The sequence below is a fragment of the Lathyrus oleraceus genome, chromosome 1 (assembly GCF_024323335.1).
Source record: "Lathyrus oleraceus cultivar Zhongwan6 chromosome 1, CAAS_Psat_ZW6_1.0, whole genome shotgun sequence".
Lineage (NCBI taxonomy): Eukaryota > Viridiplantae > Streptophyta > Magnoliopsida > Fabales > Fabaceae > Lathyrus > Lathyrus oleraceus.
This window is the reverse complement of record NC_066579.1, coordinates 100,632,234-100,704,322: the sequence shown is the minus strand read 5'-3', so window position 1 is coordinate 100,704,322 and position 72,089 is coordinate 100,632,234. Positions and strand designations below refer to the sequence as shown.

General features: G+C 39.8%; 1 protein-coding gene, 3 long non-coding RNA genes and 2 pseudogenes across 8 annotated transcripts; 5 read left to right on the top strand and 1 right to left on the bottom strand.

Annotated features, from left to right (window-relative positions):
* Positions 1-3,869: 3,869 nt before the first annotated feature.
* On the top strand, positions 3,870-18,634 carry LOC127119416 (uncharacterized). 4 transcript variants are annotated; one of them, XR_007802814.1, is made up of 4 exons: positions 3,890-4,273; positions 4,975-5,249; positions 5,603-5,725; positions 18,195-18,621. It is a non-coding gene; the product is annotated as an uncharacterized LOC127119416 (long non-coding RNA). The 4 variants fall into 4 exon arrangements; XR_007802819.1 differs by having other exon boundaries at positions 3,870-5,249; positions 18,188-18,634; XR_007802816.1 differs by lacking the exon at positions 18,195-18,621 and adding an exon at positions 8,890-8,997 and having other exon boundaries at positions 3,874-5,249.
* Positions 18,635-34,884: 16,250 nt separating this feature from the next.
* On the top strand, positions 34,885-35,400 carry LOC127093839 (peroxisome biogenesis protein 2-like; annotated as a pseudogene).
* Positions 35,401-49,638: 14,238 nt separating this feature from the next.
* LOC127093831 (uncharacterized) lies at positions 49,639-50,826 on the top strand. The gene has a single exon (XM_051032737.1). The coding sequence runs from the start codon at positions 49,639-49,641 to the stop codon at positions 50,824-50,826; it is 1,188 nt and encodes a 395-aa protein (XP_050888694.1).
* Positions 50,827-54,741: 3,915 nt separating this feature from the next.
* LOC127119398 (peroxisome biogenesis protein 2-like) lies at positions 54,742-55,417 on the top strand (annotated as a pseudogene).
* Positions 55,418-56,729: 1,312 nt separating this feature from the next.
* Positions 56,730-58,578, bottom strand: LOC127119406 (uncharacterized). Of its 2 annotated transcripts, none has more exons than XR_007802802.1 (3): positions 57,631-58,578; positions 57,072-57,125; positions 56,730-56,985 (listed from the first exon to the last, which is right to left on the bottom strand). It is a non-coding gene; the product is annotated as an uncharacterized LOC127119406 (long non-coding RNA). The 2 variants fall into 2 exon arrangements; XR_007802803.1 differs by having other exon boundaries at positions 57,090-57,125.
* A 990-nt stretch (positions 58,579-59,568) lies between these two features.
* On the top strand, positions 59,569-61,409 carry LOC127119393 (uncharacterized). The gene is made up of 3 exons (XR_007802798.1): positions 59,569-60,500; positions 61,008-61,043; positions 61,148-61,409. It is a non-coding gene; the product is annotated as an uncharacterized LOC127119393 (long non-coding RNA).
* Positions 61,410-72,089: the final 10,680 nt, after the last annotated feature.

Below are 72,089 nucleotides of genomic sequence, written 5' to 3'. Positions count from 1 at the left end.
AATTGAATCTTGTGTGAAATTAATTGTAAAATTCATTTTGCTTAATTGTTATGCATTAAAGTTGTTCAAAAAATTGTTGCAATCACCTTGATTGCAACTAAGAAAAATTATGCACAATTAATGCTAGTGAAATTAAGACTTGGTGTAGTGTGCACACCAAGTGTTTGATAAAATTAACTTCACACAAGTTTATCAATATTTTGCTTGTTTTCTCATTATGTTAACTCATCATTGGTGGTAACTATATCAAGGATTTGTGTGTTTGATCGATTGATTAAGATTGTTCTTGATTATCTTTATCTTAGTTATTCCATTAGGTTTCTCGCATATTCGATCTTTCCAGTAACGGATCATTTAGACGATCGTGGTCTAGGGAGCTTTCGTAACCTTTAAAAACAATTTTAAAAAGCGATAAATTTTAAATATTGATTTATTAAACCCCCTTCTAGATCGGTACTATCGTCTAACATTTACTAATTTAAATACTTATGGAAGTGATGATGATTTAATTGATGTTCAGAGGTCACAGGGTGCTCTTAGGTAGGGCCTTCGCTCCTCCAAAGATCGCCAGGTCTTTCCTTCAGAGGAAGATTGCTTGTATCTGTCAAATCTATCTGGGAATGCTCTAGAGGAAGAATTGGAAACTTTGGTTCAGTATACTCGATGTGCCTCTACTGTTTTGGACCTCGGGGAGCAAGCTACTGGAACACTTTTTGGCATGACCAATAATGCGAGGAAAACTTATCATCTTCTCAGGAATATTTTTCAAAAGCTCATAGGGGATTGAAGTCTTTCCCCCTCGAGAATGCCTCTCTGACTCCACTTATGGCTGACAGTACGACCTCTAGCCTTGGGATGCTTTTGCAGTCTTTTGAAAATGTTTTGCAACTAGTGGACAAATTTCAGCATCACCTTCTTATCTCGGGGGAGTAAATACGGCCTGATCAAATGCTCAAAGATGGGTATGTCATCTCCTTGGTATAATAGCCATTTGATGCTAGCGAAAATATACCCGAATGCATCACACGCTCGAACATATAACAAAGTTTCCATCGAACTTTATTTATTCCCGAAGAAAAGGAAAAACATCGATAAAACCCGGGGGAAGAGAAACTGGGTAAGAAAGTCAATTATGCAAGGGGAAGGTATTAGCACCCCTAACATCCGTTGTACTCAACGGGTATCGTTTTTATTGTTCTATGCTCGAATGGGTGTGATATCTGAAGGTTACCCGCGAAAGGATAAGGGAAAAGAATGGAATAGATAAAGTGCTCGGTGAGGATTGAGGCCCTCCTGCCTACGTATCCTTATAATGCAATAAGGAATTTAGAGCTTTGTAGTTCATAGAACTAGTGGTGGAAGGTGAAAGAAGTTGTGATAACAATTGTGGTTTGAACCAAAGGCTTATATGATTTGAACTCCAAAAAGGGGTGAAATCTGAACCCAATAATAAAACTGGTATGAACTAACAAATGAGAGGCCTAAGGCATGGTATCACTGTTTTGGAATAACCAAAAACAACAGGGGTTAAATGTCTGGTTTCACATCCAAATAACTCTTGGTTTACAAGCAGACACAAGATGGAGCTCAAAAGGATAATGTATTTGGCTAAAAACGAATAGGTATATCACATGAGGGGAATGAAGGTAGATGATGATTCATGAAAGGTATGAATGGTGCCCTAAGGCAGAAGAAGGAATAATTAAGATTGTTCTCTCCAAGGATTCACATCCTCATGCCTATGTATTATCGTTACGTAATAAGAAAGTCAGAGCATTTGTAGTTCGTGGAACCACGAGAACAAAGATAAGAGATAAATAAGTGTTTGTCTAAGCAACAACGACTGACAAGACAAACACAACTAAAAGGGTATGATTGAAGTGATGAACAATAAATCGTACCATAAGCCAATGGTAGCATAAGAAACCATAAAGGCAAGTGAACTTTGAACCACAGAGTAAACAAACAAACCAGCAAGTGAGGGGCCTAAGGCATGATATCACTGTATTGGAATACGGAAACAAAGAGAATTAAATGTTTGGTTTTATAGCACAAACAACTATTGGTACAAAGGTGGAAAATTGTCCTAAAAGGGTAAGTATAGAACCCAAAGGAAAGTGTTGATTGGTATAAGGTACAATATGTCATTATAGGGAACAAGCAATTTGAAACCAAAGAAGAAAGGTATATTCGATCCATGAAGGAACAAACTCTAAACCAAAGAGTAAAGTTAAACCAACAAGTGAGGGTCTTAAGGCATGGTATCACTGTATTGGAATAACAAAAAACAAAGGGAATTACATGTCTGGTTTCACATCCAAACAACTCTTGGTCACAAGATGGACTCCAACTAAATCTTCCTAAAAGGATATGTATGAAATCCAAGGAAATATGATATTTAATCTCAAAAATATGGTATTGATTGATGAATGAAGAAATCAATAAGATAGGATTAATAAATAGGGTAGCTCGTGGAGGATTTGAATCCTCATGCCTATGTATTCTGACCGTGTAATGAGAAAGTCAAAGCTTTCGTAGTTCAACCTACTAGGGCTGACAACAAGAGACTGATGAGGCAAGAGGAATGATATATAATAATAGAAGATGAATAAGACTTGGCAGTCATTGGATATGAACCATACTAAAGTCTATGAGTAAAGATGAATACGATGAGCAATTGGATCATTTGTCCCGTACCCAAAGATATTTAGAATGAGTTAATAGAATTCTCCACTCTCATTCATTATTTACTACTTAAGGCTCGTGGCATGTGATTTTCATCATAACTTTCAAGGTGTTGAAGAAGAATCCTTGCTGCTCCTCATGATGATGAAGACTTTATCAATCATTCGATTTAAATTACATTAAAGTCTATGAACAAAGGCAAATACCTTGAGCAACTAGGTCATTCATCTTGTACCCAAGGATACCCTAGACAAGGATATTAATTCTCCACTCTCATCATTCTCTGTTACTTAAGACTCATGGCATACAACTTGAATCATGATTTATAAATTGTTGATAAAGCCTTATGCTTGTTACATTGTTTACTTTAAAAGGAGACTTGACAATCATGTGATTTGAGTTGTGCTAAAGTCTATGAATATAGGTGAAAACGATGAGCAAATGGGTCATTTGTCCCGTACCCAAAGGTATTCAGAATGAGTTAATAGAATTCTTAACTCTCATTCATTCCCTATTTCTTAAGGCTCATGTCACATAATTTTAATTTTGATTGACAAGCTCTTGAAGAAACACCTTTGATATGCCTTGTATAACCCACTGCTTGATATGTCTAGGATGTCTTGCATAAAAGTATGAACTTGAGGCCTTGAGATCCACAACTTTACAAATATAGTCTTATCAAGTGATCAAGGGACTTTTGATCACTTGACTAGACTGTTGGATTATACATGAATCAAAGGATTTAGTTAATCATAATTTCTTTTGATCAACTTGAATCAGAGGGTTTGACTTCGTTGGTAATTATGGTTGACCTAGTCTAAAGAAGAAAAAATGTACACGTTATAACTAAGGGATCATGCACATGTTAAGGTCAAATTAATAAAATTACCAACTATCTCAAGAAAATTAATATGATTAAAAGGATCAATTAGTTTAAACTATTCCTAATCCTAAGGGAACATGAATTTCACTACTAAACCTTAGGGTTAAAATGGTTAAGTTCATATGAACAATTAAGAAATTAAACCTAGAATTTAATCTAACTAAAACTAATTATCCTATGTCAGAACAACCCCAAGGGAATTAAGCCCATGTCTCAAGCCTAGTCAGAAACAACCCCAAGGGAATTAACACATGAAGGACTACAGTAGTGGACCAATGGTAACCTTACACGTGACCACTTAACCAAATTAAATTTAAAACTGATTGAACGCGTGCAGGATCAGTGAATCATGTCTCCGGTCAGGCAACCTCTCAATCCACCATGGACCACCGCGTCGGAAATCGTCTGTGGCGGCGGCGGCCACCAAAAACAAGAAAATAACCTCTCAACATGACCAACTACTCCTATTCTTCCCAAGCCCTAAGTCAATTCCTCCCAATTTCCCTTTAATCATCTAAATCAAAGAGGGCTAGGGAGGAACCCTAACAACCTAAATGCAAATTAAATGGCGGAAGCGCAAAATTAGAGCCCTAGATGTTAGGGCTTTGATCTGCCTCAACACAAGATACACTGTGGTAAATCAAATGAAGCAAGAAGGTGGAAATCAAGCATGAACTCACAAGAACGCCGTGCCAGAGGTTCCAGGTAATTCTCTGAATCCTTCCAAGCTCTCTCCTCTTTCTTCCTCGCCTTAATCTTCTTCTTATTCCTTATTCTTTTAGATGAATTTGAGAGAATGGTTGAGATCTGTACTTATGATTTTTGAGAGAGACTTATGATTTCTCATAGAGTGAAAGAGAGATTAGGGCTCAGCTCTTGTTGTTTTAGAGCTTCAATGTAAGGCCTTGAGCAACAATGGAGAAAAAGCTTTGGAGTGAGGGAAAAGGTTGAGCTCAGAGAGATCGAAAATTTGGAAATTATGGGAATGAAAACCTCCCTCGAATGAGTGAAAGATGCATGGATTTATAGCATTTGAAATTCTGTTATGAGATGCTACTCAAATTGCTTTGAAACTCACCCCAAATTTAAAGTCAGTTGAAAATGAGAAGAGTTGTTAATATGTTAGTTATGTAACTCCAGTTAGTTAGATTAGGTTTCGGTTCAAGTTAATTGGGATTGCAATCCAGTTAGTGATGATTATGCTTATATGAGTGTTACATTAGGTTAGTTACAGTGGAACTCCAATTTGTGTTATGTTAAAAAGCAGGGTTCCTATTATGCCTCAGTTTTTTCTGCTAAGCATTTGCTATACTTGTTAATTGTGTTGCTGCTAAATGAGTTGTGGAATTGGGATTATGGGAGAATAGTTAGTTTTTGACTCAGACCTTATGAACTTCATTTTATAGAAATCGAATTAAAAAAAAGATGAATGTCACGAGGTGAAGTTTGATATGAAAAAGGTTGGTATTTGCTTCTTCCTTGATGGTCTGTTATGCAGAACCTATAGAAATGATTTTGTTGTTTCCCATGCCTATGCATGTGGAGTTAGAGGTACAATTAGTGTGCTTGATTGGGAAATGCAGGGCCAATGAGTTGCCATGAGTTTCTTCCACTACATAGCTAAGGAAAAACTAAGCATTACCTCATTTCTACAAGCCTGCCAAAGGATGTTGCTGAAAAGGTAAAGTGGTTATGATCTAACCTGAACTTTTGGACATGAAAGTCTGTTTAAAGACATGGATTTGGACTGAAATGCATTACATGGTGAACTGGCCTTGTGAAAATTTGAATTTGTCATGAGTAAAACCGATTTGGTTATTAGCTTGCTTTAGTTACTTATGCATGATGGTTTGTGACTAAATTGAATCATGATACAATTTTGAATTTATTGAAAGAATGTATTATTACTTGGTAATGAATGTCATGTATGTATGCTTGTTGGAACATGTATATATTTACATATGCCTTGAATCATAATGAATATGCATGTTTGGTTTGAATGCTAAGTGATGTATTGATTCATTTTGAATGCAGGGCTGATTATGTAGGATTTGGCATTTGGTTATGACTTCATGGTATGGACATTTGAATGGTAGAACATGGCTTGGAGCAAAATGAGGTTTACTTGCTCATGAAGAAATTGATCATGGAATCACTGTAAGAACAAATTTAGTTCTACAATGTATCTCTAAGATTTTGATGATAACAAAGGATGAAACAAATATTGTACCCTAACGAAATTCTTCTAAGTATGTGTCGTATTATGCGAAAAACCGGCGGGAAAAGACACAGAGCCGCCACCGTGCGTTATTTATCCCAAAGGCGGGAAAGGAAACGCTCGAAGTAAACCTGGAAAGGAATGGTCTCACGACTAGAGATTGATAGGATCGGGAGTCGGTTATGCAAAGGGAAGGTATTAGCACCCCTACGCATCCGTCGTACTCGACGGGATCCACGCTCAGAAAGAATAGAATAAGGTTGCTAAAAAGACTGCTCAGAAACCGCACAAGACTGGAATCAAACACAGATGAAAGACAGAGGAAACGGGAGAAGGGGTACGGGGAATGTGCTCGCTAAGGTATCGCACCCTATGCATACGTATCTTCTCTAACCAGAGAAAGAATCAGAGCACTCGTAGCTCGGCTAACGCACGCCAAACAAGACACTAAACAGCCATACGCTGAGGCGTCAAACGAGACACACAACTGGAAACGGAATGCCAATCGCTGGTCTTACATCCAACTCCAGGCAAACCAAACAAACAAGGAAACCGAATGCCAATCGCTGGACTTACATCTGACTCCGAACCAACAAACACACATAGGAAATCGACTGCCAATCGTTGGGCTTATGTCAGACTCCAAACAAACGAACACAAGCAGGAAACCGACTGCCAATTGCTGGACTTATGTCGGACTCCAAACAACCCACCAAGCAGAAGGGTCTCGATTGCAACTAGGGCAAGAGAAAGGGGAGGTCTCAATCGCAACGAGGGCGAGAGAAAAGAATTAAAGTTAGTTGTTAGTCAAACTCGACAAGACATCGCAGCTCGTGCCTACGTATCTCATCTGGACATGAGAATCAGAGTTACCGTAGCTCGGCTAAACTATTTCTGTTGGTTTGTGTTTTTTAAGTGGACAACGTCACTACGCAATCTACCGGATGCTCGACCTTTGGAGACTTACTCACCTGTAGTAGAAGGAGTTAACGTGTCCTTAAGAGGCGATACTGTTTGTTTGTGTTTTAGGATGCTCACGCAAGAAAGGAAGTCCTAGACGAAGGAACCGTGCTACCTTAATTGACATGCAAACGAGAGACTATGCGGAGTCTAGCAAACCTAGGGGATACAATCACACCACACAAACACATACAGCATTAAGTAAACACACCAACAAGGGGCTCAAACATCAAGGCTGGGCTTTAGTCAAGGGGTCATATCAACCTCGACAAACAAGCCAACTGAAAAGGGGTATGAGGCTCTTAACCACTGACATTGACCGTCAGGGTGAGCAGATGAAATGGGAGATGAGGGTAAGACCTCATAGCTCTTATCCCTGGCCTGGGAGAGCTTGAAACAATGAAAGTGTGGGAGTCCAGAATGAGGAACTCTACTCCACAATGACAGACTCTATATACAAGATTTTGGGTTTTTATTCAAAGTGCATCAACACATGGTGTGAGCAAGATGAAAGACACAACTGAGTAGCAGGGGATGGATTGCACATCCCTTCTATCTGCCAATTGCCTCTTCACTTAGGAGGACTTGAAATACAAGGCACAAAAATAAACAAGCACAAACATTGCCTCTTAAGGAGGGCTTCAGACAGGTGCCTGCCAAAGATAGCAGGTCTTCCAGACTACATGAAGTCAGAGGTCACTACCTAGGTGGTATGCCAACCACAAGCAAAGCTAAGCAACTCAAGCAATGAGTTAAAGCTACTAAAGTACCTTCTTGAAGAACAGTGTGAGGAAACAGTAGGTTCAGGGCTCCAGTCACGTCCAGATCTACTCTATCAACTCTGGTATGAAGCTTTATGTATGTATGGATGCTTAAACCCTCTTGAATCCAGCTCAAATTCCATGTGCCATGTTCATCTTCAAGCTTAGTGTGTGTATGGTTCTGGCACGAATTGGACAGAATAATAGTTGATTCTTGCTCTAAACTTCACCAGCATCAAATATCTACCAAGAAAAATGGTGATTATGTGGAGAACTTTGAAGTTTTTTTTTGTGAGAGAAATTTTGGAAGAAAGCTCAAATTCTAGATCTAGAATCCTCTCCCCTGAGCCAAACAGTTACAATTAACCTTCTATACCTCCTGTTAATTAATCTGAAATTAATTTTAAGCCATGATTAATTGAGATTATGAAGATATAAGGTGTATGCACAAATTGCCATTTTCACCTCATGCATGGAATGGCTACGTGAACAGTGCACAAAGAGGGCCCAAATTCATTCAAAATCAGCCTATGCACACATTGGAATTGGAATTATATTCATGTGATCAACCAATTTTGATTTTGACAATTTCCCTTCAAAAATAGCATGCATGATCAAATGGTTGTGTGAATGAATTTCTTTCCATGTAATGAATGATTTGGAAAATATATTTCATGAGGAGCACAATGCAAAAAGAGGCACCCAAATTGGAGTCTTGGTTCAAAAGATATGGCATTTTGAAGTTTCAAGCACACTTGGCAATGATTTGATCATAACTCCTTAACAGTTCATCATAAATCCATGATCTTGGACTTTTTGGAAATGGGAGAGAAAGATATTCAACTTTCATATTGGACAAAATTTCATTTGAAGCTTCTTTGATGTTGGAAAGTTGAGTTGAAGTTGGTCCAAAAACTTGCCATTTTTGGAAACTTGAAATTACAGGTCATTTTCCATTTTTGGAAACTTTTGATCTGGCTTCAAATCCTTCAAGATAAGTGTTTGACATGAATAATAAACCTCTTTTGGACATGAATGAATTGTCTCAGACCATTTCTCCATCTCCTAGCCCTCAGTTGACTTGCAGTTGACTTTTATGGACCTCTGATGACCTGAAACTGAACTGTGGACCTTGAGCCTTTTGCACTTGATCAAGTTGCTTCAAAATGATCCTTGATTCATATAATCTCTCTAGAATACTCATGTGGTCTCCATCTCAATGAAATGCTTGGTCTCTTGCACAGATGAATCCTCTTTATGCCAGTTACAGTTGACTGAATACAATGCAATGTGCCATGTGAATGTAATGTGATGTCAATGACCTAAAAATGAAAATGTATGCATGAATGGGGGGTGAAAATTTGAGGTGCTACAGTATGCAGGACTCTAATCAAAACAATTAGATAGACACTCATCAGATACAGAATTAAGTTCTAATATACCGATTAGAAGATACGTAAGCAGAAGCTCTGACTCTGATCAACGCAAGCACAAGATAAACAAAATACATCAGACACTCTGAAGTGGAAGAATGACTCTAGAATTTGAAGACTTACGCTATGATGAAATCAAGTGAAAGGAAGCTCTGAAGACAATCAACAACAAGCATCTATCTGATTATACCCTTTTTGAATAGAGACTCTGAAGTTCAATCCATCTAATTCAGAATACTTAGCTATGAAGGAACCCACTTATGGAAAGAATCTAATTCAGGAAGAAGTTTATGGCACCCCAAAATTGTTTTGGAAAGAACACATAGATTAATAACATTAATCATCCATCATTGCCCAAGATTCTGACATTAACATCCTTCAACGATCCTTTCATCACTCCTATATAAAGGATGGAACGCTTCTCAAAGAACTCACCTGAAACGCACGAGAATACAATACTTCCACTATATTCATTATTCATTCTCTCACCTGAGTTGCTGCTCTAACGTGTGAAATAATTCTTTGCTCTTACATTGTGTAATTTCTGCTTATTTTAGAAGCACTAATCATTATTGTAATCATATTATATTGCTAAGAAATTTCCTCAAGTGACTTGTGAAGTCTGTAAATTTGAGAGGGCTAAAAGATCTTTATTCTCTTAGATGATTGTTCGTGTAATCTTTCAAGATTAGTGTATTAAGTCCTTTTTGAAGGCGAAATCACCTTGGCCGGGTGGACTGGAGTAGCTTTGGAATCACCAGTATAAAATTCTGTGTTGAATTTATTTGTTTATGCGTGTGTCTAAATTTCAAAAAGTTTTATTTTCTCAAAACAATTCAACCCCCCCTTTCTTGTTTTTCTCTACCTTCAATTGGTATCAGAGCTTCGACTCTGTTATCAATTTTCTAATCAAACACTTAACATTGTAGAGAGATCTAGCGTGAGAAAAACACTATGGCCAACACAAATGAAAGAGATAGTTACAATGCTAAACCTCCAATCTTTGATGGAGAATTTTTTTTACTGGAAAGATAGAATCGAAAGTTTCTTTCTGGGCTACGATGCTGATCTGTGGGACATAGTTACTATTGGCTACATACCTCCTGTATCTGAAGCTGGCGTTGTCATTGCCAAAAACAAGATGACAGATGATCAGAAGCGCGACTTCAAAAACCATCACAAAGCCAGAACAATACTGCTGAATGCCATTTCCTACAATGAATATGAAAAGATGACCAACAGGGAAACAACTAAAGAAATACTTGACTCCCTAAGGATGACTCAGGAAGGAAATTCACAAGTCAGAGAGACAAAGGCTCTGGCTCTAATTCAGAAGTACGAAGCTTTCAAGATGGAGGACGCTGAAGCTATAGAGGTAATGTTTTATAGATTTCAAACTTTAATTGTAGGACTTAAGGTCCTGGACAAAGGCTACACAACTGCATATCACGTCAAAAATATTGTCAGAAGTTTACCAAAGAAGTGGAGACCCATGGTCACCGCATTGAAATTGTCAAAGGATCTGAATAACATCAGCCTTGAAGAACTAGTTAGCTCCCTCAAAAGTCACGAGATAGAGCTTGAGGAAGATGAGCCTCAAAGGAAGAACAAATATGTAGCACTAAAGTCCATATCTGAGAGATGCAAACCAGAAAGGAACAAAGCCTTCCAAGCTGAAGAGGAAGACAATGACGACTCTGAAAAAGAAGACTCTGACGATGAAGACGAGTTGTCCCTTTTAACCAGAAGAGTAAAACAACTCTGGAGAAAAAGTAATAATAACTTCAAAAGACCAAGACCTAAGGGAGATCGCTCAGAATCAACTTCCAGAGGCAAATCAAACAAAGAGGTAACATGCTATGAATGTAAGGAAACATGTCATTACAGAAACGAATGCCCAAAGCTGAAGAAAGAAAGCTCCAGAAGTGAAAGTTTCAAGAAAAGCTCCTTTAAAGCTAAGGGACTCATGGCCACCTGGGAAGACAGTGGATCTGTTTCTTCTGAATCAGACTCTGAAGAACAGGCAAATGTTGCATTCATGGCTACCACTTCCGGAAACACATCATATGGAGAGTTTGATCCTGAAGAGGTATTTTCTGATCTTTCTCACTCTGACCTTGAATCATGCCTTCCTGAATCTTTGAACTCATATCAGAAACTTAAACAAAAATTTAAAGCACTAAAAAGGGTTCTTGAAGGAACCATCGAAGAATGTGATAAGCTTGAGATAACAGTTTCTGAATTAAAAGATGAAAATCTAACTCTGATAAAAGAAAGAGACTCCACAAATAAACAATGCTTAAAACTTGAAGAAACTTTATCTCAAGCCCCACAAACTTCTAACACAATGATATATAAATATGAAAAATCCTTTCAAAATTTTCTGAAAAATGGGATAGAAAGAAGCAGAATGGCATCCATGATTTATGGAGTCAGTCAGAACAATAAAAGAGGAATATGGTATGATCCTAGTGAAGATAAATCTTCTACATATGACAAACCCAAATCTCCTTTCTCTTATCACTACACGCATGCACAAACACAACATTTTACTAATGCTAGAAAACCCAAAGTTCTAAGAAACTCTGGGAAAATAATCACAAAGGACCCAAAAGATTCTGGGTACCAAAGAATAAGATTGTTTATGTTGCAGATATCTTATGCAACAGAGTTAAGACACCACTCATGGTACCTGGACTCTGGATGCTTGCGACACATGACAGGAAGAAAGCATATGTTCCAAAGCCTAAAACTTAAAGATGCTGGCTTCGTAGGTTTCGAAGGAAATCAGAAAGGTAGAATCAGAGGCTCCGGAACTATTGGTAATGGATCTCTTCCCTTTATATATGATATTCTCTATGTAGAATGATTAATGCATAACCTGTTATCAATAAGCCAATTAAGTGATAATGGTTATGATATAATCTTTAATAAAAAAAGATGTAAATCAATTAATCAGAACAATGGAATAGTTCTATTCACTGGCAAGAGAAAAAACAACATTTACAAAATAAATCTTTCAGATCTAAAAGATCAAAATGTAAAATAGTTGATGTCTGTTCACGGAGAGCAATGGGTATGGCATAGACGCTTGGGCCACATTAGCATGAGAAAACTCTCTCAGCTAAATAAACTCGAGTTAATCAGAGGTCTACATAAGCTGAAGTTTTCTTCAGATGCTCTGTGTGAGGCATGTCAAAAAGGAAAATTTGCTAAAACATCTTTTAAAAAGAAAAATATTATTTCCACCTCTAAGCCTTTGGAACTTCTTCACATTGACCTTTTTGGGCCTGTTAAGACAGCGTCAGTCAATGGAAAGAAGTATGGACTGGTCATTATTGATGATTTTAGTCGCTGGACATGGGTAAAATTCCTAAAGCACAAGAGTGAGTCTCACTCTGTATTCACTAGCTTCTGTTCTAAAGTGCAAAATGAATTTGACTCTAGAATTATCAGAGTCAGAAGTGATCATGGTGGCGAATTTGAAAATAAGTTCTTTGAAGAACTATTTGATTCTAATGGAATATCCCATGATTTCTCCTGCCCTAGAACTTCACAACAAAATGGAGTTGTAGAAAGGAAGAATATGACACTCCAAGAAATGGCCAGGACCATGATCAATGAAACAAATGTGGCTAAGCACTTTTAGGCTGAAGCAGTAAATACAACGTGTTATATTTAGAATATAATCTCTATAAGACCTATTCTGGAGAAGACTCCCTATGGTCTGTGTAAGGGAAGAAAACCCAACATTTCTTACTTCCATCCTTTTGGATGCTCATGTTTTATTCTTAATACTAAGGAACATCTGAACAAGTTTGATATTAAAGCCCAAAAAGGTATTAGGTTAGGATATTCAAAACACTCTAAAGGCTACAGAGTATACAACACAGAAACCAAAATTATGGAAGAATCAATACATGTTAGATTTGATGATAAGCTTGACCCTGGAAAGTCAAAGCTAGTTAAGAAACTTGCAGATTTTGAGATAACTCTTGCAGGCTCTAACGAAAAGACTAAAGCATCAGAAGAAAATAAGAAAGAAAGTCCAGATGCAACTGAAATCTCAACTATCCAGAAAAGATCAAGAAATCGACCTAACATCTGGGAAACAAGGATGAACCTGTCAGAACCAGGTCAACATTCAAAGTATCTGAAGAAACTCCTCTGGGATTAGTATCTCTGATCGAGCCTACTTCCTGTGATGAGGCACTTTAAGACAATGACTGGGTTATGGCAATGAAATAAGAACTAGATCAATTCTCAAAGAATGACGTCTGGGATCTTGTCCCAAAGCCTAAAGGAACTCATATTATTGATACAAAATGGGTATTCAGAAACAAACTGAACGAAAAAAGAGAAGTAGTTAGAAATAAAGCACGACTGGTGGCACAAGGTTACAATAAAAAAGAAGGCATTGACTACAATGAAACCTTTGCTGTAGTCGCCAGGTTAGAATCCATTCGTTTACTTGTTTCCTTCGCTATAAATCATTCCATCAAATTATATCAAATGGATGTCAAGAACGCATTTCTTAATGGTTATATATCAGAAGAAGTGTATGTTCATCAACCTTGAGGTTTTGAAAACTCTAAATGTCTAGAACACGTTTTTAAACTGAAAAAAATCATTGTATGGTCTAAAACAAGCGCTTAGAGCTTGGTATGAAAGACTAAGCAACTTTCTCCTGGAACATGACTTTATTAGAGGAAAGGTTGACTCTACACTCTTCTGTAAAAACATTAATAATGATCTCATGATATGCCAGATATATGTTGATGACATTATTTTTGGCTCAGCTAACCCCTATGTATGTCAAGAATTCTCTGAGTTGATGCATGCAGAATTTGAAATGAGCTTAATTCAAGAACTAAGTTCTTTTTGGGAATTCAAATCAATCAAGCTTTAGAAGCTACTTATGTATATCAAAGTAAATACATAAAAGACATTTTGAATAAATTCGAAATGGAAGAATGCAAACCTGCCAAGACACCCATGCATCCAACCTGCATTCTGGAGAAAGAAGAAGTTAGCCAGAAGGTTTGTCAAAAGCTCTATCGTGGTATGATAGGCTCTCTTCTCTATCTGACAGCTACACACCCTGATATTCTTTTTAGTGTATGTCTTTGTGCCAAATTCCAATTAGATTCTAGGGAATCTCATTTAACAGTTGTTAAAAGAATCCTAAGGTATCTGAAAGGAACCTCTAACCTTGGCCTGATGTATGAGAAAACATCAGAGTATAGGCTCTTTGGTTATTACGATGCAGATTATGCAGGGGACAAAATGGAACGTAAAAGTACATCTGGGAACTGTCAGTTCTTGGGAAACAATCTAATATCATGGGCTAGCAAAAGACAATCAACCACCGCTCTGTCTACTGCAAAAGCATAATATATATCAGCTTCACTTTGCACTACTCAGATGCTCTGGATGAAAAATCAACTAGAAGACCTTCAGATCTTTGAGAGTAACGTTCCTATCTTCTGTGATAATACTGCTGCCACATGTTTAAGTAAGAACCCTATCTTGCATTCCAGAGCTAATCACAGAAATAAAACATAATTTTATCAGAGACTATGTTCAGAAAGGGGTAATATCCTTACAATTTATTGATACAGACCATCAATGGGCTGATATTTTCACTAAACCTCTTGCTGAAGACAGATTCCCATTTATTCTGAAACATTTAAAAATTGAAATTTGCCCGGAATAAACCAAACGTGCTTCTCTGAAATAGCAAAAATAAGGCTCTGAAATAAACATCTGGTATCTGGATCTGACTTTGATACTTCTACCAGTTAGGAGTCATCTGAATTAGAAATCCTCAGGATCCAATCCCTTGGTATTCCTAAAGATCAGATAGATCAACACGTGGGGCATCATGCGTCTGACTTTGGATCTTCTAGACAACTGTCTAGCAGAAATCAAGAGAAAGACCCTTGAGATCTCCTCGAGCAGTGTGTTGACTTGGGATTAGACGTTCGTCATGGGCTGTAATCATGTCTCCCCTAACCGTGTCAACTTGGTTTTTGTGCATCATTAATTTCCTAACCTCTCAACTGCCTCTAACACTGTCATTTTGCATGCATCTCTTTGTGTATTTATAACTTTCACTTATCATAATCTCACACTTTTCCACTCACGCCTTATACAAACCCCTCTTCTCTCTCAAGTGCATCATCTTCATCAGTTCTTCATCATCTTCAGCAGAGTTCTTCATTCTTCAAACCAAAGTTCATCAAAGTTCTTCATGGATGCTCAACAACAATTCGTCTACAACTATTCTCAAGAGATGGAATCAACTGATCAAACGCCCATTTATTCTCAACAAACAACTGCTACTACTGGTGTCATTTCTACCCAAATCTACAAAGAACCTTACAATCTAGTCCGTGAACCTCATATTCATCTTGCCACACCCTTTGACAAACTTGAAGTGTTGTGCGAGTCACTGGTAGACTTTGACAATATGAAGCGCAATGTCATAGACCTCACTGAGGAACTAAGAATACAAGGATGGGAAACCTACTTCCAGAGAATCTACGGGCCTGTGTACACTTATCTGGTAAAGGAGTTCTGGCGTTTCGTAGACGCAGATGACCACTACATCGTCTCATACGTTCTGGGGGTCAAGATGGTAATCACTGAGAAATCAATCGCCTCCCTTCTGAACATGGAGAAGACAGGGGGAATAAGAATCTACATCATCAACCCTAGGGCAAAGTACTTGTCCCAGGAAATTGCCTCAACCATCTTCCAACAGAACACTGGAGGTAAACACTCCAAGAACAAGGAACTTCACCAGAACCTCCGAGTCTGGCTGAAGATCATCCTGGGCACCATCCATCACCGCCCTGAGTCCAACTCTTCTGACTACATCAATACGGATCAGAAGTGCATCCTCTATTGCATTCACAAAGGGCTAAAACTAAACCTGCCACCGTTGCTCTTCAAGTATCTCAAAGATTTTGTCAAGGATACTAGAAACAATATGAAGCCCATAACCTACATTCCTCTGGGAAGACTCATCTCTGATGTTCTGATCGAGATTGGGCTGGTGGATCACCTGATCCATCACAATCTGATGGAGGATGTCACTGTTGACATTGGAAGACCTCTAAATGCTCGCAATCTGAAGAGTATGGGGGTGATTGAGCAAGTCAGAGCTAAACCCACTCTAGACACATCATGGGAAGCACTCAAGGATCAGAGGAAGATTCCCAACGGTCTCTACCTCTTCTCCAAGATTGATCCTCCAGAAGTGGTGGCACATTATCTAAAGGATCTTGCAAGCCAAGGCGTTGACATATCAGAGTTCTCGGTGGATTGGCTGCCTGACCATCCACCAAACTTCATGAAAAGAATGTGAGAGCCTTCTGAAAAGTCAAAGAAGGCCAAGAAGGCTAAATTGGGAGAAACTTCTGGGTCAAGACCTCCAGTCCCTCTAGATGATTCTCCAAGTAAGTCTCTGCCTCCTTCTCGCTCTGTTAAATTAAATCCACTTGCTTCTTCTCTTCCCCAAACCACTCCCCTCTACACCCAATCAGAAACACCACCCTCCACCACCAAACCCTCTAACCTACCTTCTCTAAAATTCAATCTCGCAACCACTACCTTACCCGTTTCTGAAGCAGAAATGTTGAACGAAACCACCTCACCGTCTTCTTTTACACCTTCATCCCCACCATACTACATTCTCTCATCAGACACCGAACCCTCTGACCCCCAATCCCCCACACTAGCCCAACTTCAGGCGCGTGCTCTTGCCTCACAGCAACCACCATAACCTGAACCAGAAGCCACCTCTCCACCCCCTGAAAAACAAAATCCACCTCCATCTGAACAACCTCAAACACCACCCCCTGAACAACCAACTAATCCACCCCAATCTGAACAACCACAAACACCACCGTCTGAATAACCAGCAACTCCACCCTCTAAACAACAACCCACAACACCACCTGCACAAATAACACCACCACCCTCTGATATTCCCACCATACCAACCTATGAGGACATTATCATCCCTACTCAAACTCCCGCCGACACCAACCAAACACCACCACCATCCCCATCATCCAACTCTGAACCAGAACTTGCCTTCCCCACCTTAGAAGAAGCAATCACTTTATTTGCAGAGTCTTCAGTGGAGAAGATCAAGTCTCTGTCTGTCAACTCTGACATCAGTGATGATCCCTCTGCAGTGAGGATCTATTGGAACCTAGTGATTAGATGGATGACCTCTGAAGCCTTCAAACTGAAAGGCCTCTCTGAACAAGTTCGTAACGACTTTGTCAGAGACGATGGAGTAAGGCTACAAGCTCGCTTAGTCAGAGAGGCTGAGGAAAAGGCCAGAAAGGAAGTAGAAGAGAAAGCTTGCCTAGAAGAAGAGCAACGAATCAAAGAAGCTGAAGAGAAGGTTGCTGATGAAGTTGTTGCTGCTGCGGCTGCTGCTGAAGCTGAGGCAAAAGCTAAAGCCGAAGCTGCAGAAGCAGCACACATTACTGTTGAGGAAGCTACAAAGGCCAGCGCTGATGCTCTGACTCAGGGGGAGCAATCTAACTCTGGTTTCGCCCCTCTGGTATTGAGAACTCTAGAGGAACTGCAAAAGGGACAACAAGTTGTGAGAGCTAGGTTGGATCACCAGGACTCCGTCAACAACAACATTCAGAACCTGCTGACTCAACTGCTCCAAAGGATGCTTCCGCCTCCAAACCCTTAGGCACTTAGGCTTTTTTTGTTGTTTTCTTATGATATTTTTCTTATGCTTTCTAATATATGCTTTCATTGTTGCCTGTCTGTACCAACCTTCTCTCTTATATATGAATCTATGTTTCTTGCTTTACTTTCTACGTCTTTTTGACTCTGACAAAAAGGGGGAGAACTATAACATCTCTGATGAAAATACATATCTAAACCTCTTAATGCACTACGAACATTAATATCTTAATGATTTATGAAAACTAAAGTTATACAGGATAACAGCTAAGGTACAAACCAACTACCACACAAGGAAGGTCTGGTAAGAACTTCTGAGAAATCTGATGATTTAACTCAGGGGGAGTCCCTTGTTCTTATCTGATTCTGAGATATTATTTACTGTTTCATAATCACTCTGACTTGTTTTGTCATCATCAAAAAGGGGGAGATTGTAAGAACAAATTTAGTTCTACAATGTATCTCTAAGATTCTGATGATAACAAAGGATGAAACAAAAATGGTACCCTAATGAAATTTTTCTAAGTATGCAGGACTCTAATCAAAATAGTCAGATAGACACTCATCAGATACATAATCAAGTTCTTAGATACCGATTAGAAGATACGCAAGCAGAAGCTCTGACTCTGATCAACACAAGTGCAAGCTAAACAAAAGACATCAGACACTCTGAAGTGGAAGAATGACTCTAGAATTTGAAGACTTATGCTATGATGAAATCAAGTGAAAGGAAGCTCTGAAGACAATCAGCAGCAAGCATATATCTGATGATACCCCTTTTGAATAGAGACTCTGAAGTTCGATCCATCTAATTCAGAATACTTAGCTATGAAGGAACCCATTTATGGAAAGAATCTAATTCAGGAAGAAGTTTCTGGCCCCCCAAAATTGTTTTGGAAAGAACACAGAGATTAATGACATTAATCATCCATCATTGCCCAAGATTCTAACATTAACATCCTTTAACGGTCCTCTCATCACTCCTATATAAAGGATGGAATGCTTCTCAAAGAACTCACCTGAAACACACGAGAATACAATACTTCCACTATATTCATTATTCATTCTCTCACACGAGTTGCTGCTCTAACGTGTGAAATAATTCTTTGCTCTTACGTTGTGTAATTTCTGCTTATTTTAGAAGCACCAATCATTATTTTAAACATATTATATTGCTAAGAAATTTCCTCAAGTGACTTGTGAAGTCTGTAAACTTGAGAGGGCTAAGAGATCTTTATTCTCTTAGACGATTGTTCGTGTAATCTTTCAAGATTAGTGGATTAAGTCCTTTTTGAAGGTGAAATCACCTTGGCCGGGTGGACTGGAGTAGCTTTGAATTTCAAGCGAACCAGTATAAAATTCTGTTTTGAATTTATTTGTTTCTGCGTGTGTCTAAATTCCAAAAAGTTTTATTTTCTCAAAACAATTCAAACCCCCCTTTCTTGTTTTTCTCTACCTTCAATCACATGGAAAGGTGACACAATGAAGATACAATGAGCACTAGGGTTTAGGTTATGCAAAAATATGTCGGTTGACCAAAAACTCAACCTTTGTAAAAAATGCATTTTTTCACTTTCTTTTGTAATGGACAATGTATATCTTTATGAATGAATGAAAACCCAATTGTTTTAAATGTAATGATCATGAATGTATGTGGATTATGGACTTGGCTTTTGATTGATTGACTTATGTGTGAATCTCACACTTTAACCAATTGAAACATGATCACATGATGCTATATAAACCAAATTGACCAAGCTAGATGGATGAAACAAATAATGAATGCCCATATGACTCATAATGAATCAAGGACAAACAATGGATCAAAGATAAATGCACTAATGGAATCATGCACTCAAGGATGAAAGACCAAGGAATTTGAAAGTACCATGTGCCTATCACCAATGGACCAAGAAAGACCAGGTAGAATGTATATGTATGGATGTTTGAATCAAATCTTGAGCCATACAACAATCCAATCAAGTGGGAATATGGGCCATATGAATGAATCTTATTCCCCAAGAAGGATTAATGATTGATGATGCACATAAAAATGGTCAAGAACCCTCTCCCCATGATTAGGGTTTCAGCCGACCCCAAGGTCAAAAGTCAACCACCAAGCATCCCTTATTAGGGTTTCATGATACATTCCTTCCAAACAAAGTCTTTAAATGAAACAAGAGGCCTCACAAGCAAATCTTCAATATATGGGCTCCACTTAGGGTTTTGATGGTCCAGACAAGGCCTAAAGTACCATGATGACCCAAAGCTAAGTTAGTAGGGAATTAGGGTTTGAGACCCCTGAGGAGTGCCATGATGAAATTTTGTTGAATTCATACTTCAATAGATCATGCAATTAGGGTTTCACATCCCCTATACTCAGATGAAAAGTCAATGACATGCATTTGAAGGTTTGATCCACACACAAACCCTAGCTTGCAAGCCAAGAGCTTTGAATCTATAATTATCACCTTATTAAATGAATGATGCATATGAATGAGGCATGAATGCATACAGATGATTCCTAAGCCAAGGATTGAATGAAAGGATGAAAAGGGTATGGCAAGTTTTGGGATATGACACATATCAACCAATTTTGTGGGTGTACTATGTGCTAAGTACTTTGTAACGGAAAGATAAATGTGAATATATTTGCAATGAAGTTTTTTTATTATTTGTAAAAGGTATATTAGTGTGATCATAAGTGTAGAGCTCTGGATATTTGTTAAACTTACGAGTTCTTCCCTAGAAGTTTATTAGACATCGCTTGGGTCCTTCCTGACCAAAGGTCGGATCCCCTTCCCCTACCCAGGTGAAAACCTGGTCTGAGGCCGGTTGACCCACCCCTCCCTTTTGATGCAAGTTGCAAGTGGACGATAATATAAAGTAATATAATAAGATTAAACCCACATGGAGATGTATATGAGTATTAAGTTTTATCATAACAGTGTGTATCTAAATTGATTGAATATTCAAGGTTTGTAGTGCTAATGAAATAAAATTGATAATAATAATAAAACAAAGCAAGACATGAGGTACATGGTATCTACCCCAAATTGCCCAATTAACTTTACGATTTCAATTATGAGAAATTAAAGCAAATTATATAAAAGTAGATAAAAATGCATGGCATGCTTGTCGATTGTGTCTCGTTGTCGTTTGTTTAGCAATCCGAAGTCGGATGCCGAATCACTACCTTTCGGTAAATGATTAGCATTTGCGTTGCATATACTTTCGCTAGACGACACAAATATATCTAAGAACTCTAATACTAAACTAACTTTTAAGCTATTTTTCTCATAAATTGTTAGTAGATAACTTAATCAGGATTTTGGCATGAGATAGATCTCGTGACCTCTTGTCCCTAGATGACTACTCACTTATGGTGAGATTGACAGGAATTAAACAAAATAAAGATATAGCTTTCATAGAAAATAAAGTATAAACAATTGTGATAAAATGGAAGTAACCTGAACTACAAAAACCTTGAATTGATAAAAGAAATCCATAGAGTATAAATAAGTTGTAGAGAAATTACAATGGAGAAAAAGTTGAAATTGAATAAAATGCCAGAGTCTCCTAAAATAGCTCTCCCCTTTAATCATAACAAATGGCCACTATTTATACATTAAGAGGACCATTAAGGCCTCATAATTTCGATCACTAACATAAATGATCACTTATTAATCAAAAAAGGCAATTTTGGAAGTTTATAAGTTAGGAAAACGTTACAGAATGCCAAAGTTTGCAGCATAAACTAGGCCTGACAAGGCCCGTATTATCTGACATGGGGCCCATGTTGTCTAACACGGGGGGTCGTGTTATGGAACACAATCCTGTCAGGAAACACGACCATACCATTTTATCCTCAAGGGCTAACACGGCCTGTGTCTGTTGACACGGCCAAACCGTGTTGGCTACAGGTCTTTTGTATTGGGATAAGTTGCAAACATGCAGTTTTCTGTCTTTTTCGATAAAATATTTCTCGACACTTCCTTATTAGCTGAAACCAATAAAAACAATCAAAAGTTTATAACGTATATACAAAATGATGAAAACACACAAGAAAGAGAAAAAAAGAAGCTAAAAATATGATGCAATAATCACTTATCAAACACCCTCAAACTTATATTGTCACTTGTCATCAAGCAACAAGCTTGCTTAGGAAATAATTTAGATCAAGCGATTCAGTTCTTCAAAATCGTAAGAAGGTGAAATCACTGGTACTCATACGTGACTTGTTGTTCCGATCAACTAAGATCTTGGTTCCCTTAGAGTCATTGACATCAAAGGCATTACAAGAATGCAAGACTGTAAAACATATACAAACAAAAGCTTCCTATTTTGGTTACCTATCTAACTATGCTTTGGACTTAAGTCTCTCTTTTATATTTTCCTTCCCTTTTGTTCGGACAATCAAATTCAGGTAATTGAAATAATGATAGTCATAATGTGCACAATATCAATCGAGAAAGTTTTTGTTTTTACACCAGATAAGCAATCACAAACCATATTTATTTGCAAATGAAATTACACATTTTTGTATGTTTATTTATTGTCCAATTTGGGTTGACATTTGAGGTTCAACCAACGTTGGTCTGAATAATCATGTGAGGGTTACCTAACTTAGTGAGTGCATTTTCCTTTTACCCCTATTTTTCATCTCTTAGATGTTTATATATTTTTTTCTTTTTCTCTCAACCAATTATACATGCAGTGGGAATCAAACTTATACCAGACTGTCAAAATAAACTACTTTGGAAGTACTTCTCAGATTCTAAGTATTATGGTACAAAATACATGTTAGACTCGTATCCTACCCGGGAAACTTAAGGTGTTAGAATAATACTGATTTTATCAACTTTCCTACGGTCCCTAAACTTAGCTTATCATCCATTCAAACCTATATACTTTTTCGAGTATTTCTCAAACTCAACAATTTTTTCATAATTTTTTTCTTAAAGATCTCTAATTTGGGGAATCTAAATGTTATACATGCAACATACACACAAACGATCCTAAACAACATATAACACATAGCAAACAACAGAAATAAAAACACGGAAATAAAAATATAAAAGGGAAACCCCCCAAACTTAAAGCAAACATTGACCTCAATGTTCCAGTAAAAGTAGAGGGATGTAAGGAGAAAACTCACATAACACCTTACTGAGGAGGTTGGAAGCTCCACAAAAGAAAAATGCAAAAGGAAACAACACGAAAATTATGGGTTGCCTCCCACTACGCGTTTTGTTTAACGTTGCTTTAACTCGAAGGTATCTGAGTGTCAGACACTCAGGGTGATTCTTTAAAATACGATCCTTTAACTGCAAGCTTAGTAGTCCTAGGGATCCATGGCCGCCTATCTAGCCATTTATCGTATCCACTACACTCTTTTTCTTTCTTTCTATGGGGTAATTGATACCTATGAACATGTGAGGGTGGTTTTAGGATATTTGTCTTTATGAATTAAACCTTTTCATCTCCCACCTCAAGGGTCAACCTTCCCCTATTAACATTAACAATTTCCCTAGTTTCACGGTCCTCTAATTTCCTTTTTGTCGACAGGACCTTGATCAATGGTACATTGGTGTAGATTTTTTCCAATGTTTTTGTAGACCTGTTGTATTAGGCCCTTACCTTAGCCTCCATAAATATTTACAGGAAAAGAATCGATGGCTTGTAGGGAGAAGGAGAAGCATAAGGTGCTTTCTTTTGTACCTCTTCGACAACCTCCTTTTTGGGTGGTGTCGATGGAATTTCCTTAATCCCTACATTTTCCTCACCAAAATTCTCCTCAACTTCTCTATTATTCTCCCCGGAACTCTCAACTTGTTTTCCATTTCTGGTTATCACAATGTTCACATGTGCGTCGGGGAAGGGTCCTAGAGAGATATGTGCAAGTTGGTAGATTTGGGTATCCAATGTGTTGTTCTTAGTCGTGAGGGACTCAACCATAGTTTTTCTCCACTATAGTTTTTAGGTTAGACTTCCTAGGAGTTTGTGTCGCAACAAAATTTTCATTAACTTTTCAAGGTTTGATTATTGGGATCCCTATGATCCCGTGACTTACTGGGGGTAGTTGTTGTAAGGAAAATCCAGATAATTCTTTGACCCTGGATTATAGGTGTAGGTGTATAGGTTTTCGCAACTATAGTTCTCATAATAGACCTTATCTTGGTTAGACACTCCTGAGAGGATCACTTTGAAAAGGGTCTCTTTATGGGAAAAAATTAATAAATATGAAAAAATGCTTTAGTCTATACTGTGTTGGAATAAAAATTTAATATCAAAATTATCTCCTCGACAATGATGCCAAAAAATTGATACAAGTAGCTGTCGTGCCGTGAAAAATACCTGAGTTCATCACACGCTCGAAGATACAACAAAGTCGCCACTGAACTTTATCTATTACCGAAGGAAATGGAAAATATCGATAAAACTCGGGGGAAGAGAAATAGGTAAGGAAGTCGGTTATGCAAGGTGAAGGTATTAGCGAAGGAGAAGAGTGATCCAAAATGCAGTGAAATTTAAAAAATTCTCTTTTAGTGATCCTTACGAATGGGCATGATCAGTGATAGAACCATTACCTCTTGTGGCGATTGAAACCTTTGATGCAGAACTACGGAGCGATCACGAAGGTTGAATGGTGAGAAAGCCTATACTTAGTCCACACGAACGGATTCCTTCAATCTCAGTGCTAGCTGTTACAAATGAAGGCTTTGAGTGTGTGTGTGTGTGTGTGTGTGTGTGTGTGTGTGAGAGAGAGAGAGAGAGAGAGAGAGAGAGAGAGAGAGAGAGAAACAAAATTACAACTGCACAAATGCTTCTGCACAAGGGTTCTATTTATAGAACCACTTGTGTGGGCTGCAAGCTAAAAAGCCCACTTAAGTGTATGTGGTCCATATCTTATAATATGCCAAAATCACTTAAGCGCGTGGTACCTTATCATATTTCGTATTCTAATTAACTACACCGTACCTTACGATGTTCTACAATTCACTTAAGTGCACCGTACCTTATGGTGTTCCTTAGTTACTTTATCTCTCATCAATCCATCCTTTTGTGTGTGACCCTGTAGGTTTTCGCGACATTAGCAATTATATTAAATCACGTATTTAACATAATAAACAGTGAGCGGTATCTAGCAACACATCACTGCTACCCAAGACACAAAAATGTTATGTGATCTAACAAATCCTTTTGTGATAATACTTATGTTTACAATTACCATTTTGCCTTTATGTCTATATTGAACACAAGACATAGACCGTGTCATCCTTGTCTAGTTCAATATTGGGCCCATAGACATTTATCTTGTTACACGGGATGAGCAAATTCCATCTAGGTCACTCATGTCCCTCAACATGCTTCGTGGAGTACCCATCAACTGTCTTTATGGTTATCCAGTTACGGACAATGTTTGATCAACAATAAGGCACTCAACTCTACATCTAGGGTCCATAGTGGTTTCAGGTCGAAGGGTGGTATACACCATTATCACCATGAGAATAACTTATGACACTTTGCATAACATTCTATATAGTATTCTCATAGCGGGTCAATCCAATATAAATATTACTCTTAATATTCATACCTATGTTTAAGACTTGATAACTCCTTATCCATGATCCATGATATGTGATCATAAGTCTATATACATATTAGTATTAATGCTTTAATGTTAACTCATTTCACAATAAAGCTCGACTACGGATACTTTAAGAATAGTGTCCTTATGTTTAATGTGATCTCATGATTAAGTCACACTTGATACATTAAACAGACTAGCTATTCTAGGGACTTTATTAAACAAACATAATAAAGAAAAAACCTTTTATTATTAATAAATAATTAGATACAAGTACCAAAAGTATTGGCCTCTAGGGCTTACACCAACAATCTCCCACTAGCACGAGAGCCAATCAGGCACACCCCTAATGCCCATAGATCTAGTATGTCCATCACGCTTCTGCTGCGTAAGAGGCTTTGTCCGTGGGTCAGCAATATTGTCAAGTGTAGGTACTCTGTATATTTTCACATCTCCTCTATCTTTTATCTCTCGAGTAAGGTGATAACGCCTAAATATGTGTTTGGATCATTGGTGAGATCTAGGCTCCTTAGCTTGTGCGATAGCACCATTGTTATCACAATAGAGACCAATGGGATCCATAATGCTAGGAACTATGCCAAGTTTACTAATGAACTTTTTTATCTAAACAACTTCCTTTGCAGCACTTGAGGCAACAATATACTCGGCCTCGGTTGTAGAATCAACAACTGTATCTTGCTTTGAACTTTTCCAGCTCACAACGCCACCGTTTAAGCAAAGCACATAACCAAATTACGATCTAAAGTCATCCTTATCTGTCTGGAAGCTAGCATCAATGTATCCAATTACAACAAGCTCTTCCTGACCTCCATATATCAAGAATGAGTCCTTAGTCCTTCTCAAATACTTAAGGATATTCTTGACAACTACCCAATGAGCATCACCGGGATCCGATTGGTACCTACTCGTTGCACTTAAAGCATACGAGACATCTGGTCGAGTACATAACATGGCATACATGATAGATCCTATTGCAGATGCATATGGAATCTTATTCATGTGATCCCTTTCTTCCTTAGTTGAAGGGGATTGTGTTTTTGATAGACACGGGCCATGTTGCATAGGTAGGATTCCTTTCTTAGAATCATGCATATTAAAGCGTCTCAACACTTTGTCTATGTATGTACTCTGACTTAGGCCAAGCAGTTTTTGTGATCTATCTCTATAGATCCTGATTCCTAATATATAGGCTGCTTCGCCCAGGTCCTTCATAGAAAATCATTTCCCCGACCAAGACTATACTTTTTGTAGAGTAGGGACATTATTTCCAATGAGTAATATGTCATCTACATATAATACCAGGAAGACGATCATGCTCCCACTAACCTTCTTGTAGACACAAGGCTCATCTTCATTCTTGATGAACCCGTATTGTTTTACTATTTCACCAAAACGAAGATTCCAGCTTCTGGAAGCTTGCTTCAATCCATAAATTGATCTTTGTAACTTACGTATCTTTTGGGCTTCTTCTGGTATGTCAAATCCTTCAGGATGTGTCATGTGCACATCCTCAAGAAGATTCCCATTAAGGAAAGCAGTTTTGACATCCATCTGCCATATTTCATAATCATGATATGCAGCGATAACAAGTAAAATCCGAACAGATTTAAGCATTGTAACTGGTGAAAAGGTTTCATCATAGTCAACCCCATGAATTTGTTTATATCCTTTTGCAACCAGTCTTGCCTTATAGGTATGTACTTTACCATCCATGTCAGTCTTTATTTTGAAGACCCACTTGCATCCTATAGGGTTAACTCCTACAGGAGGCTCTACCAAGGTCCAAACTTGGTTTATGTACATGGAATCCATTTCAGATTTTATGGCTTCTAGCCACTTCTCAGACTCGGAACCAGTTATGGCCTCTTGGTAGATCTTAGGCTCATCTTGATCCATGAGTAATACATCACCTTGATCAGTTATGAGATATCCATATCTCTTAGGTAGGTGACGTATCCTGCTTGACCTACAATGGTCTTGTTCTACTTGAGCAGGTTGCACTTTCACAACTACTTATGTTTCCTGCTCTAATTCCTCCATAGGTGTATCAATGCTTTGTGATTCTTGAATTTCTTCAAGCTCTACTTTCCTCCCATTGATTCCTTTGGAAATAAAATCCTTTTCTAGGAAAACTCCAGTTCGAGCGACAAACACTTTTCCCCTTAGAAGGATTGTAGAAATAATACCCTCTTGTTTCTTTAGGATACCCCATAAATAAGCATTTGTCAGATTTGGGCTCAAGCTTAGTTGAAATTTTTTCGTTTCACATAAACTTCACAACCCCAAATCTTCATGTAAGACATATGTGGTTTCTTAGCACTTCATATCTCATATGGTGTCTTCACAACCTTTTTGGATGGAACACGGTTAAGTGTGTAAGCTACTGTCAATACTGCATGTCTCTAAAAGGAGTTTGGAAGATTGGCGTGACTCATCATGGATCGGACCATGTCTAACAAGGTTCAATTTCTTCTCTCAGATACACCGTTCCATTGAGGTGCTCCAGGAGGAGTAAGTTGGGATAAGATCCCACACTCTTTCAGATGGCCATCAAACTCTGGGCTTAAATACTCACCACCTCGATCTGATCGAAGAGTTTTAATATTCTGACCTATTTGGTTTTCTACTTCATTCTTGATCTCCTTGAACTTTTCAAAGGACTCTGATTTGTGTTTCATTAAATACACATAACCATATCTACTGAAATCATCAGTAAATATGATGAAGTACCAAAAACCTCCTCTGGCTGGTATGTTCAATGGTCCACATACATCAATATGTATGAGGGCCAAAAGATCATTAGCTCTTTCACCTTTTCCTGTGAATGGAGACTTTGTCATCTTTCCAATTACACAAGATTTGCATGTCTCATATGATTCATAATCAAAAGAGTCCAAGAGTCCATCTTTATGGAGTTTGGAAATGCATTTCTCATTTATGTGGCCTAATCGACAATGCCAAAGGTAAGTTAGATTTAACTCATTAGGTTTCATCCTTTTAGTATTAATGTTATAAATTGGCATTTCAAGATCAAGGACATATAGTCCATTATTCATTTGTGCAGTAGCATAGAATATATCATTCAAATAAATGGAGCAACAATTGTTCTTTATTATAAATGAAAAACCAAACTTGTCTAAACAAGAAACAGAAATAATATTCCTACTAATTGCAGGTACATAATAACAGTTCTCTAACTGAATTATTAAACCACTAGGTAAAGTCAATATATAAGTTCCTACGGCTAAAGCAGCAACCTTTGCTCCATTGCCAACTCGTAGGTCAACTTCACCTTTTGCCAAATCTCTACTCCTTTTTAGCCCCTGCACATTGGTACAAATGTGAGAACCGCATCCAGTATCTAATACCCATGATGCCGAAGTAGATAAATTAATTTCAATAACAAAAATACCTGAAGTTGAAGTCTCTACTCCATTCTTCTTATCTTCTAGGTACTTTGGGCAATTTCTCTTCCAGTGTCCGGTCTTACCGCAACGGAAGCAGGTGCCTTCCTTTGCTATTCCTCCACTAGGCTTCAAAGAAGCAACAATGGGTTTGGGTTTGGCAACTTCCTTGCCTTTCCCTTTATCACCATGCTTGGTGGGTATTTTGTTCTGTCTCTTTCCATTTCCGATCATCAGAATGGACTTCCCTTTTGACTTCAGATTCTGCTCAACAGTTCTTAACATGGCTAGCAGTTCAGGAAGAGATTTGTCCATATCATTCATATTGAAATTAAGGACAAATTGACTGAATCTATCTGGCAACGATTGCAAGATCAAATCAGTCGCAAGTTCTTTTCCGAGGGGAAAACCCAACCTCTCAAGGTTCTCCACATACCCAATCATCTTGAGCACATGGGGACCTACAGGGGCTCCCTCAGCTAACTTGCCTTGAAAAAGGGCTTTTGAAACTTCAAACCTTTCATGCCTTGCTTGCTCTTGATAGAGCACTTTCAGGTGTTCGATCATATCGAACGCTGCCATGTTCTCATGTTGCTTTTACAACTCTGAGTTCATGGTAGCTAGCATGAGGCAAGCAGTTTCATTGGCATCATCGACATGCTTCTTATAAGCATCTCTTTCTGCCTTAGGTGCAGAACTAGGAGGTTCCTCTTCAGGAACAGGTTTCTCCAAGACATAAAACTTTCTATCATGTTTGAGGACAATCCTCAGATTTTGGTGCCAATCCAAAAAATTTGTCCCAAACAATTTTTCCTTGTCAAGGATTGATCGCAAAATGTTGTTAGAGGTGTTTGTTGTTATGGTAATTTACATGAAAGTAATGAAAATATAAGTATCAATAACATATTTAATTAGGCCTTTAATTAAATATGCTCCCACTATTTTACTCAAAGAAAATGACCCTCACCATTTGATTTGGAAAATCCCGTTCGAAGATTTTCTAGTGGGTCGAGATCCACATTTCACTTTGTTTTAAGTCCGCGTAGACGGATTACACAAAACTAGGTTATTTAGGTAGGAACCCCTTCCAATTGTATCTAATACAACTCTTGAATATTTTAGTTGGGTGAATAACTCCTTATTCCAATCCATCACATGGATCATTTCCAACTCTTGCTTCTAAACATATATAATCTTATTATAATTTGTTTAGTTAAGTTTAACCCATTGTTTTAGCAATTGGATATTACAATTATCCCATCGCACCTTACTAATATAGAATATGCACCTCGCGTAGGAGAAACCTACATTATTCGATACTAGTCTTAATGAGTGCTAAAACTTGGAAAGCATAAACTTAATATTTAATTTGAGGGAATTTGCATTTATTCTGATCTCACCGGCTTATTTATCATATAAATCTTCTCTCATATGCATCAACATATATTCACATGCATCAACATACATAATGAAATAGTTATGACCCCTGGCGCAATTGTTCTCCCAAGCCAATGAGAGAACCTAAGCTGACCTAATAACGATCTAAGCTTCTTCAAGAAAGACCTTCAAGGTTGTCCTCCTTTGATATTGTATTCTTATCTTTCTTCATAACATTACATTATATAAAAGAAACTCGTTTTACATATGAGGGAGTGAGATGAGAAAAGAAGTTACATTAAGAGATTAAAAGAGAGGCACGACACGCAGGTCGTATTTTAAAATCCCAAAACAAAATAAAGGAAAACTAAGGCCATAACCGATCACCACAAGACAATAATAATAAACACATTATTATTATTAATTTAAATTCTGTTAATTTATTAAAACCAAATTAAATTTTGGCGATCGATCACACTACGCAGAGTTAGCCGGGGGTTCCGCTGCCCGGTACTCATACGTGACTTGTTGTTCCGATCGGCTAAGATCTAGGTTCCCTTAGAGTCATTGATATCAAAGGCATTACAAGAATTCAAGACTATGAAACATATACAAACAAAAGCTTCCTATTTCAGTTACCTATCTAACTATGCTTTGGACTTAAGTCTCTCTTTTATATTTTCCTTCCCTTTTGTTCGGACAATCAAATTAGAGTAATTGATATAATGATAGTCATAATGTGCATAATATCGATCGATAAACTTTTTGTTTTTACACCAGATAAGCAATCACAAACCATCTTTATTTGCAAATGAAATTACACATTTTTGTATGTTTATTTATTGTCCATTTTGGGTTGACATTAGGGGTTCAACCAACGTTGGTCTGAATAATCGTTTGAGGGTTACCCAACTTAGTGAGTGCATTTGCCTTTTACCCCTATTTTTCATCTCTTAGGTGTTTATATTTTCTTTTTCTTTTTCTCTCAACCAATTATACATGCAGTGGGAATCAAACTTATACCAAACTGTCAGAATAAACTACTTTGGAAGTACTTCTCATATTCTAAGTACTATGGTACAAAATACATGTTAGACTCGTATCCTACCCGGGAAACTTAAGGTGTTCGAATAATATTGGTTTTATCAACTTTCCTACGGTCCCTAAACTTAGCTTATTATCCATTCAAACATATATACTTTATCGAGTATTTCTCAAACTCAACAGTTTTTTCATAATTTTTTTCTTAATGATCTCTAATTTGGGGAATCTAAATGTTATACATGCAACATACACACAAACTATCCTAAACAAAACATAACACATAGCAAAGGACAGAAACAAAAACGCGGAAATAAAAATATAAAAGGGAAACCCCCCCAAACTTAAACCAAACATTGACCTCAATGTTCTAGTAAAAGTAGAGGGATGTAAGGAGAAAACTCACATAACACCTTACTGAGGAGGTTGGAAGCTCCCCAAAGAGAAATGCAAAAGGAAACAACATGAAAATTAGGGGTTGACTCCCACTAAGCGCTTTGTTTAACGTCGGTTTAACTCGAAGGTCTCTGAGTGTCAGACAGTCAGGGTGATTCTTTAAAATACAATCCTTTAACTGCAAGCTTAATAGTCCTAGGGATCCATGGCCGCCTATCTAGCCATTTCTCGTATCCACTACACTCCTTTTCTTTCCTTCTATGGGGTGATTCATACCTATGAACATGTGGGGGTGGTTTTAGGAGATTTGTCTTTATGAATTAAACCTTTTCATCTTCCACCTCAAGGGTCAACCTTCCCCTCTTAACATCAACAATTTCTCTAGTTTCACGGTCCTCTAATTTCCTTTTTGTAGACAGGACCTTGACCAATGGTACATTGGTGTAGATTTTTTCCAATGTTTTTGTAGACCTTTTGTATTAGGCCCTTACCTTAGCCTCCATAAATATTTACAGGAAAAGAATCGATGGCTTGTAGGGAGTAGGAGAAGCATAAGGTGCTTTCTTTTGTACCTCTTCGACAACCTCCTTTTCAGGTGGTGTCGATGGAATTTCCTTAATCCCTACATTTTACTCACCAAAACTCTCCTCAACTTCTCTATTGTTCTCCCCGAAACTCTCAACTTGTTTTCCACTTCTGGCTATCACAATGTTCACATGTGCCTCGGGGAAGGGTCCTAGAGAGATGTGTGCAAGTTGGTAGATTTGGGTATCCAATGTGTTGTTGTTAGTCGTGAGGGACTCAACCATAGTTGTTAGATGCCTAAGGACTTCACTAATATGGAGATTTTTTTCTTTAAGATCTTTATTTTGGCGATTTTGTATCACAACAAAAATCTCCACTATAGGTTTTAGGTTAGACTTCCTAGGTGTTTGTGTCACAACAAAATTTTCATTAACTTTTCAAGGTTTGATTGTTGGGATCCCTATGGTCCCGTGACTTACTGGGGGTAGTTGTTGTAAGGAAAATCCAGGTAATTCTTTGACCCTGGATTATAGGTGTAGGTGTATAGGTTTTCACAACTATAGTTCTCATAATAGACCTTATCTTGGTTAGACACTCCTAAGAGGATCATTTTGAAAAAGGTCTCTTAATGGGAAAAAGTTAATAAATATGAAAAATTGCTTTAGTATATACTGTGTTGGAATAAAAATTTAATATCAAAATTATGTCTCTGACAACTGTAGTACCCAAAAATTTGCCCCCCCCCCCCCCATTTTGCTTTTTCATCTAATCCGTAACCTGAGATCCACCTAACCTCATTCATGTCTCACTCATATTCATCATTCATTCATGGTTAACTTCGACTAACAAACATCATGGATTCAAGGTTCTTGTTTCCCATAGCAGGATTGGATTAAAGATTTTGGTATCGCACATCGTGTGGGTTGCAACCCTGATTCTTGGTCTTGAGAGTTCTTGTTGTTTGGTTTCTGTGCATAGGCCGGGCTTCTAAAATCCTAGTTGTGGGCCCATGAATTGAGGAGTTGTTGGTGGAGCTTTGTGATTGGCTTAAAACCCTAATCAGGGATAATTTATGTTCAAGTGCTTTGCTCAACTGACCTTGGATTCAGGATTCATCAAAACCCTAAGCGTTGGAAGGTCAGGAATCACGTGATCTACTTTGAGGGGGTGAAAACCCTTGTTTATAACTATGGCATCAGCATCATGGGCTATACACTAAAAATTGAGATTTCGTCTGGTTCATCTGATCCATTACGGATGGTTCCTGTGCTTAGAAAATCCATGGTCCTGATTCATCGATTGGGATTCATTCAAAGCTTTGCATGGTCGTGATATGATGCTTGGTTGGTATGCATCTGAGTTGATTCTTAGCATGGAGTATTTAAGAGGCACATATTCAATTGTCCATAAGAAAATACACACTTTTACTTAAGGTGACTTTTGGTCAACTGTTGTTTTTTTGTCAACCAGTTGACCAGAGTCAATCGACACTTTTTCCTAATCTTTAATTTTATTTGATCTATCATGATCAATCGTGAAACCAAAGTCACTTTTAAACCACATACCATGTTCAATTTAAATTTTTCAAACAACTTTTCAAACCATCTTTGCTCATTACACGATCGTAAACTATTCAATGACCACTTACAATACTAGTTATTTTTAATACAAAACTATTCTATAACCAATTTCCATTATAGCCTTTTGTCCCATCCATGACCATTAGACTCAAACCAAATATTTCAAACCGAAAAGTTACAAAATGAACAAAATTCCAATTCCAATCATTCCAAAGAGGTAACACAAAATTACACCATTCATTACAATCCCAATCAAATTCCAAAATCACACCCATCCAATCTCCTTACAACGGATCCCAAATCCCATTCAGATTTAATGATGAGAACTACAAATTCCACTATCTAAAACATATAGTACAAGATTCATTACACTAAAGACATAATGCCAAACTATGTACATGTTTATTTTAGGCCACATCACCATAAAAGCCGACAAATGTAACTCAGTGGCAGCCTATTCTGATGCAAAGTTGTTTGAAGACACCATGTTAGAAGTTGTAAACAAAAAGTGGACATCAAGCAAAGTAAGCGTTTGATTCTGTGAAGCCTGGAAGTCTTGCAAGTGGGACATCTAACTATATATGGAAGATAGTGCAGGTGGACTGCAATAAGGCACATCAGCGGTTACACAAGGATCCAATGGTGACTTGGTGTTACCTCCAGAGTGACGGAACCGAGTGGGGTTATTTCCTAATCAGGAGGATCAATCCCTTTATGAATTTCGGTGTCCGGTTCGAGAGACACTCCTAGCCTTCACTATCATTTTCCAGCGGTAGTGAGTCGTGTCGCGACATTCTCGCGCCAACATTCTCAGACTGAATCAGTACAAGCATACCTGCAACAATCCGCCAGTAGCCAAACCTGCAGCGGTAATCCGTCGACCCTAACATCAAACCTTGATGTTCCGGCCCCGCAAACCATGGTACATCATAGCCCGGTTGCGCCAACTGTTCCATTCCCTTGCGTTCAAACTCTCCCTGTAATGCCATTATTGTTCATGTGATGATTTCGAGCCCCATGCTTCCCCTCAAATGCCCGCATCATACCAACAACAGCGTTGCATAAACCTGTAACATCCAACAAGCCATCATCAAATTACAAACAACAACATCTTGCCTATGAAGTAGTCCTGCATAAACCCTATACAAGTAGGCCAATAATGACGACGTGATAACCTGCAAAACCATTTGTCGAAACTAAACCTCACAAGGAAGGGCTCTGCATCACTTGCCACGATCCTTCAACAGCAGCTGCACGACATCAAATAACCAGAAACAAAGCATGAACTCTCACTTCCCACTACTTGCTCCCTCACTGGACTTCCGTTTCCCTCCCTCGCCGGTCAATGATCCCAATCTCGATAACAAGAGTCAACCAAGTTGATGTTGCAAGAGTGGACATTGAAATGTCAGCCATGTTGAAAGATTAGTTGGTCAAAGTATTTACCTTAACGAAGCCAAGAATACTATTTCAGTATGAAGCTGAGCTTAATTCTTTCCTTGAGTTCCTTATTTGGAGATTCTCAATTGGAGTGGATAAACCAACTCATGGCATTGCTCTTATGAATTGAAGGTAGAGTGATGAACGTGCAGTTGAATTAAGGGCTGAAGTGAGAACTGGTCTGGAGGAACCTGAAATCATTGTCGCCCAGAAGTTTTGGTGTTGTATTGCCGCTGTTGGTGGTCAGTATATTTGGGCTCGCCTATAATTATTCCTAGAATTTTGTAGATGGAGTGATACTGAGCGGAGAACGTCAGCACGACGCTTACAGGTCTTGATGCAGAGAATAGAAGGGATTGTCTGAGTTGCGGTACCTCATGGCCATGTACAAAACACCAATAGCAGAACATGCAGAAACAAGGCTTGGTGTTTGACAAAATGCAACAACAAAATGCAGAAGGATCCACCTGCAATTTCATGATGATAAACAACGATGACGGCAACCAGCGGTGATGCTTCAGCAGCAGATCCTACAACGGCTTCTGCCCTGCTGACCACTCCATAACTGTAGTGAAAATGGAAAATACTGACAACTGCATGGTCAACAAGTTCCATATTTTCTACCTGACTTCTCAGCTGAATCTTCCACTGCATGGCTCAACCTACTCTTGATACTCTATTGTGTTTGATTGCTTCTAGGAAATCTCCCACTTCCTTCTTGTATTGGAACTTCGCCACTCTCTGAATTACTCCCAAAGGACTGTGATTCCTCCAGACTGTGCTTTGCATTCATCCCTTGCTTATCTTTCCACAAAGAAGCCAAGCTAGAGAAGCAACTAAAATGAGAGTTGTAAGGGTCGAAAATGAGTATGACAAAAATCTTGGCATTGAATTTACAAGATAGAAATGAAGATGGTCCTACGAATTCCGTTAAGGTAATTGTTGGTGCTGAAGACGACACATCTGAACAACTTCTAACAGCCTCGGATAAACCTGCAAAATGCAACAAAGTTTCAACCAAAGCCAATAATTCTCAACAGATAGTTTCACCAACTAAACAAAAGACCAACAACATAACAAATTCACGGCAATTCATGACACAATTCACCACAAACAATAAAAATTATCACTTTCATTTGCCAATGGTGAGTTGGATGTTGTTGAAGCTATGGTTGATGATGTTATGAACGTGTTGGATAGAACTATTGGTTTAGCTAGTTTGTCTCCTCTTCATGGTCGGATCGAGGTGTTTTCTATGTTGTTGGAGCAAAATGGTAAAGTTGATGTCTTGAATCGTCACAAACATGCGTCGTTAAAGTTGGTTGTGATGCATGGAAAGACCGGTTGCATGGAAAAGCTTATTCAAGCTGGAGCTAATATATTGATGTTTGATTCTATTTTGTCGAAGAACTTGCTTGAACTATGCTGCGTGTTGTGGCCATGTAGATTGCCTAAAGGCTATTCGTTCAGCTGCTCATTCCACGCCTGTTGCAGATTCTTGGGGATTTGCCAGATTTGTGAATATAAAATGTGGAAATGGTGCTATGCCACTGCATCTTGTTGCTCGCCATAGACAACTTGAATATCTTCATTCCATTTTAGCCTCGGGGCTGTTCCTGAAAATTCAAGCAAAGCCGAGAGTTAACTTTAGAGAACTCTACACCATACCAGTCTACACTACCATGACCACATGTACACGACCCAACTGAATTGACCGTAACGGAATGCAATAACAATCTCCCAACAAATTAACATCACCAGTCCATTACAACCAACGGTTTTCACTTAGAAACCATAACAGAAAGCAAAAAAAAAACCATAACATAATAGTCATTAAACAGGTTTTCTTAGTAGATTAACAAACCTCATTGATGGAATCTCTTCGCCACACCGGTTTTCGGTTGAACAAGACTTCCAACAAACCCGAAGCAGTTTTTCAGTTAATCCAAGCGGGCATTAACAACTTCCTCTCCGACACCGGAGCAAGTCACAAAAGGTTTATGGCTAGCCTCCGCCGATGGCCAAGGGTGCAGTGAAGTTATGGTATAAGCGACCCGTTTCCTTGTGTTTGGAAGATGGAATGCTTGACTCGGTTTCACATAGCTTCACAGGGTCCTGCAACACCTGCATAAGCTAACTATCATTACAAATCTTTAATCTAACATCTAACTTGATATAGAAGAACCCAGTTTGATTCACAGTTAACGTACTCATTTGTTTCTACACACCAAAGCCTTTCATAAGTCCAAGCCAAAGTCCCTAACCTGCAACATAAACAACGAGTCAATAAAAACCCTTCCAATGTGACATTAATCTAACAGTAACCTGCAGTAGCCAGTCAAGTTCCCACTCGCTCACTAACCAACATCTACACACATAACTAACCGAGTTTCTCTAATATAACTAACTTAGTTTTTCCATTTAACTCAGTGATTTGAGTTTAACTAACTCCAAGCCACCCTCAACTAATTCCTATATACGAAGCTAGCAAGTCCCGAACCTCAACTCTATTTAAGGGCTTGATCACTCACATTTTGAGCCCTTGGCATTTTTTGGCATAAACCTGCACTCTCTCTCTCTCTCTCTTGCAACCTTTTCCCTCGCCATCACCAGAGCTCTTTTTCTCTTTTAAAGAAGCCATTGAAGCTTCACATCGAAGCTTCAATTCTGCTTGAGCTAAGCCTCCCCAGTCTCTTTTCATCGTTCGCAAATTCAGAAGAAGAAGAAAGAAGAAGAGGAAATTGCAGAAAGCACATAGAGAAACTCACCTATGAGCGACATCGACGACACCGGAACCTCCGCGGCGCTTCATTCTAGTAAGTTACTTCGATTTATCATAACTCATGGCGTCATGTTTTCATTCCATTGCTTGTGCGAATTGCTAGCCTCGTTTCCATGTTGTTCTTGATATCGGTTGAAGTTTTGGCCTTGAGTCCATTCTATTGATGTGAAGGGAGCGGAATTATGGCTTGAATCTTCCAACTACAATTCCTCCGACCTGTTCATGATTCTGTGCTCTTCCATTTTGTTAGAATTCTTTAATCCCTTTCGGCTTTGTCACCATCTTCTAATCTTCTTCATTTTTGTAACTATGAAAAACCTTCAAGAAACTTCAATCTCCTATCTTCTTCGTCACCTTCCTCTCCACAAAATCTTCACACGTCTTCATCGCCTGCCTCGCTTCAACAACCATCGCAAGCGCACACGAGCAAGGCTTCGTATCAATCTCAATACGCTGTCGCACGCGACAAAGGAGCAGCGCCAACATCCTTCATCTTAAAACAACAACAATGTCGCGAATTGAAGTGTGATAAGCAAAGAAGAGGATCGAAACGCAATCGACGTCAATTTCGTTTTCGAATTGAAGGGAGAAAACTGAATTCGTTCATCTTCGTCAAATTTTGGGTTGTTCGTGCAAGATCGAAGCGATTCCGAATTTCTTGCGCCGTGTTTGTTGTCTCAGTGCCGATTTGAGATCGAATGAGGAAGATGTAGTTTTGCTTTTGTTGCCATTGAGTTTTAAATTTGGGTGTGTGGTTCGGCAGGGTTCATGTTGAGCGTTAGATCGGAGTGGGGTTTTGATTTGAAGAAGCACTGGCTTAGAGTCGTGGGGAGGACGCTGTCAGCTTCCGGTGAGGTGCATCTCACTCCGTTCATGGAATTTCGGTGGAGAATTTCGACTGGCCAATTCTTGGAGATTTCGTAGGGATCTTGAAACCCGGACGAATTCTTAGTGAGGCTTGGGCCTTTGGCCCGAACAAACTAGCCTTTGCTTGTTTCAACCCTATTCAAAATTCACCCCTGGCCCAATACTCATGTCCACCATTAAATTTCTTAGTTAATTCACTAATCATAGTTAATTTTTGTTGATTAACTTTGTTTTTCTGATTAGAATTTACATCATTTTTTATCTCGGTAGGAAATAGGATTTTCTTGGCTTTATTGTCAATTGGGCGTTAACATAGAATCGTTTGTTTAAATAGGTTTAATTAGATATTAATGTGATTTAGTTGGATTAGGAATTAGGTTAATCATAATGATTTTGATCCTTAGGGTTAGAATGCAATCATTGTAGGACTTAACATAGAATTTTAGTAATGATTTTAATCAATATTTTGACATGCTCCCTTAGGACTTCTAACATAGAATTTTAATCAATTTCAATACATGATCCCTTAGGTTAGTTCTAACAATGACTAACTTCAATTAGATCCAAAAATTAGTTCCCTTCAAAACTAAAACAAAACCCCCGATTAAATTGATCAAAAGCAATTTTGATTAGTTAAATCCTTTGAACTTATATAATCCCACAATCTAATTGAGTGACCACCTTGGTCACTTAGTAGGACTTTTCTTTCACGCTGTGGAGCTCAAGGCCTCGAGACAAGATCTTCAATCAAGGCATCCCCAGTCATACCAAGCAGCGAATTATACAAGACAATTCAAAGGTCAACACTTGGTAAAAACGATTCAAATTGTACGAAATGAGCCTTAAGTAATAAGGAATGATGAGAGGGAGTCTCTCCTACCCTTGTCTAGAGCGACTTTGCGTATGGGGCGTATGCCCCAAATATTCAAAGTGTTCGCCCTTATTCATATACTTTAGTGCAAGATGAATCAATTAAACTACCAAGTCTTCACACAAGTTCAATATCAACACAAGGATCAACAACAAAGGTTCTTCACCAGCAACTTGTCAGTCAAGATAAGTATCATGCCTTTCAAGTCTTAAGTGATAAGAAATGATGAGAGGGAGTCTCTCCTACCCTTGTCTAGAGCGACTTTGCGTATGGGGCGTATGCCCTAAATATTCAAAGCGTTCGCCCTTATTCATAGACTTTAGTGTGATCAATTGACTGTCAAGTCTCTTATCGCTTCATTCTCATACTTAATTCATCATTCTATTCAATTCAATCTCAATCATCCATTTCCTCTTGCATCCATTCAATTTCTTTTCATCCCTAGTGGGCTGAACTACGAAAGCTCTGATTTCCTCATTTCACAATGAGGATCCGTAGGCAGGAGAACCCGGTTTCTTGGTGAGCTCTATCTTATTTATCAATTTATCTTCTCTATCCCATGGATCACTCTCCATTCATGCAATCTATACCATCTTTTCAAGATCAATCTTACTTCTCCTTGGACTCCTTGTCCTTCCTTTTAGGACGTCCTAAGGACAACCCGTCTCTTCAATCGAGGTTTGTTTGGCGCTTATCCCAAACACTAACTTCATCTTTGTTTGGCGCTTATCCCAAACACTAACTTCATCCTTGTTTGGCGCTTATCCCACACGCTAACTTCACCTTTGTTTGGCACTTATCCCAAACACTAACTTCACCTTTGTTTGGCGCTTATCCCAAACATTAACCTCATCCTTGTTTGGCTCTCAACTCAAATGCTAACTTCATCCTTGCTCTTCGATTAAGAGTTTATCCTTCTCTTGGATCCAAGTTACTATCCTGATTTGATCTCGAATTGCCAATTCACCAGCAAGTGGTACACTACTCCTTGCACTCCATACTACCAATCTCTCTTTCCATTCTCGTAGTTCCGAACTACGAATGCTCTGACTTTCTCATTGCACAATGAGAATACGTAGGTACGAGGATGCGAATCCTTGGTGAGCATACTTCTAATTATTCATCCTTCGCCTTAGGGCACCATTCATATCTTTCATAATTCACTATCTACCTTCGATCATAAATCGTTCATCCAGTGACATACTGTCTCTTTGACATCGAAATACACCTTCTTTGGTATTCCATACACATTCTTTTAGGACACTTGATACAGTCCACATTTCATGCGTAGAGTTGTTTGGCGCTAATCCCAAACATTTAATTCCTTCTTTTTAGCTAAAACCCTACAGTGGCGGTCCGCTAGTCCACATATTGGTTAACGCGGTTTTCCTCTATGGTAGAAATCTCACTTCTCTTATGGATTCCAATACACTTTCACCTTTCGATTTCAAACAATACTTATCCAGTCACTCATTACCAGATACTCTATTATGTGACTTCAGTCACTTCACTCCATTCATTCCCATGATACCTTCATGCTCTACCTTCTTTCACTTCATGTGATATACCAGTTATCTTTGAGCTAAATACAATATCCCTTTGTGCTCCATCTTGTACCTCCTTGTGAACCAAGAGTTGTTTGGCGCTTATCCCAAACACCTAATTCCCCTCTTTTCGGTTGTTCCAGACAGTGCTATAAGTGCTATACACCCTCATTTGTCGGTTCAAACAACCTGTTCACTCTTGGGTCCACATTTTCACCCCTTGTTGGAGTTCAAACAATATTATCTTTTGGTTCAGACCATACCTTTGATCACACTTCTTTCCACCTCCTGCCCCATTAGTTCTCTGAACTAGGGAGCTCTGAATTCCTTATTGCATTATGAGGATACATAGGCATGAGGGCCCCAATCCTCACCGAGCACTTAATCTATTTCTTTCCTTCCCCTTATTCTTTTGCGAGTAATCTCTAGTTAACACTTATTCGAGCGAGAACAATCAAAACGGTTCCCATGGAGTACCATGGATGTTTGGGGTGCTAATACCTTCCCCTTACATAACCGACTTCCTTACCCAGTATATCTCTTCCCCTGGGTTTTACCGATGTTTTCCCTTCCCTTTGGGGATAAATAAAGTTCGATGGCGACTCTGTTGTATGTTCGAGCATGCGATACGTTCGGGTATATTTCTGCTAGCTTCAGCTGGCGACTCTGCTGGGGATACTTCGCTACTTGGAGTACTTCCTAGTCGCTAGAAGGAGTCGAGCCTAGTTTAGTTTGTTTCCTCGCTAGTTTCTAGGTGTTCATCTTTATACCATACTCGCTTTATTTTATTTGCTATTTACTTTATTAATGCATTCTGGCATCCTGGATATCTGTATGCGCTGTTGTTTGGGTTGGGATGTTGATACACGAGAGAGAAGCTCTATACCCGAGCTTGAGTATACACACAGGATAGTAACGTGACTAAAGTCATGTTTGACGTCCGTAGAGTTATTCCATGATTATGGTTGACACGAGACGTCACACCTAGAGTAGATCCTTTTGGGAGCATCATTGTCCGACGAGTCATTCGTCCAAGACAATGGTATCTCAAATTGGGTCATTGACTCTAGGAACCTTCTAGGACCACCCTTTAAAGATAGCACACACTTGTGAGGGGATATGGGTCTTTCTTGCAGGAAACTAAGACTCTTCATACTCGTGTTCTTGTGCATATGTCGAACTTTTGAACCTGCAACAAACAGATTATGCAGTCTATCCAGCGAATGCCAGAATTCTGACTATGTGACATCCTGTCATCATTTGCATCACATAACATCATTACATCATTGCATTAACCATTACATGTTACATTTGCATTTTTCAGGGACCTACTGTTCCAGTTGCTAGTGTCAGTACAACCATGGATAAGACCGACCGAAGAAAAACCTATCAATATAAATTAAGAGACTCCAAGGTTGACGAGTTGAGGAAGCTCAGCGAGTGCCTTACCGAAGATTACCGAGTAGCCTTCAAGCGAGCCTATGGCAATCTGTTGGGGATTTTAAATACCAAGGAAGATTCAAGGTTGATGTTTACTTTTGCACAGTTCTATGACCCCACCTTGCACTGCTTCACATTCCAGGACTTCCTTCTAGCTCCCACACTAGAGGAGTTTGCTTATCTACTACAGTTGCCAGTCAAGAACCAAGCACCCTACATGATTGATGAAGACTTCCTAGATTCAGCAGATATAACTTAGGCCTTGTGCATGAAGAATGATCTAGTTGAGGCTACGCTCCGAGTCAAGGGTAACACGTAGGGCCTACCGTCCAAATTCTTATTTGAGAATGCTGTGATATTTGCCAGCAATGGAAGCTGGGACACCTTTTACGCCAGCTTTGCATTACTCATCTATGGATTGGTGTTATTCCCGAATGTTGAAGGTTTCGTTGACAAGACCGCTATCACCATATTCATCTCCCAGAACCTGGTTCCCACCTTACTAGCTAATGTATTCTTCTCCTTCCATTGGAGAAATATGAAGAAAGGGGGAACCATCAATTGCTGTATTCCTTTGCTTCAGAAATGGATTATGTCCCATCTTCTGAAGAAAGGGTCGTTTGTTGATAATGTGGGTGATCTGAAATGGTCACAAAGGTTGATGTCATTAGATGCTGAGGGCGTCGTCTGGTTTAGTCTCAATTACTTGAGAATGGAGTTCATATTCCGATGTAGGGAGTTCCCAAACGTTCCTCTTGTCAGCACAAAAGAGGGTGTGATAAACTATAATCCTGTCCTCTTATTACGACAATTGGGATATTTGCTCAAAGAGAAACCTGAAGACCGTTTGTTGGAAGAGATGTTGTTGGCCGAAGGGGTTGAGAGTCTAGAGCTGATGAAGAAAGTACGTAGAGCGTGGGGCAAAATACAGCGGGTGGGAAAGAAAGACCTGGGCAAACAGCTGTGTACTGTGACTACCTCCTATGCTAATTGGGTGAAGTCAAGGGCCAAGTTGATCAAACTGCCATACCCGTGGGAACCTTCCATGTGCATCAAAGCCCCCAAGCCATTTGTCGCTGTCACTTCTGAAGTGGATCGCCTCAAGGAAATCATCAAGAAGTTGAAAAAAGAGAACGCCGGTCTTCGTTCCAGCCTGATAAAAGTCACCTCAGAGAAGAATACCCTGAAGGCCAGCCTCAGTCAAAAGAGGGAAAGGTTCAACAAAGCAGATACTGACATCCAGATTGAGCAAAACAAAAGGAGAAAGGTGGGAGATGCTCTAAAAGGGTCTTTTGAGACCATTACGAACAAGAAGAAAGAGTTAGCTGAAGCCCAGTATCGTGCCTGCAAGCGAGAGATTGACTACCAAGGTCAAATCAAATCTCTACAAGACCTATTGGAGAAATCGCTAAAGGAGTTGAAGGATGAGCAAGATCGCGCCAAGAAGCTAGAAACAACCCTCGCATAACTCCAAAGTGACATTGACAAAAAGGTTTGAAGAGATACGATCCTTGAATCGCCATGCCCATCAAAACTTGGAGAAAAGGAAGCAGCTGCAAGAGGAAGCTACCCAATGGGAAATTCAGAGTCATCACTTGTAAGTTCTCTTAGACTAGAAGGAAGAATTCGTACAAGACATCTTGAATGGACCAAGTCTTTCCTTAATACATAACCTCGTCAGAGATGCCCAGTATTGGACAGACAGACATGCTCGCTTGGCCGAATTTGCTAGCCAATCACTCGAGGACCTTCCTGGGTTATTGAAGAAGGCCTATGCTGACATGTTTCCTCAGAACACCCCGAAGACTGTTTTTCATTTTGTTTCTGTATGTAGGGTTGTTATGGGAATGATCAAATTTGATCTTCATGCTAGTGCATCGAAATGACCTCGAGTTGTAATAATTTGTACTGTTTGTCATTCAAATGAATAAAAGAGATTTTGTTGAAATGCTTATGTTGTCTTATCCTTGCTCACTGTATGACTATGTATGCACACTGGCACACTAACACCCTAGAAATAATATTTTTTCTATTTGTTAAACATGCATATATTACATTCATAGCATAAAGCTGTCAGAAAACAAAATGCTTACACTCGCCGTTTTACTGCAGCAACAACGACGACTCGTCACTCGTACTACAAACGTTCAAGCAAAGCTAAGATCATGGCCGAATACGAAGCCGACAATGTTGCTGTTCGTGAATCCCTTGCCCAGGTGCAAGGAGAGATGAATGTCTTCAGGGGCAATATGGAGACCATCCTGGAGCTCTTCCAATCTCAGAGGAACCCTGCCTATGCTGCTGCCAATGTCACCCGTGCTGCTGGGGTGACCATTTCTGATGCTACTGCTGGCACTACCGTTGATCCTCCGGCAGAAACTATGGTGCCCAACACTGGGAACCGCCAGGTGGTACCCGCGGATCCCACTAGGCTTGCTGCTGCCTACCTGTGGGGAATGCCTCCTCACCTTGCTGTCAACCTCACTAGTGGGGGAGCTTTCTTCCCTCACTCGGCTCTCGCCACCGTTGCAGGAAACTCTGGTTTTCTTTGGGTTCTCCCTGCTCTCCACACTACTCCGGTCATTGTTGTTGACCCGGAGGACAACCAGGGCCAGGTCCTTGACGACCTCCCCAATGATGATGAAGACTATCGAGGCCCGCGCCTCCACTTCCAACTGCCCAGCCAGACTGCTCAAGCTACGAGCACTGGCCAGATCCCCGTCCCTTTTGGCTACCCAGGGGCAGGACCTGTGCCCATGATGATGACTCCTGCATCCCAGTATATGCAGACAGGGGCACCTCAGACTCCCAATGCTCAACCTGGGATGCAATACTTTCAACCCCCCACTGCTGCTCAGACTGTGACAACAGGTTTTTCTTACCCGCCAATATGGTTCAATCCGAGCATGTCAGCGCCAATTGCTCCTGAAGCCTCTCGACCGGCTAGTCAGGTCGCTCCTCCTGTTGTTTATCTGGCCAGACCAGCAGATTACCAACTCCTGGACGACAGAATAAGGGCCATTGAGGGCTTCTCTTCTTTTGGGATAGATGCTCGAGACCTTTGCTTGGTCCCGAACGTGGTGTTACCCCAGAAGTTCAAAGTGCCTGATCTCCCGAAATACAATGGTCTTAGCTGTCCTCGCAGTCACCCCACCATGTACTGCAGGAAGATGGCTTCGCATATTGATAACGACAACCTCCTGATTCATTGCTTCCAAGACAGCCTGATTGGGGCTTCCTTGGATTGCTATATGAGTTTGGAGCACTCGAAGATCCGATCATGGAGAGAGCTCTTTGAGGCATTCTTGAAACAATACAAATACAACCTTGACATGGCTCCGACAAGGCTCCAACTACAGAACTAGTCACAAAGGTCTAATGAAACCTTCAAAGAGTATGCTCAACGGTGGCGCGAAATGGCGTCTAGGGTTCGACCAACACTACCTGACAATGAGTTGGTTGACATATTTATGGGCACGTTGCATGGGCTGTACTTTGAGAAAATGATTGGCAGTTCATCAACAAACTTCGCCGATATGGTCACAATTGGAAAACGTGTTGAAAGTGGGTTGAAATCGGGGAAAATAACGGACACGACCGCGTCGCAGTCAGTCAACAAAAGACCGCATGGGGGCTTCACGAAGAAGAAGGAGGGGGAAGCAAACACTGTGATGGCGAAGGCTCTCCCCCGACATTGAGTTCCGACAACCCCTATGCCGTATTATCCATACAAGTACATTGCCGCAACTCAATACCAACAGCCGCCTTTCCAATATCAACCGCAGAGAGACAATCGAACATCAACATCCAATCAGAGAAATCCAAACCAACAATATCGAGCATAGAACCGAGGGAACAATTTTGGGAACCGCCCCCAGTTTGACAAAATCCCGGTGCCGTACTCCGAATTAGTCCTCAATCTGGTTCATGTGGGGGCAATCATACCAAAGAAACCGAATGTAAAGACCAATCCTTTGCCGAATCATAGCGGCGCGTCAGTCAACGCCGTCATTGAGGAGGTAAATGCTGAGGTCGTACTGAAAGTTGAAGAGGTGAAGACTCCGATGTTTGTTGTGTTACAAAAACTTGAACAATTTGGGTTTTTAGAAGAGGTGCATGAAGATTGTACAGTATGTGAGTTTGATCCCGATAGTTGCGAGCAGTTGAAAGAGTGCGTGCAGGCACTAATGGACCAAGGTTTAATACAATTCTCTAAAGCTCAAGCAGCAGAAGAGGTAGAGTGATTGAACCGATAACAATTGTATACAGGAAGAAGAAGGTTGAAGCTCCTCCCAAGAGGATTCAGCCGATCCATTTCCGCGTCCCAACTCCATTTCCGTATCAGAACACCAAGGTAGTGCCTTGGAATTATGAGACTACATCGTAAATGGGAGGGAAAGAAATCTGCATTCCTGATACAGAGATCATCAATATCGCTGGAGAGGGAGGCATGACTCGAAGTGGCCGTGTATTTGCTCCTAAATACATTCCTATGGTGTCTACAGCACCCACAATTGTCTCACTTAAAGAGCAGGCAACTCCTACGCCCACACCGCAGGCAAAGACAACTGTACTCGCCACTCCGACCGTGACGGCTGCTCCGGTGGTGACGAGAGTTATTGACAATGACAAAGTTGCAGAGGCCAAAGTATCCAAAGGGAAAGGGCCGATGGTTGAAAAAGAACAGTCTGAGGATCACAAGAAGAGTATCACCTTTGAGGAAAGTCAGGAATTCCTCAAATTGATCAGAAAGAATGACTTCAAGATTGTGGAACAGTTGAATCAGACGCCTTCTAAAATATCCATTTTGTCTTTGCTATTGAGTTTTGAGGCTCATCGCAAAGCATTGTTGAAAGTTCTAAATACCGCTCATGTGATGCAAGATATCACGGTCGATCAATTTGACGACGTGGTTGCCAACATCATCGCTAGTAGGTATCTGGGATTTAATGAAGAAGAGTTACCTCCTGAGGGAAAGGCCCACAACAAAGCACTACATATTTCGGTCACATGTACTGACTCTCTCTTATCCTGAGTCCTTGTTGATACTGGATCCTCGCTTAATGTATTGCCAAAATCTACATTAAGTCAGTTACAGTTTAAGGGGCCCGAGATGAGAACCAGTGCACTGATCGTCATAGCTTTCGATGGTTCCCGAAGGTAATTGGGGAGGTTGATTTGCCGATTTGTGTTGGACCACACCAGTTTGATATTACTTTTCAAGTCATGGACATCAATCCAGCCTACAGTTGTTTGTTGGGTCGACCGTGGATTCATGTCGCTGGGGCAGTCACTTCTACTTTGCATCAGAAGCTGAAGTACTTGATAGATGACAAGCTGGTAATTATGTGTGGTGAAGAGGATTTGCTGGTCAGTGAACTTTCGTCTTTCAGATATGTCGAAACAGATGAGGGGATCGTCGAGGTTCTGCTCCACTGCCTAGAGTTTGAAAATGTCAGTTCTGCATCCGCCAACAACAATCAATCATCTGCTACCATCATATCCTCAGCGAAGAGTGCCAAGCAGACATTGGAGAAAGGCCCTCTTCCTGGTTGGGGTAAGGTCGTCAATGTGGCAGAAAAGCGCGACAAGTTTGGTATTGGTTATCACCCAGCAACATGCAAGGTGAGTCCAAAGAAAAAGCAATTCAACCCGGTCAAGTTCAACAGCGCCGACTATCAAAATGAGCATACCGTAGCGGTCATCGAAGAGTCCAGTGGTAGCAAGCCAGGGGCATCCAGCCTTGTTCGCAGATGTCCTCCAGGATTCAAGCTTCCCAACTGGATGGCCACCGTGATACCTATGGTGTACTTGGAAAAAACGTAATGCATTTTGTTTTCTCCGTCCCTCGTCCTTGCCCGAGACGAGAGGACAACTTGTAAGGACCCCCATGTTTAAAAGTATTATGTGAATAAATAAAAGTACTTTTTTGCATGCAAAACTCGTGTTCCTTTTCTTTCAGATATTTTTTGTTTTCACTAAAAACAACGAAATGGCAAAAGATTTCTTTTTCTTTTTTCCACTTTTTCTCAAAAATAAAAAGAATACTAAAATAAGCTCATCATATGCAGAGAAAATAAAATCACCGATTACAACATGGCTAAAATCAACTATGAATCTGGACTTCCAATCAACCGAGCTGAAGATGATAGTGAGGAAGATTGCGAATTACCAACTGAACTAGCACGACTCCTTGAGCACGAGGAGAAAGAGATTCAGCCATACAAAGAACCAGTGGATGTCATTAATTTGGGTTCTGAAACTGACAAAAAAGAGGTGAAAGTAGGGGCATCTCTCGCTAAGCATGTACACTCCGAGTTGGTAGATCTGTTACGTGAATATGTGGACGTCTTCGCGTAGTCGTATCAGGATATGCCAGGGTTAGACACCAGCATTGTTGAACATCATCTACCACTCAAGCCTGAATGTCCTCCAGTTAAGTAGAAGCTCAAAAGGACCATACCCGATATGGCACTCAAGATCAAGGAAGAGGTTAAAAAGCAACTAGATGCTGGTTTCTTAGCCATTTCTGAGTATCTGCAATGGGTTGCTAATATCGTTCCAGTTCCTAAGAAAGATGGTAAAGTCAGAATGTGTGTAGACTATCGAGACCTCAATAGAGCCAATCCAAAGGATGACTTCCCTTTGCCTCATGTTGATGTTTTGGTTGACAACACATCTCAATTCTCTGTCTTTTCTTTCATGGATGGGTTCTCCGGGTACAATCAGATAAAGATGTCACCAGATGATATGGAGAAGACAACCTTTATCACGCCTGAGGGAACTTACTGCTACAAAGTCATGTCATTCGGCTTGAAGAATGCAAGGGCAACATATCAACATGCCATGGTAACACTCTTTCACGACATGATTCATGAAGAGATTGAGGTTTACGTGGACGACATGATTGCCAAATCCATAACTTAGGAAGATCACTTGGTCAATCTGAGAAAGTTATTTGTCAGACTCTGAAAGTTTAAACTGCGTCTGAATCCAGCCAAATGTACTTTTGGAGTCCGATCAGATAAACTTCTGGGTTTCATAGTCAGTCAGAAGGGTATTGAGGTTGATCCCGACAAAGTTTGAGCCATCCAAGATATGCCAGCTCCCCGAACAGAAAAGGAAGTCCAAGGTTTCCTTGGGCGAGTTAATTACATCTCCAGATTCATATCTCACCTGACAGCTACCTGCGAACCGATTTTCAAGTTGTTGAGAAAGAATCAATCGATTATGTGGAATGACGATTGCCAATGGGCATTCGACAAAATAAAGAAGTACTTACAAGAACCACCAATCCTGGTACCACCGGTTCCTGGTAGACCACTCATCATGTACCTGACAGTGTTGGATGAATCTATGGGTTGTGTTTTGGGTCAACATGACGACACAGGAAAGAAAGAACATGCTATCTACTATCTCAACAAGAAATTCACTGAATGTGAGACCCGATACTCACTTTTAGAGAAGACTTGTTGTGCCTTGACTTGGGTTGCTCGACGCCTGAGGCAATATATGATTTGCCACACTAATTTATTGATATCCAAGATGGATCCAATAAAGTACTTATTTGAAAAACCTGTTGTTACTGGAAGAATTGCCCGGTGGCAAATGCTGCTCACCGAGTATGATATACAATATGTGACCCAGAAAGCAATAAAAGGGAGTATTATGTCTGACTATCTAGCTCACCTGCCTGTTGAAGGCTACCAATCATTAAAGTTTGACTTTCCAGATGAGGACATCGTGTTTATCAGAGGTTTTACTATGCCAGGCTTCGAGGTAAGCCTCGAACCAGGATCGCGATGGACGCTCGTGTTCGATGGTGCTTCCAATGCCCGAGGTCATGGTATAGGTGTTATTATCACTTCTCCAACTGGTTTCCACATCCCCTTTACCGCCAGATTATGTTTTGACTGCACCAACAATATGGCAGAATACGAAGCATGTATCTACGGTTTAGAGGCGGCGGTCGACTTGAGAATTAAAATCCTTGAGGTATTCGGTGATTCAGCTCTAGTAATCAGTCAAGTGAAAGGCGATTGGGAGACTCGAGATAGCAAGTTGATACCCTACAAAGAGCATATCAGAAAACTGATCCCTTACTTTGATGAGATCTCCTTTCATCATATTTCTAGGGAAGAAAATCAGTTAGTAGATGCTTTAGCTACGCTGGCATCTATGTTTAAAGTCAAATGGAAGAATGAGGCACCATCCGTCCAGATTGACCACTTAGATGAACCTGCACATTGTCTAGCAATTGAGGTTGATCCTGACGATAAGCCTTAGTTCTATGACATAAAGACATTTCTGGAGAAACGACAGTACCCTGAGGGTATATCCATTATCGATAAGAAGGATCTAAGAAGACTCTCTTCTAAGTTCTTCCTAAATGGTGATGTGTTGTATAAGAGGAATTATGATTCTGTACTGCTCAGATGCGTGGATAGACACGAAGCTAGTACAATCATAAGGTCCATACACGAAGGTTGTGAGGGTGTACATACGAAAGGTCCTGCTATGGCTAAGAAGATTCTCCGAGTTGGTTATTATTGGACAACAATGGAGGTTGATTGCTACAACTTTGTGAAAAAATGCCATAAGTGCCAGATATATGGTGATAAGATCTTTGTACCACCAACTCCGTTGAATGTCCTAACTTCTCCATGGCCCTTTTCTATGTGGGGCATAAATATGATTGGGATGACCGAACTTAAAGCTTCCAATGGACATCGATTCATCCTAGTCGCTATTGATTACTTCATGAAGTGGGTCGAGGCTGCTTCATATGCCAATCTCACTCGACAAGTGGTTACCCGGTTTATCAAGAAAAAGATAATCTGCCGCTAAGGGATACCTAGCAAGATCATCATTGATAACACCAGTAATCTGAACAATACTATGATGAGGGAGTTATGAGAAGAATTTAAGATCGAGCACCACAACTCTTCACCATACCGGCCCAAGATGAATGGCGTCGTAGAAGCAGCTAACAAGAATATCAAGAGAATCGTCCAGAAGATGGTCAAGACATATAAGGACTGGCATGAGATGTTACCTTTCGCCTTGCATGGTTACAAAACCTCAGTCCGCACATCCACTGGGGCAACTCCATACTCTCTGGTTTATGGGATGGAGGTTGATCTACCAATCGAAGTTGAGATTCCTTCACTCAGAGTCATCATAGAAGCAGATCTTGATGAAGCTGAATGGGTTCAATCTCGATATGACCAACTGAATCTAATTGAAGAGAAGCGTTAGACGCCCGTCTGTCATGGTCAGTTATACCAAAGGCGTCTCAAACAAGCTTTTGATAAGAAGGTTCTTCCCCGGTCGTACCACGCTGGAGACCTCGTGCTCAAAAGATATTCTGCCATTCACTCGGACCCGTGAGGCAAATGGACTCCCAACTATGAGGGACCGTTCGTAGTCAAGAAGGCCTTCTCAGGTGGGTCTCTAATCCTCAATAAAGTTCAGTTATTCCATCCAATGTGTTGTTCAATGTTTTGTATGCAAAATAACTGACTTGTCTTAAATCATATAATGCTTTAAAATTTTGGGGAATAATAAAAGGCTACATTAAAGAGAAATAATTTGCATTACCGTTGAAATCCGATAAACCTGATAGGTGATGGGTGACTCAACAATAGTGTTGCTTGGATGCCTGTTACATCCAATTGACTGGGGCACCCTGGGGACTCCAGCTGGTCAGTGTTCCTTAGCAAGCAGGGGGTTCCGTGATGGTAGTGTTTGCACCAATCGAAACTTCTTGGTGATCGTGTCCTAATTCTTGACGATGAGTCGAAATCCCGACCATAATAAAGACTCATCCCTGCAAAAGCATGCATCATAAAAAAAAGCATACCTCATGCATTGCATAAGACGTATCCTCCCCACTGGTAACAAAGTCAATCATTTGGACCGACGAATTTCGGGCACGTAGGTATTTAATCCTCTTCTACCTTGAATACATGAAAAGCTTCCGCAATTCCTGTATTAAGGTCCAAGAAAATTAAATAGGGGCAACTGTAGTACCCCAAAATTTGCCCCCATTTTGCTTTTTCATCTAATCCGTAACCTGAGATCCACCTAACCTCATTCATGTCTCACTCATATTCATCATTCATTCATGGTTAACTTCGACTAACAAACATCATAGATTCAAGGTTCTTGTTTCCCATAGCAGGATTGGATTAAAGATTTTAGTATCGCGCATCGTGTGGGTTGCAACCCTGATTCTTGGTCTTGAGAGTTCTTGTTGTTTGGTTTTTGTGCATAGATCGGGCTTCTAAAATCCTAGTTGTGGGCCCATGATTTGAGGAGTTGTTGGTGGAGCTTTGTGATTGGCTTAAAACCCTAATCAGGGATAATTTGTGTTCAAGTGCTTTGCTCAATTGACCTTGGATTCGGGATTCATCAAAACCCTAAGCGTTAGAAGGTCAGGAATCACGTGATCTACTTTGAGGGGGGTGAAAACCCTGGTTTATAACTATGGCATCAGCATCATGGGATATACACTAAAAATTGAGATTTCGTCTGGTTCATCTGATCCATTACGGATGGTTCCTGTGCTTAGAAAATCCATGGTCCTGATTCATCGATTGGGATTCATTCAAAGCTTTACATGGCCGTGATATGCTGATTGGTTGGTATGCATCTGAGTTTATTCTTAGCATGGAGTATTTAAGAGGCACATATTCAACTATCCATAAGAAAATACACACTTTTACTTAAGGTGACTTTTGGTCAACTGTTGTTTTTTTGTTAACCAGTTGACCAGAGTCAATCGACACTTTTTCCTAATCTTTAATTTTCTTTGATCTATCATGATCAATCGTGAAACCAAAGTCACTTTCAAACCACATACCATGTTCAGTTTAAATTTTTCAAACAACTTTTCAAACCATATTCGCTCATTACACGATCGTAAACTATTCAATGACCACTTACAATACTAGTTATTTCTAATACAAAACTATTCTATAACCAATTTCCATTATAGCCTTTCATCCCATCCATGACCATTAGACTCAAACCAAATATTTCAAACCAAAAAGTTACAAAATGCACAACAGAATTCCAATTCCAATCATTCCATAGAGGTAACACAAAATTACACCATTCATTACAATCCCAATCAAATCCCAAAATCACACCCATCCAATCTCCTTACAACAGATCCCAAATCCCATTCAGATTTAATGATAAGAATTAAAAAATTCCACTATCTAAACCACATAGTACAAGATTCATTACACTAAAGACATAATGCAAAACTATGTACATGTTTATTTTAGGCCACATCACCACAAAAGTCGACAATTATAAATCAGTGGCAGCCTATTCCGATGCAAAATTGTTTGAAGACACCATGTTATAAGTTGTAAACAAAAAGTGGACATCAAGCAAAGTAAGCGTTTGATTCTGTGAAGCCTGGAAGTCTTGCAAGTGGGACATCTAACTCTATATGGAAGATAGTGCAGGTGGACTGCAACAAGGCACATCAGCAGTTAGACGAGGATCCAATGGTGACTTGGTGTTACCTCCTGAGTGACGGCACCGAGTGGGTTTGTTTTCTAATCAGGAGAATCAGTCCCTTTATGAATTTCGGTGTCCGGTTTGAGAGACACTCCAAGCCTTCACTATCATTTTCCAGCGGCAGTGAGTCGTGTCGCGACATTCCCGCGCCAGCATCCTTAGACCAAATCCGTACAAGCAGACTTGCAACAATCCGCTAGCAGCCAAACCTGCAGCGGTATTCTGTCGACCCTAACATCAAACCTTGTTGTTCCGGCCCCGCAGACCATGGTACATCATAACCCGACTGCGCCAACTGTTCCATTCCCTTGCGTTCAAGCTCTCCCTGTAATGCCATTATTGCTCATGTGATGATTTCAAGCCCCATGCTTCCCCTCAAATGCCCGCATCATACCAACAACAACCTTGCATAAACCTGTAACATCCAATAAGCCATCATCAAATTACAAACAACAACATCTTGCCTATGAAGTAGTCCTGCATAAACCCTATACTAGCAGGCCAATAACGATGACGTGATAACCTGCAAAACCATTTGTCGAAACTAAACCTCACAAGGAAGGGCTCTGCATCACTTGCCACAATCCTTCAACAGCAGTTGCGCGACATCAAATAACCAGAAACAAAGCATGAACTCTCACTTCCCGCTACCTGTTCTCTCGTTGGACGTCTGTTTCCCTCCCTCTCCGATCAATGATCCCAATCTCGATAACAAGAGTCAACCAAGTTGATGCTGCTAGAGTGGACATTGAAATGTCAGCCATGTTGAAAGATTAGTTGGTAAAAGTATTTACCTTAACGAAGCCAGGAATGCTATTTCAGTATGAAGCTGAGCTTGATGCTTTCCTTGAGTTCTTTATCGGGAGATTCTCAATTGGAGTGGATAAACCAACTCATGGCATTGCTTTTATGAATTGAAGGTAGAGAGATGAACGTGCAGTTGAATTAAGGGCTGAAGTGAGAACTGGTCTGGAGGAACCTGAAATCATTGTCGCTTAGAAGTTTTGGTGTTGTATTTCCGTTGTTGGTGGTCAGTGTATTTAGGCTCGCCTATAATTATTCCCAGAATTTTGTAGGTGGAGTGATACTGAGCGAAGAACGTCAGCACGACGATTACGGGTCTTGGTGCAGAGAATAGAAGGGATTGTCTGAGTTGTGGTACCTCATGGACATGTACAAAACACTAATAATAGAACATGCAGAAACAAGGCTTGGTGTTTGACAAAACGCAGCAACAAAATACAGCAGGATCCACCTGCAATTTCATGATGATAAACAACGAGGTTGGCAACCAGCAGTGATGCTTCAGCAGCAGATCCTACAACGGCTTCTGCCCTGCTGACCACTCCATAACTGCATTGAAAATGGAAAATACTGACAACTGCATGGTCATCAAGTTCCATATTTTCTACCTGACTTCTTAGCTGCAAATCTTCCACTGCATGGCTCAACCTACTCTTGATACTCTATTGTGTTTGATTGCTTCTAGGAAATCTCCCACTTCCTTCTTATATTGGAACTTCGCCACTCTCTGAATTACTCCCAAAGGACTGTGATTCCTCCAGACCGTGCTTTGCATTCACCCCTTGCTTATCTTTCCACAAAGAAGCCAAGTTAGAGAAGCAACTAAAATGAGAGCTGTAAGGGTCGAAAATGAGTATGACAGAAATCTTGGCATTGAATTTACAAGATGGAAATGAAGATGGTCCTACGAATTCCGTTAAGGTAATTGTTGGTGTTGAAGACGACACATCTAAACAACTTCTAATGGCCTCGGCTAAACCTGCAAAATGCAACAGAATTTCAACCAAAGCCAACAATTTTCAACAGATTGTTTCACCAACTGAACAAAAGACCAACAACATAACAAATTCACGGCAATTCATGACACAATTTACCACAAACAATAAAAATTATCACTTTTGTTTGCCAATGGTTTTGGATGTTGTTGAAGCTATGGTTGATGATCTTATGAACGTGTTGGATAGAACTATTGGTTTAGCTAGTTTGCCTCCTCTTCATGGTCGGATCGAGGTGCTTTCCATGTTGTTGGAGCAGAATGGTAAAGTTGATGTCTTGAATCGTCACAAACAGACGTCATTAAAGTTGGATGTGATGCATGGAAAGAACGGTTGCATGGAAAAGCTTATTCAAGCTGGAGCTAATATATTGATGTTTGATTCTATTTGTCAAAGAACTTGCTTGAACTATGTTGCATGTTGTGGCCATGTAGATTTCCTAAAGGCTATTCGTTCAGCTGCTCATTCCACGCCTGTAGCAGATTCTTGGGGATTTGCCAGATTTGTGAATATAAAATGTGGAAATGGTGCTACGTCACTGCATCTTGTTGCTCTCCATAGACAGCTTGAATGTCTTCATTCCATTTTAGCCTCGGGGTTGTTCCTGAAAATTCAAGCAAAGCCGAGAGTTAACTTTAGAGAACTCTGCACCATACCAGTCTGCACTACCATGACCACATGTACACGACCCAACTGAATTGACCATAACGGAATGCAATAACAATCTCCCAACAAATTAACATCACCAGTCCATTACAACCAACGGTTTTCACTTAAAAACCATAACAGAAAGCAAAAAAAACCATAACATAATAGTCATTAAATAGGTTTTCTTAGTAGATTAACAAACCTCATTGATGGAATCTCTCCGCCACACCGGTTTTCGGTTGAACAAGACTTCCAACAAACCCGAAGTAGTTTTTCAGTTAATCCAAGCGGGCATTAACAACTTCCTCTCCGACACCGGAGCAAGTCACAAAAGGTTTATGGCTAGCCTCCGCCGATGGCCAAGGGTGCAGTGAAGTTATGGTAGAAGCGACACGTTGCCTTGTGTTTGGAAGATGGAATGCTTGACTCGGTTTCGCATAGCTTCACAGGGTCCAAGCAACACCTGCATAAGCTAACTATCATTAGCAATCTTTGATCTAACATCTAAAATGATATAGCAGAATCCAGTTCGATTCACAGCTAACGTACTCATTTGTTTCCACACACCAAAGCCTTTCATAAGTCCAAGCCAAAGTTCCTAACCTGCAACATAAACAACAAGTCATTAAAAACCCTTCCAATGTGACATTAATCTAACAGTAACCTGCAACAGCCAGTCAAGTTCCCACTCACTCACTAACCAACATCTACACACATAACTAACTGAGTTTCCCTAATATAACTAACTGAGTTTTTCCATTTAACTCAGTGAGTTGAGTTTAACTAACTCCAAGCCACCCTCAACTAATTCCTAACCTCAATCCGAAGCTAGCAAGTCCCGAACCTCAACTCTATTTAAGGGCTTGATCACTCACATTTTGAGCCCTTGGCATTTTTTGGCATAAACCTGCACTCTCTCTCTCTCTTGCAACCTTTTCCCTCACCCTCACCAGAGCTCTTTTTCTCTTTCAAAAAAGCCATTGAAGCTTCACATCGAAGCTTCAATTCTGCTTGAGCTAAGCCTCCTCAGTCTCTTTTCATCGCTCGTGAATTCAGAAGAGGAAGAAAGAAGAAGAGGAAATTGCAGAAAGCACATAGAGAAACTCACCTGTGAGCGACATCGACGACACCGGAACCTCTGCGGTGCTTCATTCTGGTAAGTTACTTCGATTTATCATAACTAATGGCGTCATGTTTTCATTCCATTGCTAGTGTGAATTGTTAGCCTCGTTTCCATGTTGTTCTTGATATCGGTTGAAGTTTTGGCCTTGAGTCCATTTTGTTGACGTGAAGGGAGCGGAATTAGGGCTTGAACCTTCCAACTACAATTCCTCCGATATGTTCATGATTCCATGCTCTTCCATTTTTGTTAGAATGATTTAATCCCTTTCGGCTTTGTCACCATCTTCTAATCTTCTCCATTTTTGCAACTATGCAAAACCTTCAAGAAACTTCAATCTCCTATCTTCTTCGTCACCTTCCTCTCCACAAAATCTTCACACATCTTCATCGCCTGCCTCGCTTCAACAACCATCGCAAGCGCACACGAGCAAGGCTTCATATCAATCTCAATACGCCGTCGCACACGACAAAGTGGCAGTGCCAACATCCTTCATCTTAAAACAACAACAACGTCGCAAACTGAAGTGTGATAAGCAAAGAAGAGGATCGAAACGCAATCGACGTCAATTTCGTTTTCGAATTGAAGGGAGAAAACCGAATTCGTTCATCTTCGTCAAATTTTGGGTTGTTCGCGCAAGATCGAAGCGATTCCGAATTTCTTGCGCCGTGTTTGTTGTTTCAGTGCCGATTTGAGATCGAATGAGGAAGATGTAGTTTTGCTTTTGTTGCCATTGAGTTTTAAATTTGGGTGTGTGGATCGGCGAGCGTCAGATCAGAGTGAGGTTTTGATTTGAAGAAACACTGACTTAGAGTCGTGGGGAGGACGATGTCAGCTTCCGGTGAGGTGCATCTCACTCCGTTCATGGAATTTCGGTGGAGAATTTCGACTGACCATTTCTTGGAGATTTCGTAGGGATCTTGAAACCCGGATGAATTCTTAGTGAGGCTTAGGCCTTTGGCCCGAACAAACTAGCCTTTGCTTGTTTCACCCCTATTCAAAATTCACCCCTGGCCCAATACTCATGTCCACCATTAAAGTTCTTAGTTAATTCACTAATCATAGTTAATTTTTGTTGATTAACTTTGTTTTTCTTATTAGAATTTACATCATTTTTTATCTAGGTAGGAAATAGGATTTTCTTGGCTTTATTGTCAATTGGGCATTAACATAGAATCGTTTGTTTAAATAGGTTTAATTAGATATTAATGTGATTTAGTTGGATTAGAAACTAGGTTAATCATAATGATTTTGATCCTTAGGGTTAGAATGCAATAATTGTAGGACTTAACATAGAATTTTAGTCATGATTTTAATCAATATTTTGACCTGCTCCCTTAGGACTTCTAACATAGAATTTTAATCAATTTCAATACATGATCCCTTAGGTTAGTTCTAACAATGACTAACTTCAATTAGACCCAAAAATTAGTTCCCTTCAAAACTAAAACAAAACCCCCGATTAAATTGATCAAAAATCTATGTTAGAAGTCCTAAGGGAGCATGTCAAAATATTGATTAAAATCATGACTAAAATTCTATGTTAAGTCCTACAATGATTGCATTCAAACCCTAAGGATCAAAATCATTATGATTAACCTAATTTCTAATCCAACTAAATCACATTAATATCTAATTAAACCTATTTAAACAAACGATTCTATATTAACGCCCAATTGACAATAAAGCCAAGAAAATCCTATTTCCTACCGAGATAAAAAATGATGTAAATTCTAATCAGAAAAACAAAGTTAATCAACAAAAATTAACTATGATTAGTGAATTAACTAAGAAATTTAATGGTGGACATGAGTACTGGGCCAGGGGTGAATTTTGAATAGGGGTGAAACAAGCAAAGGCTAGTTTCTTTGGGCCAAAGGCCCAAGCCTCACTAAGAATTCGTCCGGGTTTCAAGATCCCTACGTAATCTCCAAGAACTGGTCAGTCAAAATTCTCCACCTAAATTCCATGAACGGAGTGAGATGCACCTTACCGGAAGTTGACATCGTCCTCCCCACGACTCTAATCTAGTGCTTCTTCAAATAAAAACCTCACTCCGATCTGACGCTCAACATGAACCCTGCCAAACCACACACCCAAATTTAAAACTCAATGGCAACAAAAGCAAAACTACATCTTCCTCATTCGATCTCAAATCGGCACTGAGACAACAAACACGGTGCAAGAAATTCGGAATCGCTTCGATCTTGCGCGAACAACCCAAAATTTGAAGAAGATGAACGAATTCGGTTTTCTCCCTTAAATTCGAAAACGAAATTGACGTCGATTGCATTTCGATCCTCTTATTTGCTTATCACACTTCAGTTCGCGACGTTTTTGTTGTTTTAAGATGAAGGATGTTGGCGCTGCTCCTTTGTCGCGTGCGACGGCGTATTGAGATTGATACGAAGCCTTGCTCGTGTGCGCTTGCGATGGTTGTTGAAGCGAGGTAGGCGATGAAGATGTGTGAAGTTTTTGGGGAGAGGAAGGTGACGAAGAAGATAGGAGATTGAAGTTTCTTGAAGGTTTTGCATAGTTACGAAAATGAAGAAGATTAGAAGATGGTGACAAAGCCGAAAGGGATTAAAGAATTCTAACAAAAATGGAAGAGCACGAAATCATGAATAGGTCAGAGGAATTGTAGTTGGAAGATTCAAGCCCTAATTCCGCTCCTTTCACGTCAACAAAATGGACTTAAGGCCAAAACTTAAACCGATATCAAGAACAACATGGAAACGAGGCTAGCAATTCTCAAAAGCAATGAAATGAAAACATGACGCCATGAGTTATGATAAATCGAAGTAACTTACCGGAATGAAGCGCCGCGGAGGTTTCGGTGTCGTTGATGTCACTCACAAGTGAGTTTCTCTATGTGCTTTCTGCAATTTCCTCTTCTTCTTTCTTCTTCTTATGAATTCGCGAGCGATGAAAAGAGACTGAGGAGGCTTAGCTCAAGTAGAATTGAAGCTTTGATGTGAAGCTTCAATGGCTTCTTTGAAAGAGAAAAAGAGCTCTGGTGAGGGTGAGGGAAAAGGTTGCAAGAGAGAGAGAGAGAGTGCAGGTTTATGCCAAAAAATGCCAAGGGCTCAAAATGTGAGTGATTAAGCCCTTAAATAGAGTTGAGGTTCGGGACTTGCTAGCTTCGGATTGAGGTTACGAATTAGTTAAGAGTGGCTTGGAGTTAGTTAAACTCAACTCATTGAGTTAAATGGAAAAACTCAGTTAGTTATATTAGGGAAACTCAGTTAGTTATGTGTGTAGATGTTGGTTTGTGAGTGAGTGGGAACTTGAATGGCTGCTGCAGGTTACTGTTAGATTAATGTCACATTGGAAGGGTTTTTAATGACTTGTTGTTTATGTTGCAGGTTAGGGACTTAGGCTTGGACTTATGAAAGGCTTTGGTGTGTGGAAACAAATGAGTACGTTAGCTGTGAATCAAACTGGGTTCTACTATATCAAGTTAGATGTTAGATTAAAGATTGCTAATGATAGTTAGCTTATGCAGGTGTTGCTTGGACCCTGTGAAGCTATGTGAAACCGAGTCAAGCATTCCATCTTCCAGACACAAGGCAACGAGTTGCTTCTACCATAACTTCACTGCACCCTTGGCCATCGGCGGAGGCTAGCCATAAACCTTTTGTGACTTGCTCCGGTGTCGGAGAGGAAGTTGTTAATGCCCGATTGGATTAACTGAAAAATTGCTTCGGGTTTGTTGGAAGTCTTGTTCAACTGAAAACCGGTGTGGCGGAGAGATTCCATCAATAAGGTTTGTTAATCTACTAAGAAAACCTGTTAATTGACTATTATGTTATGTTTTTTTTTTTGCTTTCTGTTATGGTTTTTAAGTGAAAACCGTTGGTTGTAATGGACTGGTGATGTTAATTTGTTGTGAGATTGTTATTGCATTTCGTTACGGTCAATTCAGTTGGGTCGTGTACATATGGTCATGGTAGTGTAGACTGGTATGGTGCAGAGTTCTCTAAAGTTAACTCTCGGCTTTGCTTGAATTTTCAGGAACAAACCCGAGGCTAAAATGGAATGAAGACATTCAAGTTGTCTATGGCGAGCAACAAGATGCAGTGGTATAGCACTATTTCCATATTTTATATTCACAAATCTGGCAAATCCCCAAGAATCTGCAACAGGCGTGGAATGAGCAGCTGAACGAATAGCCTTTAGGCAATCTACATGGCCACAACACGCAGCATAGTTCAAGCAAGTTCTTCGACAAATAGAATCAAACATCAATATATTAGCTCCAGCTTGAATAAGCTTTTCCATGCAACCGGTCTTTCCATGCATCACAACCAACATTAATGATGTCTGTTTGTGACGATTCAAGACATCAACTTTACCATTCTACTCCAACAACATGGAAAGTACCTCGATCCGACCATGAAGAGGAGATAAACTAGCTAAACCAATAGTTCTATCCAACACGTTCATAACATCATCAACCATAGCTTCAACAACATCCAACTCACCATTGGCAAATGAAAGTGATAATTTTTATTGTTTGTGGTGAATTGTGTCGTGAATTGCCGTGAGTTTGTTATGTTGTTGGTCTTTTGTTTAATTGGTGAAACAATCTGTTAAGAATTGCTGGCTTTGGTTGAAATTTTGTTGCATTTTACAGGTTTAGCCGAGGCCGTTAGAAGTTGTTCAGATGTGTCATCTTCAGCACCAATAATTACCTTAACGGAATTCGTAGGACCATCTTCATGTTTATCTTGTAAATTTAATGCCAAGATTTCTGTCATACTCATTTTCGACCCTTACAACTCTCATTTTAGTTGCTTCTCTAACTTGGCTTCTTTGTGGAAAGATAAGCAAGGGATGAATGCAAAGCACAGTCTGGAGGAATCACAGTCCTTTGGGAGTAATTCAGAGAGTGGCGAAGTTCCAATACAAGAAGGAAGTAGGAGATTTCCTAGAAGAAATCAAACACAATAGAGTATCAAGAGTAGGTTGAGCCATGCAGTGGAAGATTTGCAGTTGAGAAGTCAGGTAGAAAATATGGAACTTGCTGACCATGCAGTTGTCAGTATTTTCCATTTTCACTGCAGTTATGGAGTGGTCAGCAGGGCAGAAGCCGTTGTAGGATCTGCTGCTTCAGCATCACTGCTGGTTGTCGACCTCGTTGTTTATCATCATGAAATAACAAGTGGATCCTGCTGCATTTTGTTGCTGCGTTTTGTCAAACACCAAGCCTTGTTTCTGCATGTTCTACTATTAGTGTTTTGTACATGGCCATGAGGTACCGCAACTCAGATAAACCTTTCTATTCTCTGCACCAAGACCCGTAAGCGTCGTGCTGACGTTCTCCGCTCAGTATCACTCCACCTACAAAATTCTGGGAATAATTATAGGCGAGCCCAAATACACTGACCACTAACAATGGCAATACAACACCAAAACTTCTGAGCGACAATGATTTCAGGTTCCTCCAGACCGGTTCTCACTTCATCCCTTAATTCAACTGCACGTTCATCTCACTACCTCCAATTCATAAGAGCAATGCCATGAGTTGGTTTATCCACTCCAATTGAGAATCTCCAGATAAGGAACTCAAGGAAAGCATCAAGCTCAGCTTCATACTGAAATAGCATTCCTGACTTCGTTAAGGTAAATACTTTGACCAACTAATCTTTTAACATGGCTGACATTTCAATGTCCACTCTTGCAACATCAACTTGGTTGACTCTTGTTATCGAGATTGGGATCATTGACCGACGAGGGAGGGAAACGGAAGTCCAGCGAGGGAGCAGGTAGCGGGAAGTGAGAGTTCATGCTTTGTTTCTAGTTATTTGATGTCGTACAGCTGTTGTTGAAGGATCGTGGCAAGTGATGCAAAGCCCTTCCTTGTGAGGTTTAGTTTCGACAAATGGTTTTGCAGGTTATCACGTCGTCGTTATTGGCCTGCTAGTATAGGGTTTATGCAGGACTACTTCATAGGCAAGATGTTGTTGTTTGTAATTTGATGATGGCTTGTTGGATGTTGCAGGTTTATGCAAGGCTGTTGTTGGTATGATGCGGGCATTTGAGGGGAAGCATGGGGCTCGAAATCATCACATGAACAATAATGGCATTACAGGGAGAGTTTGAACGCAAGGGAATGGAACAGTTGGCGCAATCGGGTTATGATGTACCATGGTCTACGGGGTCGGAACAACAAGGTTTGATGTTAGGGTCGACGGATTACCACTGCAGGTTTGGTTGCTGGCGGATTGTTGCATGTATGCTTGTACTGATTCGGTCTGAGGATGCTGGCGCGGGAATGTCGCGACACGACTCACTGCCACTGGAAAATGATACTGAAAGCTTGGAATGTCTCTCGAACCGGACACCGAAATTCATAAAGGGACTGATCCTCCTGATTAGGAAACAAACCCACTCGGTGCCGTCACTCTGAAGGTAACACCAAATCACCATTGGATCCTTGTCTAACTGCTGATGTGCCTTCTTGCAGTCCACCTACACTATCTTCCATATAGAGTTAGATGTCCCACTTCCAAGACTTCCAGGCTTCATAGAATCAAACACTTACTTTGCTTGATGTCCACTTTTTGTTTACAACTTCTAACATGATGTCTTCAAACAATTTTGCATCAGAATAGGCTGCCACTGAGTTACATTTGTCGGCTTTTATGGTGATGTGGCCTAAAATAAACATGTACATAGTTTGGCATTATGTCTTTAGTGTAATGAATCTTGTACTATGTGGTTTAGATAGTGGAATTTGTAATTCTCATCATTAAATCTGAATGGGATTTGGGATCTATTGTAAGGAGATTGGATGGGTGTGATTTTGGGATTTGATTGGGATTGTAATGAATGGTGTAATTTTGTGTTACCTCTATGGAATGATTGGAATTGGAATTCTGTTGTGCATTTTGTAACTTTTTGGTTTGAAATATTTGGTTTGAGTCTAATGGTCATGGATGGGACGAAAGGTTATAATGGAAATTGGTTATAGAATAGTTTTGTATTAGAAATAACTAGTATTGTAAGTGGTCATTAAATAGTTTACGATCGTGTAATGAGCGAAGATGGTTTGAAAAGTTGTTTGAAAAATTTAAATTGAACATGGTATGTGGTTTGAAAGTGACTTTGGTTTCACGATCGATCATGATAGATCAAAGAAAATTAGAGATTAGGAAAAAGTGTCGATTGACTCTGGTCAACTGGTTGACAAAAAAACAACAGTTGACCAAAAGTCATCTTAAGTAAAAGTGTGTATTTTCTTATGGACAATTGAATATGTGCCTCTTAAATACTCCATGCTAAGAATCAACTCAGATGCATACCAACCAAGCAACATATCACGACCATGCAAAGCTTTGAATGAATCCCAATCGATGAATCAGGACCACAGATTTTCTAAGCACATGAACCACCCGTAATGGATCAGATGAACCAGACGAAATCTCAATTTTTAGTGTATAGGCCATTGATGATGATGCCATAGTTATAAACCAGGGTTTTCACCCCCTCAAAGTAGATCACGTGATTCCTGACCTTCCAACGCTTAGGGTTTTGATGAATCCCGAATCCAAGGTCAATTGACCAAAGCACTTGAACACAAATTATCCTTGATTAGGGTTTTAAGCCAATCGCAAAGCTCCACCACCAACTCCTCAAATCATGGGCCCACAACTAGGATTTTAGAAGCCCGGTCTATGCACAGAAACCAAACAGCAAGAACTCTCAAGACCAAGAATCAGGGTTGCAACCCATACGATGCATGATACCAAAATCTTTAATCCAATCCTGCTATGGGAAACAAGAACCTTGAATGAATGATGAATATGAGTGAGACATGAATGAGGTTAGGTGGATCTCAGGTTACGGATTAGATGAAAAAGCAAAATAGGGGCAAATTTTGGGGTACTACAGCTGCCCCTATTTAATCTTCTTGGACCTGAATACAGGAATTGCGGAAGCTTTTCATGTATTCAAGGTAGAAGAGGATTAAATACCTACGTGCCCGAAATTTGTCGGTCCAAATGATTGGCTTTGTTACCAGTGTGGAGGATACATCTTATGCAATGCATGAGGTGTGCTTATTTTTTTTTTATGATGCATGCTTTTGTAGGGATGAGTCTTTATTATGGTTGGGATCTCGACTCGTCATCAAGAATTAGGACACGATCGCCAAGAAGTTTCGATTGGTGCCAACACTGCCATCACGGAACCCCCTGCTTGCTAAGGAACACTGACCAGCTGAAGTCCCCAGGGTGCCCCAGTCAATTAGATGTAACAGGCATCCAAGCAACACTATTGTTGAGTCACCCATCACCTATCAGGTTTATCAGATAACACGGTAATGCAAATTATTTCTCTTTAATGTAGCCTTTTATTATTCCCCAAAATTTTAAAGCATTATGTGATTTAAGACAAGTCAGTTATTTTGCCTACAAAACATGGAACAACACATTGGATGGAATAACTGAACTTTATTGATATGGAATCTGTACATATTTTGAGTACAAAGGATGCAAACACCCTTAATGAGGACGTTGCAAAAAATTGGAAAAATAATTGAAATGGCAATGGGAAACATTTTGTATGATTACAGCATTGGCCTTAATCTACCATGTAATCCGAACCCCAAGGCCTTGCTTCGGCTGACGGTGCCTGGATCAGTCCTTGACCCTCTGACATCTAGCTTGTAGCGTGTATACTCAAGAATCATAGTCAATGCCTTTATCCCTAACTTTTGCCTGGATCTTTCAATTCTTTTTGTCCACCGGGATGCTCTTTTTTGCCTAAGTCGCCCTTTCGGGTTTTCGACTTAGCGAGCTTCAAATATATTCCCTAACTTTTGCATGGACGAATCATTTTTTGGTCCATCGGGATAGCCATTTTTGCTTATATTCACCTTGTGGAGATTGATCTAACGGGCTTTTCATCATTTCTTTTTAGGCATAATATTTTTTGACTATGTCTGCATTCACTGGCGAAGGAAAATCTTCCCCATCCATTGTTGTAAGGATTAGAGACCCACCTGAGAAGGCCTTCTTGACTATGAACGGTCCCTCGTAGTTGGGAGTCCATTTGCCTCGCGGGTCTGAGTGAATGGCAAAATATCTTTTGAGCACGAGGTCTCCAGCGTGGTACAACCGGGGAAGAACCTTCTTATCAAAAGCTTGTTTGAGACGCCTTTGGTATAACTGACCATGACAGACGGCCGTCAAACGCTTCTCTTCAATTAGATTCAGTTGGTCATATCGAGATTGAACCCATTCAACTTCATCAAGATCTGCTTCCATGATGACCCTGAGTGAAGGAATCTCAACTTCAATTGGTAGGACAACCTCCATCCCATAAACCAGAGAGTACGGAGTTTCCCCAGTGGATGTGCGGACTGAGGTTCTGTAACCATGCAAGGCGAAAGGTAACATCTCATGCCAGTCCTTATATGTCTTGACCATCTTCTGGACGATTCTCTTGATATTCTTGTTAGCTGCTTCTACGGTGCTATTCATCTTGGGCCGGTATGGTGAAGAATTGTGGTGCTCAATCTTAAATTCTTCGCACAACTCCCTCATCATAGTATTGTTCAGATTACTGGCGTTATCAGTGATGATCTTGCTAGGTATACCATAGCGGCAAATTATCTCTTTCTTGATAAACCGGGTAACCACTTGTCGAGTGACATTGGCATATGAAGCAACCTCGACCCACTTCGTGAAGTAACCAATAGAGACTAGGACGAATCAATGTCCATTGGAAGCTTTGGGTTCGATCATCCCAATCATATTGATGCCCCACATAGAAAAGGGCCATGGAGAAGTTAGGACATTCAACGGAGTTGGTGGTACAAAGATCTTATCACCATATATCTGGCACTTATGGCATCTTTTCACAAAGTTGTAGCAATCAACCTCCATTGTTGTCCAATAATAACCAGCTCGGAGAATCTTCTTAGCCATAGCAGGACCTTTCGCATGTACACCCTCGCAGACTTCGTGTATGGACCTTATGATTGTACTAGCTTCGTGTCTATCCACGCATCTGAGCAGTACAAAATCATAATTCCTCTTATACAACACATCACCGTTTAGGAAGAACTTAGAAGAGAGTCTTCTTAGAGCCTTCTTATCGGTAATGGATATACCCTCAGGATACTGTCGTTTCTCCAGAAATGTCTTTATGTCATAGAACCAAGGCTTATCGTCAGGATCGACCTCAATTGTTAGACAATGTGCAGGTTCATCTAAGTGGTCAATCTGGACGGATGGTGCCTCATTCTTCCATTTGACTTTAAACATAGATGCCAGTGTAGCTAGAGCGTCTGCTAACTGATTTTCTTCCCTAGAAATATGATGAAAGGAGATCTCATCAAAGTAAGGGATCAGTTTTCTGATATGCTCTTTGTAGGGTATCAACTTGCTATCTCGAGTCTCCGAGTCGCCTTTCACTTGACTGATTACCAGAGCTGAATCACCGAATACCTCAAGGATTTTAATTCTCAATTCGATCGTCGCCTCTAAACCGTAGATACATGCTTCGTATTCTGCCATATTGTTGGTGCAGTCAAAACATAATCTGGCGGTAAAGGGGATGTGGAAACCAGTTGGAAAAGTGATAACAACACCTATACCATGACCTCGGGCATTGGAAGCACCATCGAACACGAGCGTCCATCGCGATCCTGGTTCGGGGACTTCCTCAGGGCTTACCTTGAAGCTTGGCATAGTAAAATCTCTGATAAACATGATGTCCTCATCTGGAAAGTCAAACTTTAATGATTGGTAGCCATCAACAGGCAGGTGAGCTAGATAGTCAGACAAAATACTCCCTTTTATTGCTTTCTGGGTCACATACTGTATATCATACTCGGTGAGCAGCATTTGCCACCGGGAAATTCTTCCAGTAACAACAGGCTTTTCAAATATGTACTTTATTGGATCCATCTTGGATATCAATAAAGTAGTGTGGCAAATCATATATTGCCTCAGGCGTCGAGCAACCTAAGTCAAGGCACAACAAATCTTCTCTAAAAGTGAGTATCGGGTCTCACATTCAGTGAATTTCTTGCTGAGATAGTAGATAGCATGTTCTTTCTTGCCTGTGTCGTCATGTTGACCCAAAACACAACCCATAGATTCATCCAACACTGTCAGGTACATGATGGGTGGTCTACCAGGAACCGGTGGTACCAGGATTGGCGGTTCTTGTAAGTACTTATTTATTTTGTCGAATGCCCCTTGGCAATCGTCATTCCACACAATCGATTGATTCTTTCTCAACAACTTGAAAATCGGTTCGCAGGTAGCTGTCAGGTGAGATATGAATCTGGAGATGTAATTAAGTTGCCCAAGGAAACCTCGGACTTCCTTTTCTGTTCGGGGAGCTGGCATATCTTGGATGGCTCGAACTTTGTCGGGATCAACCTCAATACCCTTCTGACTGACTATGAAACCCAGAAGTTTACCTGATCGGACTCCAAAAGTACATTTGGCTGGATTCAGACGCAATTTAAACTTTCGGAGTCTGACAAATAACTTTCTCAGATTAACCAAGTGATCTTCCTCAGTTCTGGATTTGGCAATCATGGCGTCCACATAAACCTCAATCTCTTCATGAATCATGTCGTGAAAGAGTGTTACCATGACACGTTGATATGTTGCCCCTGCATTCTTCAAGGCGAATGGCATGACTTTGTAGCAGTAAGTTCCCCAAGGCGTGATAAAGGTTGTCTTCTCCATATCATCTGGTGACATCTTTAATGACGCCAAAAAATTGATACAAGTCATTGTCGTGCCGTGAAAAATACCTGAGTTCATCACACGCTCAAAGATACAACAGAGTCGCCACTGAACTTTATCTATTACCGAAGGAAATGTAAAATATCGATAAAACCCAAGGGAAGAGAAATGGGTAAGGAAGTCGGTTATGCAAGGGAAAGGTATTAGTGAAGGAGAAGAGCGATCCAAAATGCAATGGAATTTAAAATATTCTCCTTTAGTGATCCTTACAGATGGGCATGATCAGTGATAGAACCGTTACCGCTTGTGGTGATTGAAACCTTTGATGCAGATCTACGGAGCGATCATGAACGTTGAATGGTGACAACACCTCTACTCAGTCCACACGAACATATTCCTTCAATCTCAGTGCTAGCTGCTACGAATGAAGGCTTTGAGTGAGTGAGAGAGAGAGAGAGAGAGAGAAACGGAATTACAACTGCACAAATGCTTCTGCACAAGGGTTCTATTTATAGAACCACTTGTGTGGGATGCAAGCTAAAAAGCCCACTTAAGTGTATGTGGCCCATATCTTATAATATGCCAAAATCACTTAAGCGCGTGGTACCTTACCATATTTCGTATTCTACTTAAGTACACCGTACCTTACGATGTTCTACAATTCACTTAAGTGCACCGTACCTTATGGTGTTCCTTAGTTACTCTATATCTCATCAATCCATCCTTTTGTGTGTGACCCTGTAGGTTTTCGTGGCATTAGCAATTATATTAAATCACGTATTTAACATAATAAACAGTGAGCGGTATCTAGCAACACATCACTGCTACCCAAGACACGAAAATGTCATGTGATATGACAAACCCTTTTAAGATAATACTTATGTGTACAATTACCCTTTTGCCCTTATGTCTATATTAAACACAAGGCATAGACCGTGTCATCCTTGTCCAGTTCAATATTTGGCCCATAGACATTTATCATGTTACGCAGGATGGCAAAATTCCATCTAGGCCACTCATGTCCCTCAGCATGCTTCGTGGAGTACCCATCAACTGTCTTTATGGTCATCCAGTTACGGACAATGTTTGATCAGCAATAAGGCACTCGACTCTACATCTAGGGTCCATAGTGGTTTCAGGTCGAAGGGTGGTATACACCATTGTCACCATGAGAATAACTTATGACACTTTGCATAACATTCTATATAGTATTCTCATAGCGGGTCAATCCAATATAAATATTACTCTTAATATTCATACCTATGTTTAAGACTTGATAACTCCTTATCCATGATCCATGAGATGTGATCATCAGTCTATATACATAATAGTTTTAATGCTTTAATGTTAACCCACTTCACAATAAAGCTCGACTACGGATACTTTAAGAACAATGTCCTTATGTTTAATGTGATTTCATGATTAAGTCACATTTGATACATTAAATGAACTAGCTATTCTAGGGACTTTATTAAACAAACATAATAAAGAAAAAACTTTTTATTATTATTCGATACAAGTACCAAAAATATTGACTTCTAGGGCTTACACCAATAATTAGCACCCATCACATTTGTTGTACTCAATGGGAACAATTTTGATTGTTATTTGCACAAATGGGTGTTATTATCTAAAGGTTACTTACAAAAGGGAAAAAGTTTAATAATTAGTGTGCCCGTCAAGGATTCGGACTCTCGTGCCTACGTATCCTCATAGTGCAATAAGGAAATCAGAGCTCCGTAGTTCATACAACCAAGGGCAGAAAATAGAGATGTGTGAATGAATGATGAAAGATTTTTGAGATGGTGCTTAAACTGGATAGTGGTGTTTAAACCAAAGAATAAAAGAAAGTGGTGTTTAAACCAAAAGAGAAATGAAAGTGGTGTTTAAACCAAGAGATAAAATAAATGTGATGTTTAAACCAAGAGAGTAATAGAAAGGCGGTCTTTAAACCAAGAAAAGAAGTAGAAGTGATGTTTAAATCAAGGAAGAAAAAAAGTGGTGTTTAAAACAAGTATGATTAAAAATGGTGTTTAAACCAAAGGGGGGATAAAAGTAGTGTTTAAACCAACGAAGGGATAAAAGGTGGTGTTTAAACCAAACAGGAGTAAAAGTGGCGTTTAAACCGGAAAGGAAAAGACAGGGGTGTTTAAATCGAAGAAGGAAAGAAAGTCGTGTTTAAACCAAAAAAGTGATTAAATATGGTGTTTAAACCAAACAAGCGTAAAGTGGTGTTTAAACTGGATAAAAAAAGAAAGTGGTGTTTAAACCAAATAAGTGGTGTTTAAACCAAAAGATTGATAAAAGTGATGTTTAAGCCGAAGAAGTGGTGTTTAAACCAAAAAAGTGATGTTTAAACAAAAGAAGTGGTGTTTAAATCAAAGAGAAAATGAAAGTGGTGTTTAAACCAAGAAGTGGTGTTTAAACCAAAAAAATGGTGTTTAAACCAAGAAGTGATGTTTAAACTAAAAAAATGGTATTTAAACCAAAGAAGTTGTAGGATTTTGCCTAGATCCAGGGATCAAGACCTACTAGGGAAAGATATTTAAACCAGAGGATTAAAAAAACCAAAGAGAAAATAAAAGTGGTGTTTAAACCAAAGAAGTAAAATAAGAGTGGTGTTTAAACCAAAGAGAAGGAAAATAGGAAATAAAGGTGGTGTTTAAACCAAACAGGAAATGAAAGTGATGTTTAAACCAAATAGGGAATGAAAGTGGTGTTTAAATCAAAGAA

Excerpts from the sequence above, each read along its gene's own strand:
- LOC127093831 (XM_051032737.1), top strand. The coding sequence starts at position 49,639 with ATGCCAGCTCCCCGAACAGAAAAGGAAGTCCAAGGTTTCCTTGGGCGA.